Consider the following 72,089-nt stretch of genomic DNA (forward strand, 5'->3'; position numbering starts at 1 on the left):
GCGCCATGCATGATGCGCGACTGAAATGTAACAATTACGTCACAATCGCTTATTAAGGATTACTTCGCTATATAAGGTCGTGAATAACCTGAAATCAGAAATAGTGATGAGCAAACAGGCATATAAAGTGTTTCAAATAGTAGCTTGAATTACACATTGTACAGCCTTAAGTAATAATAACAATATTGACTGGCTCTTCTTTCGGGAAACATCAAATATGTCGCCCTAAAAAAAAACATATTGCCCTCGTCTAAAGACTCGGGCCAATATGATTCTGTTGCGGGTGACATATTTGATGTTCCCCTCAAGGACAGTCAATATTATATAAATACAATAGTTCAATAGTTCTGAAAAATTAATTAAGAGATAGTGAGAAAAGGGTAGGAGAAAAACAAATTAGAAAAGAAAATATTCCAGTTATTTTTACCTTAAAAGATAAAACCAAAAAAAATCTTAACATCTTAAATTTCAATACAAGAAAGGGATTTTAAAATAGAAATCTATGACGAAAAGAAATTTAGTAATTTCCTTTAAGAAAAACGAAAGAAAATGTATTTCAATGACGTCATAAATCTCCCATCTGCCTAAAAAATCACTATATCACTAAAACCAATAGACAGTACAACACAAGAGAAAATATCATTAACTTTGCCATATTGTATTGTAGTTAGTTTATTTGTTTTACTGTTTTATTTTTCTTGTTATATTCCAATCAATTTGCAGGTGAAGTATCGATTTGATTACAATTAGTCTTGTAGATTATCACATCCCCACTTCCCGTTTTGAGAAGCATTACATGTCTTATAAACTGATATTTATCAACTTTGCCTTATTCCTTTACGATCCCACTGTAGATATCCTTGTCATATTACGATTTATCCGGAAGACGCTCAATATCAGGTCTACTTCTATTATTATACCTCCTCCCTCCCTGGGGCGAAATAAAGAAAAATTGCGGCTTAAACAAAAAGGAGAAATCTTTCTGTCTTTATATCCGTATCTGAACTTTTACTCGCTCGTTTAATATAGTTCCAATCTAATCTATTTCACCTCTTTCCCTCTCTCTGACTGCATTCTCTCCCACCCCCGTCGACATACTTTCCCTCTCTTTTTCCCTTTGTCTGTCTCTCAACCACTATCTATCACGTCCCCTCACGTAGTCCCCTACTCATCCCCTTCTCTCCCCTTTCTCTCTTTCTCTCTTTCTCTCTCTCTTCTCTCTCCCTCCTTTCTCTTCCTATTTGTTTTCTACCTCTAAACTATATATCTTTATCCATATTTATCTCTATATCTTTTTCCAGCTCCCACTCTGCTGTAATCCTTTTTCTGCTAGAATGCACTCTCCATGTTCTTCGATGGGTATGTGGGTGACACACAATGAACTTAAAGTCTCTTCCGCATCAGTTCATAAACCTTGAGCTACAATTGCATTTGGTCAGGGTTGGCGCCACATGGAGCAGGAGCCGAACGCATCCCACCTCCCGGGATTTTGCAAACAATTTTACTATTTTATATGAAGAAAGAGGGGAAACAGGACATTGATTTAAAAAATCTAACAAAAGATAATCACTGAAAAGAGATGATTCGTCGGGGGACTACTTTCTTTACTATTTTGGTTTTTATAAAGGAAAACATACATGTACATCACATTTATTTGCATTGCAAACAAAGTCAAAATGCACTGGCGTCGCCCTTTTTTATATCCCTTTTTCAGTAAATCAGCCATAGTGATTCCCCGAAAAGGGGTTTTCACGGTTACGGTTTTGACAACCACCGGACATGCCGGAGAGCGGCTTTGATTTTTAAATTGATATTTTGTTCGGGCGGTAATTGTTCCTTCCTCGTCATGAAAATCATATTTTGGTCAAACGCATTACTCTTTACCCTAAAAAAGCATGTATATCTGTCTCTCACATACATCTTTTCCTGCCCTGTTTCTATAACACATCCTCAGACATACGCACACCCCACACACGTTATCCCTCCCCCCCCCCCCTCTCCCTCTCTCTTCTCTCTTTCCCTCCCTCTCTTTCTCTCTGTCTCCTCTAGCACTTTCAGTCTCACTCTACTTAGTTTCATTATTTAACCCTTAAGCTGCTCTGTCAGATCATTATCATCTCATATGATCACCGATCTCCTGTTCTTCGCCCACCGATGACCGATGTTACAGCGAGTGAAACTTACCCAAATTTCGTCTTTATCTCATGGTGACGAAAATACAGACGAGAGTATTCCAGCTAAGCAACCCTTTTTTTCCAACGTACCACATTTTACGCTATTAAGGTGTTCGTAATCTGCAGTAGAAATTGTACGGAAGGTAAGCATAAATTATCTATGGTAACATGGTAATATTCCCTTTTTCTTGAATTAACAGTAGTCAATTTCTGCAATTGCAATGATAATTATTTGTTTCATTTATAGTTAATTAATTTGTTCGAGACTTTAAAAGGGTTTTCAAGAAAGTAATGTCTAGATGTTAACATGTACATAATTATCTGCCAAGTCCACATCAGGGGCTGATCGGCAAACCGTAGAAAGTAGATTTTTAAATCACTTTTCCAGCTTAACCAGTTCAATGTTTAGAAAAGAAGGTAGACATAATATGGATTAAAGTATATATGGAGAGAAAAAAAACAGATATGTGAATATATAGACAGATTGGAAGATAGATAAAGATAGATGTAGTATTTCAGCAATAAGAAGTAAAACTAAAGGGTATCTAAGCTAGATTAGATTACGTTAGACAGGAAGCAATGTCATCTTTACTGTTAGTTGCAACTTTAAAGACACCTTAATTTCTATCGGCCGTTCGATTGATGGCTGATTTGTCCTCAGTTGTAATATTGTTTAACTGGATAATCTTAATAATCTTATTTCAATGCTGATTATCACTTAAATATATAAATGTATATTTATCATTTGTAGGTTATGGCTATGATAAAACGAGGAATTATATTGTTTATTTTGTAAGGGTCCCTATACGAAACACTCAAAATTGCTTAGTCATGTAGTTTTCTGTGAATATTGAAGATACGGTTTCGGATGTTATTTCCGTAAAATTGATAGATCGTATATGGATAAGCTATAACCATGATAACAGCACCCCAGCTACGCGTAGCGGTTTCATGTCGGTAATATTCCAATTTTTCCAGAAGAAAAATTAATCTACCATATTCAGATAGCAGTTTTTTCTCCTATTTGTAAAGGCCTGGTCACACCGCCCGAGCGTTGTTGGAGCGGTCGTGGAGCGGAGAGAAAAAATCATCACCGCTCGCTACCGTTAACCACCGTTTAACCAAAGTTGGCCTCCGTTAAGGCAACGCCGAATACGCTCGGCCACCGCTGATGCTCCCTCCTACCGCTCCGAAAGTTTTGAGCTGCTCAAAATATTGCGAGCGTTGAGGAGCGGGCAATATTCCGCTCCAGCAAAGTTGACTACCGCTCTAACAACGCCCAGTCAAAGTTTGGCACCTCTAGACGAAAGTTCGTGAACGCTTGGGTCCGCTAGGCCAACGCAGAAATCTTGAAGGCTGGACAACCGCTGCTTCGCCAGCGTTGCCCGGCCGGTGATTAAACGGTTCACAAACTTTGGTGAAGCGGTTGTAAGCGTTTTCCGAGCGGACACGGGATTGCTGGAACGGTGCTGGGCGTTAAAGTAGCGATCCATTGCGGTGATGAACCTTGGTTAAGCGTTGGTAAGGAGGTGTCGGAGCGGTACCAGAATTTGGCTATAAATACGGGGAGAAATGAATAAGGAGCTCATTTGGAATCAAGCTGCAGATTAAAGTATTTTTTTAATCTAATGATCATTTTGATGCCATAAAATTATTTTCAGGATCTCATACACACTTTTTAGGCATGTGAGAAGCATAAACCAACATTCAGTCTGATCAATCTTAAAGTAACACATAACACAAAGTTTATATACTTCACATTGTTTAGCGTAATTTTTCTTTTCACAGATAGGTTTTAAGCAGCCAATCAAAATTTGGTATCAAAGTGACGTCATATGGGCTTTAAATTATGTTCAGTCGATTCTACGCCCAAAATTACCCTTAATCTACATGTTAAAGTAAAAATATAACACGGAAAATAATTTTGGCGCACTTTCAACTCATTCTGGCCCACTGTACGACGCCCGCATGCGCAGAACTCCGCTCTATCAACGCTCGAGTCACCGCTAAACCAACGCTCGCCACCGTTAAACCAACGCTAAAGCTACGCTGGCTTCAGCGGTGCACCGCTAAGGCAACGCCCATGTTTTCGATTTTGTTCCCCAATTTTGTGAGCGGTGACGAGCGAGCGTTGTCGAAATTCGACCCTCTCTCCCTACCGCTCCACGACCGCTCGAACAACGCTCGGGCGGTGTGACCAGGCCTTAAAGTAAGGTGGATCTCTTTGTTATTTCAGAAGATAAAAATAAAAGTGATCATGTACCTGTTGTAAGTATATGAACGGTGGAGTATTTACAGGGGGCACGTGCCCCCCCCCCCCCCCCCCCCCGCCATCGGCTGGCCAAAAGAAAAAAACGGGGGAAAGGGAGAAAAAAGAGAAACGTAGTGGGCGAAGAAACAATTATTGTATGTTATATTAGGTTATATTATATATATATATATATATGTGTGAGGGTGTATGTGTGTGGGTGGGAGTGTGTGTGTAGTGTGTAAATGCCCCTCTTCAGGTCTGTATTTGAAAAAAATTGAGCTCACGCTTCGCGCTCGTAATATTTGACGAGTGAGAAACGTATTATGTTCATGATTTCATTGACTACAAAAAGTGCTTCATGTGTTTACGTGTAATTGTAACGAAATCAGCAAGCGCTTGGCGATCGCTTTAGAGACTATTGTGGGATATGTATGCTCTTCATGAATTCCTAAAAAATAGTGTTTAAAAAATCCCTGTTTGGATATATAAATATACAAAATTCAGATCCCCAAAAAGAACATGATAATATATTTTTTTGGGGGGTCTGAATATCCAAAATTTTCAGCTCGCCCTTCGCGCACGCATTATTTGATCAGTGAGACACATGTCCTTTCAAAGGCACAGTCCTTAAAATGTCTCTTATTAGGTTAGTATACCTGGCAATTAAGCGCGCTTTGCGCGCCAAATAAGTGACTAAAATTTTGTTGCTGGTGACCCCCCCCCCCCCCCCCCATTGTGACCCACGGTACGCCACTGTATATGAATATGACTATAATTCACCACAGTCAATAAGTAAGACAGGTAAAACATATAAACGTACTGAATGGTATTCAACATTATAACAGGCTTATTTCTTTGCCATATCACTACTAGTTACTCCCCAATAACTACAGTACGGATAAAGTAAAACCATGGATCTACTACATGTTTTGAGCCTCCACTCCTCATTTTTAAATTTGTTTTGCACCTGTTTTATTTCTAGTGAAAGTGCATTCAAATTGCTTGTTGCAGATTATCGTGATATTTGCATGAAGCAAGGTCTAATCCCGCACCCTTACCCATTTTAGAAGAAAACGTTATTGTAAAATACCTCTGCGTCTCTGCCAACGACCCTCACACGAGTAAAAGTTTTTGCTTTTGTGGCAACAACCCAGCCAACTTTCACCAATTATGCTGTGGACTTATAATGGTATTCTTTTTCAAGGTTGATTCGCAGCATGTGATGGAAAAGAATCTCTTACAGATAAAACTAAAGAAAATATTCAAAAATATATTAAATGAGAAATAAAATCAAATTAGTAATAAAATATTGACTAATAAGCATGAAGAAATATGAAAAAATATTGCACTTTGGGAAAATGATTATAATAATAATAATACTGACATTTTCAACAGAATATTTCAAATAATTAACCTGAATTAACTTGATTGTAGTTGATTGCAGAAGTTTCTATATTTGTTTAATAAAAAAAATGGCGGATGGAAAGAAATTGTGATATAAATAATATAAATTGCAATATAATATAAATAGCACTACATGCCCTATTCACATTTAGCTTTTGGAAATCAACAACCATGTTGAATGTTGCTGCATGTGGAGTGCTAATCGCGTGCTACTGGAAAAAACATATTTTCCCAAATCTTCCTCTTCTTTTTTACCACTTCTTTGCCTATTTCCTTATTTTTTTTATTCTATGTCATGCGGGGGCCTTTGGAAGACAAAAATGCCCCCCCCCCCTTCCTGCTTCCGGTGCATGTGGTTGCACACATGCTACACAAATCATTCGTTATCTCTTTATGAGCAATCTTGAAGAAATGCAACGTCATTGTGGTTTCTGACTAGAATGACTTTGCCTCTTAAAAGTCTTAAGGATACTGACCTCCACCATGTCCAAGTCTATGATTAAATTCCAGTTAATACAAAAGATGAAATATCCAGAAAAATCAAATTACTTCCTAACATATTTCTGTAATGATTGTAATCAATCAATCTTCAATTTCGTGGATTTCTGAATATTGCAGGGACATCGGGATGAATGAAGAGTTTGGCTTAGTCAGACATCGGTTACATTGATACAGTCACACCCATGAAGTCGACTCCAAACCAATCGATGGTATGGCATTCGAAACAATGTAATAGTTTTGATCGATCTGGAGTCGGTGTGGGAGTGTGGCTGTGGCATTTCTTCTATTGTCATTGGGATCTTTTCAACTCTTTACATCATTTATCGGCAATAAATTCAACCTCATCTCACGCATCAATTGAATCCTTGATACATTCATCTTCCTTTCCGATAGTTATTTTCTATCCTCGCTCTGAGTCCATATTTGCTCTATATCCACCCGTTTCGCTTTCCCTCCCCTCTCTCTCTTTCATTATTTCTTTCATCATCTCTTTGTCCATTTCGGTATCACTTTTTTCTATCTATCTTCCAACATCTCTCTGCTTATCTCTCTTTGGCTCTTTTTTTTTACCGTGTTCGTCTCTCTAACATGTTGCTTGTTTGTTTAAGTTGTTTCTCTCTTTTCTTTCTGTTAATGGCTCCTTTTTCGTTTTTAGACTGTCTTAACGTCTGGAGCATCTGAAGTGTTCGCACATCTACCCATCTCGTTCATTTAAAAGTATACTTCTTCTTTTTTGCCCACGCGAACTACAATGGGAATTTATTTATGGTCGGCAGACGTGAGCAGTTACGCAATAGTCGGGTCAAGATCAAACACCAAATACATGGACAATTTACACAGTATCTGTTTGATTTGCAATGACGTAAAGACGTGACAACGATACAACAGTTCACAAAGCCTAGGTTGGCTGTTCAAATCCCAAATACGTGGAATCCCTCTCTTCTATAAGCACCGGAAGTAGAAAGTGTTCCACGTTGAATAGTTATTGAAACGCTTTCTCTATTTTGATATATTTTTTTCAATTGTGTACTTCAAAGACCAAACAAGCGTTTGTATGTTATAGTCACCCCCCCCCCCCCGATTCACCATGATACTTCACCGATATTGAGATGAAATTATTTAGGGACTGGATTGGACTCGTGTGGAGCAGTGGTATGACATAAAAAGATCATTAGGTGGACTTGTTTGGTATGATGTAGATTCATGTACACAGTGAAATGATAGAATTAATAGAAATTCTTTATATCCATTTGATAATTGATGGTTGAACATTCATAACGAGAAAATACAATGAAAAATAGATTGCGGGAATAGCGTTCACACAAATAAAAACCCAAACAAGACCTCAAAAGGATTTGGTAAAAAGAAAGATCTGAAATTCGCAATATCCTTATCATTATGAGATGATGAAGATGTGCTGTATATTTTAAGTTGCCTTATTTTGTGAAACGTATAATTTAAAGTAAATACTATTAACATCTTATCTAATCTTGGATCATTTCATATATATATTGTATTGTCCATGAATTTCTATCACTCATACTGTGTTATAGCTCAATGGTAGTAAGTGGATTTATGTTATCTCAAATTTGACGTTTCAGATATTATTTCACGATAATTTATAGTTATACAATATATTTCGCATATATTCTTGCGTGTTATTTGAACAAGTATGATATGATGATTGTTAATTATCTGATTAGAGATTTTATGTTTTTTAATTTGTATAGATTTTATATTCTCCATGTTTTTGTGTGATCTGCGGTTCATTAATGTTCTTTATATTTATTGATTGTTGAGGGACTATTGCTTGTTTTAGGTTCCAAATTGTTTAAATCATGATGGCGATAAACTAATTTCATTCATTTAAGTTCTGAAGTGCCGGGATTTACTTTCATTATAATTATAAATCTGTAGCTTTACAAAATACAGCTGTAGGCTATATGAATAAGAAGTAAAAATTGCAAGTATACTGCTTCAAATCATCTGGTAGTTTTAATCCTGGATTTAAAAAAAAAGTTTCAGCTAAAATTCAGCCATTCAAAAGATGAGGATTATTTTCAATCTCTTAAACTGAGTTTTTAATTGATGAAGGAAAACGTGATGAAATGATTTGTTTGCATTTTATCTCATCGTCCGAGGGTGATTGTAGAATGTGGTAAGAATGAGCAAACATGACAGAAATTGTGATATAAATAATATAAATTGCAATATAATATAAATAGCACTACATGCCCTATTCACATTTAGCTTTTGGAAATCAACAACCATGTTGAATGTTGCTGCATGTGGAGTGCTAATCGCGTGCTACTGGAAAAAACATATTTTCCCAAATCTTCCTCTTCTTTTTTACCACTTCTTTGCCTATTTCCTTATTTTTTTTATTCTATGTCATGCGGGGGCCTTTGGAAGACAAAAATGCCCCCCCCCCCTTCCTGCTTCCGGTGCATGTGGTTGCACACATGCTACACAAATCATTCGTTATCTGTTTATGAGCAATCTTGAAGAAATGCAACGTCATTGTGGTTTCTGACTAGAATGACTTTGCCTCTTAAAAGTCTTAAGAGGGCCGTCTGCACCATCCCGAAGTTTCAAATTAGCGCGCTATTTCTGATCCGGCAAATTATCCCGATCTGAAAAATCTCGAGATAGTTGGCGGTGCAGACGCAATTATCGCGCTAGTTCGTAGGATTAATCTCGAGATTGCAATCCCAAGTCAACTCGGGTTTATTTGCAAAATAGCGCGCTATTTTACGAATTATCCCGCTAATTCGTCGGTGCAGACGCACTCGAGATTGGACTCGGGGTAATTTATTCATGACGTCAGTCCATAATGCAATTCGCGTTCCACTTCCGCCTTGGTCAAAACATAAACACGTGCGGAAGTCAACTTTATACATGCGAATAGCGTTCATAAGCAACGATGGTGTCCCACCAGTGAATGGATTTTGGGAGAGACCAGACCGAAGGGGGAGGCGCTCATCGACGATGGTCATATTCAATAACAACACTGACAGCAGTGTTGTCTTATTCCTTCGCAAAATGTGAGCAAATAGCATTTCTTTCCTCCTTCTCTCCCTCTCTCTCTCTCTGTCGTTGCCTCCTACTCCGCCATCATATTTAACGAAGAATACATCACTTCTTCACTCGCTGAGCTGAGAGGATTGTTGCATAACACCGGTTGAATTCGGCGAAAGTGCTAGTGAAAGGAGTACATTGCTTGCATATCGCGGGAAGTTATTCAAAAGCGCGGGCCGTTGAAACTCCAAGATCCGAAAGTGCGCATGCTCGTAATATCGGGCTTGTTGCCTCGCTCGAGCAGGAATCGCTGTCGTGGAATGGTGCAGACGGGGTTTCTTGAATCTCGAGATTAATCGCGAAGAGGGCTGATCGGGCTAAAATCTCGAGATTGAGCAAACTCGGGATGGTGCAGCACCGCCTAAGGATACTGACCTCCACCATGTCCAAGTCTATGATTAAATTCCAGTTAATACAAAAGATGAAATATCCAGAAAAATCAAATTACTTCCTAACATATTTCTGTAATGATTGTAATCAATCAATCTTCAATTTCGTGGATTTCTGAATATTGCAGGGACATCGGGATGAATGAAGAGTTTGGCTTAGTCAGACATCGGTTACATTGATACAGTCACACCCATGAAGTCGACTCCAAACCAATCGATGGTATGGCATTCGAAACAATGTAATAGTTTTGATCGATCTGGAGTCGGTGTGGGAGTGTGGCTGTGGCATTTCTTCTATTGTCATTGGGATCTTTTCAACTCTTTACATCATTTATCGGCAATAAATTCAACCTCATCTCACGCATCAATTGAATCCTTGATACATTCATCTTCCTTTCCGATAGTTATTTTCTATCCTCGCTCTGAGTCCATATTTGCTCTATATCCACCCGTTTCGCTTTCCCTCCCCTCTCTCTCTTTCATTATTTCTTTCATCATCTCTTTGTCCATTTCGGTATCACTTTTTTCTATCTATCTTCCAACATCTCTCTGCTTATCTCTCTTTGGCTCTTTTTTTTTACCGTGTTCGTCTCTCTAACATGTTGCTTGTTTGTTTAAGTTGTTTCTCTCTTTTCTTTCTGTTAATGGCTCCTTTTTCGTTTTTAGACTGTCTTAACGTCTGGAGCATCTGAAGTGTTCGCACATCTACCCATCTCGTTCATTTAAAAGTATACTTCTTCTTTTTTGCCCACGCGAACTACAATGGGAATTTATTTATGGTCGGCAGACGTGAGCAGTTACGCAATAGTCGGGTCAAGATCAAACACCAAATACATGGACAATTTACACAGTATCTGTTTGATTTGCAATGACGTAAAGACGTGACAACGATACAACAGTTCACAAAGCCTAGGTTGGCTGTTCAAATCCCAAATACGTGGAATCCCTCTCTTCTATAAGCACCGGAAGTAGAAAGTGTTCCACGTTGAATAGTTATTGAAACGCTTTCTCTATTTTGATATATTTTTTTCAATTGTGTACTTCAAAGACCAAACAAGCGTTTGTATGTTATAGTCACCCCCCCCCCCCCGATTCACCATGATACTTCACCGATATTGAGATGAAATTATTTAGGGACTGGATTGGACTCGTGTGGAGCAGTGGTATGACATAAAAAGATCATTAGGTGGACTTGTTTGGTATGATGTAGATTCATGTACACAGTGAAATGATAGAATTAATTGAAATTCTTTATATCCATTTGATAATTGATGGTTGAACATTCATAACGAGAAAATACAATGAAAAATAGATTGCGGGAATAGCGTTCACACAAATAAAAACCCAAACAAGACCTCAAAAGGATTTGGTAAAAAGAAAGATCTGAAATTCGCAATATCCTTATCATTATGAGATGATGAAGATGTGCTGTATATTTTAAGTTGCCTTATTTTGTGAAACGTATAATTTAAAGTAAATACTATTAACATCTTATCTAATCTTGGATCATTTCATATATATATTGTATTGTCCATGAATTTCTATCACTCATACTGTGTTATAGCTCAATGGTAGTAAGTGGATTTATGTTATCTCAAATTTGACGTTTCAGATATTATTTCACGATAATTTATAGTTATACAATATATTTCGCATATATTCTTGCGTGTTATTTGAACAAGTATGATATGATGATTGTTAATTATCTGATTAGAGATTTTATGTTTTTTAATTTGTATAGATTTTATATTCTCCATGTTTTTGTGTGATCTGCGGTTCATTAATGTTCTTTATATTTATTGATTGTTGAGGGACTATTGCTTGTTTTAGGTTCCAAATTGTTTAAATCATGATGGCGATAAACTAATTTCATTCATTTAAGTTCTGAAGTGCCGGGATTTACTTTCATTATAATTATAAATCTGTAGCTTTACAAAATACAGCTGTAGGCTATATGAATAAGAAGTAAAAATTGCAAGTATACTGCTTCAAATCATCTGGTAGTTTTAATCCTGGATTTAAAAAAAAAGTTTCAGCTAAAATTCAGCCATTCAAAAGATGAGGATTATTTTCAATCTCTTAAACTGAGTTTTTAATTGATGAAGGAAAACGTGATGAAATGATTTGTTTGCATTTTATCTCATCGTCCGAGGGTGATTGTAGAATGTGGTAAGAATGAGCAAACATGACAAACCGATTTTTTTTTTAGGCGGCAGTCTCAGAGGACGTGAACAGTTAATCATCAACAACTTGGTTACGCATTGTTTCCATTGGTTTCCGTTCCTCTCATCCTTCTCAAATACTGACAGTGTCATCATTTTCCCTGAAAATTTCATTGGATTGTCCCATCTAGACTGAATTAGCTGCTCTCATGCTGCTGGTATGCTTGACACGGAAGAACGCAGACACGTCACATCGTCGCCCGATTATCATTCAGTTTCGTCACCGGGCGACACGTGAAAAGGCACCGCGTAGGTACTCCACTTCATTCTATCTACTTTGATCTAGAAACACAAAGAGATCCTCAGTCAACATATAGAGACAAATATATTGGTGCATTGTTTCTCAGCAGCTCATATCTGTTTTGACATGGACAGTTGATTTTATTCGGACAGTTACATTGTACATTGTGTCATTAAGGTTTAATGATCACGTCGGTATTTTTTAATGAACGTTAATTCATTTGCATCGAAGGTGGCGTCTACTTTTTAACGCCAGGTCGTGTAAGGTCAACTGTGTCCGGTAATGTGCCTAGATATCACAAGGGAGCACAAGAGTTAAGCTTTCTACAAATTTAGTTCGGCCAATGATTGATTAGATTTTCTACGCTGTCATTCAGCCGATTTGCAAAGCAGTTCCCTGTTACAGATGTGCCTTATCGAATCATTGTTCATTCCGCAAAGGTGACATTCGTCAAAGGTAGGGAAGAATTACTGGTTATTATGCACCTTAAGATTTAGGAGTTATGGGGCTCCTCTTTAGTTCTTGCATTCTTGCATGTCAATGTTTCAATATACCAATTAATACAGTGGCGGATTTAATATAAGAAACTGCATGACTGTGTTGTAGTAAAACAGATCATAAAAGGTTGTGTCTTTCAAAGCATTTCATATTTCAATGGTCAGATGTGGAATACGAGCTTTCCATCGAACATAATTTATAGCGATCAAAATGGTTTCATCATTGAATCAGATGTAAGCTTTTAAAACACAAATTACTTTCTATCGAAAAGCCAACGATTAAAATTTCATTTTTAAATAATTTTTCGTTATCTCAAAATGTTAAAGCTCTGTAATTCCAGTTTGTAAGAAAAGATATCTCAAATACCTATTAGAACATATTTTTTGTAGTTATTATCATAATTTCGTAAAATGATTTATTGATGTGTATCACCAATTGCGTTCATATTTGTCAAAAATTGATTTTCATTACAAGCATTGAAATTTGGTAAATTGGCCATCTCGTAGCCGTTATCACATAATTCCATTGATCAATATTTCTAGGAGTAGGGTAATTGCGTCATTTGAGTTCCGGATTACCTTCATTCATGCATGGTTCGTGTGTGAGATTACAGCTACCATTCCATCATCGTGGTATGGTGGTCTTGAATATTATTATTTTCAATAAATTGCGCCATTTCCCTTCCCATAAATAATTAGTTTCCAGATTGGTACACATGTCCAAAACATGTATCCATCATCGTTCATGTTTGTAAATTTCTTATTGAATTGCGAAATTTGATTTTATCTTTACCATAAATCTCGAATATAATGGCTCCATATCAGATCTCGAGTACTGATTTGATCACGAATGTCTGTCCATGGAGCTAACAAATGGTCTGTCTGTGGTTATATCTCTACCGTAATGCGATTCCCTGCCAGTAGCAAGCATATTTGCATTTGGACTCTTCAGATGGTGGTTTAGATTTTCTCATGTTATAATGAACTTCATCAGGAGTACAATGTATTGAACCCTATTTGATTTTGTAAGTCTATACTGGATCAGATGTGCTTTATCATCTGCTCATTAAGACATAATGTGAGTTCAGTAAATTGTAGGTTGCTAAATATTTATATTTGATATACATTTCACGACGATGTCTGATTTTTTAAATCTGTAAGATTTATGGGACATCAATGTTCGTTTTGGTGACTCTCTATGCATTATACAAGCTAAGTAATTCAAGTGTAATCATTTTAGTTCGCGGTTGCATTAAGTTCAATCAAATTGATGGAATACTTCGTGGACGCATTTTGTAAAGAAAGGAAAATCTGAATGCAAATGAATAAAAATTCAGGTTTATGAATATCTTTCTTTCTTTCTTGACCATATACACGACTGTTATTTTGTATTGCGATTAAATGTATTTTATTACCAATCAAGTACACAGTGTTTCCTCTTAATCTTCGCACAGCCTCAGATCTTCGAAATCAACTCCTGAATCTTCCTCCTTCAACATGGTGTCCACCATTCAAACTTTAACCACTGCCACGATGCTAGTTGTCATGACGTCACATCTTGCCACTGCCAACTTCGACCCTGCGACTGCCATTGATTGCTACGTACACACCGGAATGAAACATGTGGCGGAAAAAACCGGCTGCGACTCAAGCGTCATCAACGTCCGGGGTTGCTGGGGTAGATGTGACAGTTACCAGGTACTTATCTCGATAAAAAAAATATACGACTTTCATTTTGTACTGCCAATTGTACCGCAAAGACTCATGCCCATTAATTTCCACCCTTCTCTCTTGAATACTCCATTTAACTTCTAATATCAACCTAAATCATGCATGCGACTTTGTACTCAACTACAATATACATTATTGGTTAAAATAAAAGATGATTACACACTTTGTATATTCGGGGTTTTTAAGATCATTATTTACGATTTGTCTCTATTTTCTTGTTCCTGACCATAGGTTCCTCTGATTGTTTTTTCGAATAATACAAGATCTCTAAACTAGTAACGCGCATTATCTTGCTAATGGTTATATAGGTAAATATATGTATAGACGACCCCAATAGAACAATGAGGTTCACAAAAAGTTTATTACTGATTATCAAGTAAAATTTTATGCTGACGATGATGGCACCAGCTGTTTGTTGGGTGAATCAGAACACAAACCGCGTCTAATGGTAGTAGATTTCAGGGTCCATTAGTAGAGTTACTTAAAAGCAATTTGATTTACTAGTAGCTGAAGCTGTATGATTTTTGACCAGTATATTGAGGTATGCATTAAGACTATCAATAGACAATAGGCATCCCTAAATGTATTAGCACTGCCACTGATGATTCTAAAACAAATTAGCCCCAAATTAGCCCATATAACCAAAAAATACCAGCGGCGCAACTACGCTTTTCCTGTATTCTCGTTTCATTGTGTCTGTTCGATTCTACATCCTGAATCTTCCAGAACCTTGTATTCAATCTCTTATCACACTTAGAATAGTGTTAGAATCTTCCCCATTATCGCGCTTAGTTAAATCCGTATCACTTTTCATTGGGAAAAGGAGGTGGTTGTGCGTTTGGGTATTGGAAGGTGTAAATGGTGGTGATTAAACACAATAAGATAATTGAGAGGCTAACCGGTTTAATACTCAGAACTTTGGTTCTCCAGCATCATGGTCGTGTAAACCATTGTCTTTTTCTGGCCTTGGCTTCCCCGGTAAAAACTCGTATGTTCTGTATATTTGGAGTAGCAACCATCACAAGAGTAAGAATTGTGTTGACAAAAATCCTGTAAGAAATATCGATATTTACCGCATTATTAAATAAAACGACTTGTTCCAAGATGATCCCAACGGTCCCCAGATAAATTCAAAGGATGTGTTCCTATTTGTTTTGCAATCCTAAGTCGATTTCCGTCAAAAAACATCTAGAAAATGTACGTCCGTCATAGCCGACCGTAGTTTAAAAAAAAAGCCATAATTTTTACTCCATGACCAAAAAAATGTATGGGCGCCAACGATGACTTACAGCACAGATTTTCAAAAGGAGACCGGTTGTATGATTTTGACGTTTGATTTTTATTAAAATTCGAAATAAAGTTTTGGTGCACACCATTTCCTGTTGGAGTGGTGTGCGTACCTAACCGCTATAGTTGAAATAGGTAATTCAAAATAAATAGGCGAAACCGCTTTCCTTTCTTTGAAAGCTAAGCAACATTTTCCATGGTCATGAATATGAAAAGTTTACATGGATCCAGCTCACTCTTTTCTCAAAGAATATTTAAGAATTAGTCGAATCCACGTCCTTTGCTTCATAGTATGGTAAAAGCTACACTCTAAATTACAGGGATTTAAAATAAGTCCAGATGGACTGTAGCTAGGGACCAATCGATTTCTGAATTTAGTTTTAATCCTAACGACTTAAATTTAAATCTCAAATGATTTAAATTTAAATCTTTCGAGATTTAAAAATGAATCTTAAGGATTCAAACTAAATCCGGAATTCGATTGGTCCCTAACTACAGTCCATGTGGACTTGTTTTAAATCCCTGTAATTTAGAGTGTACTTAAATATAGACCTTACACATTGCCGTAATGGGGCCGTAATCGCTCTGCCATAGAGGCTGAATCCATTGCTTGCATGCGTTGGTGATCTCCAGCTAGCGCATCTCTGACTTCATATATCACTTATGGGAGGGCGCTATGAGATTATGCCGTCATGTTCAAAAGGTCTATTTTCTCTTGACTGAATTATTTCAAGTGAGATTGATTTTGTCGTAAAAATTCAGCATTTTTTTTAAAATATTCATTCAGGTTTTCTGCCTTCTCTAAAACCTATAAGATCAGTAATGCATATTATATAAGTTCTCCTTTGTCTTGTTTGTCATTGGAAAAAAGTTTATGCAGAAAAAAAGCAAGACTTAAGATTGAAAAAAAAACTTGAGGAAAAGGGAAAATTGAGATGCGTAAAATAACCTGGGGACACTACTTTCATAATATGCAAAATATTAAGATATGCGGATTTCAGAGAGAAGAATTCGATCCCTTTTCCCAAGTAACAGGCTCCGTGGAACCGGAGAAAGTACCAACTGTCATTTCTTCTTGGTCAGTCCCGCCCCCCCCCCCCCACTTTCAAAATCGTTCCACGGCCCCTAAGCAAAAGAAAAAGTAATCCTGTGTCGACAACATAATTGAAACTGACGATGGATTGATGAGGGCCATTTAAAAGTTATCTTTACCTTTTGTAATGTAGATATTGGAATAGTAAATTTAATCAAATAACCGCTCGATCTCCTCATCCCAGGGAGATTAAGTCTTTTTAATTCATTTAGATGCACATAATACATGATCATTGGTCTGATATTTAATTCTTTAAAGTGGTTTTCGCTTAACTCGCCAAAGCTTTGATAATATTAAAAATAATAAATTGGACTTGTACCGCGCTAAATCTACCATGTAGAGTGCTTAAAACACTTTGATGATACATTCCTTGTTTATTATATTAAAAGCACTAGCGTACCTACGGGGGGGGCAGAGGGGCAGTCTGCCCCCCTGACGAGCCATCACCCATGCATGTATCCCTGCCCCCCCTGACGAGCTTGAAAGACCTTTTTGCCCCCCCCCCCCCCTGACGAAAATCCTGGAAAATCCTAGGTACGCCACTGGTTAAAAGTAAAAACAATCATGACAATGTGACTACGGGAAGTAGAATGTTGTAAATTATTTCATCTCTTGATTTATTTTTACCAGGTGCCATCGCTTCTTACCAAACTCTTTGATGTCAGTCATCCTGTCTGTACACCGGTTAGCTACAAGAACATCACGATAACTCTGGATAACTGCGCTCCTGGCATTGACCCGACCTTCTCTTACGTAGAAGCCACCACATGCGGTTGCAGGAAGGTCAGGGGTGGGGCCGTCCACTACGGCTACAGACCAGACTACTTTCTTCCTTGAGAGTTAGATTGATTTCAATTTATAAGTTTCCTTTGCTACTGAAATGTCTGAATGTGTCGTTGCCTGAAGTCACCACAATGCAAAAGAAACATTGATGGTTGAAACATGTCCCTGTTTCTTTGCACTTTAGTTGATAGAAGAAAGGGAAAAGTGCCGGTGCATTCTCTAGTTTAGGTTTATTTTCCATGATTTCCATCTTTTCAACGATTTAATTGTCATTATGGTTTCCGTAGTCGTCATCAGCATCACCCATATCGTTCTCACGAGTATTTATTTTAAGTAAAAGGTGCAATTGAATGATACTAAACAATGTATGGTTGGTATTCTGACAGCGTCCATATTAGATGCAATTTGCCACAGACACATTGGACTGCTCCAGTTGTAGTCCAGAACTACTCGAACAATTCCCGCTTCCTTAACCAGTATGCAACATTTTGACCATGTAGTGGTAGAACATACAGCCACTTTAATTTACCCAATTCTATTTTTTGCCACGTTTACACTAGAAATATGTTACCGTTGAACTATAAAACAGCGCAACGCCTTCGAGCATTCCTGCTTTCCCCAAAAAGACAAAATGAACATAATAATTAAAATTTCAGTTTAAAAAAGAGTTTGTTAAAAGGTATATGTATCAAAGCTGTTCTACCCTTCATTTGTGTGCAGCTTACTGTCCTGGAGAATAGTCTACTTTTCAGTTAATCCCAAATTATTTTGGATGCGCGATAATGGATTGCTAGTGCTTTCATCAAGTACAAGAATATTGAATAAGAATTTAAAAAGTGTGGAATGAAAGCTAGATTTATTCTGAACTTAAAACCAGGTTAATTTACGGATATGCCACCTTGTATAACTACTAAATGTTTAACGAAATATAATCTTGTTCATGAAATGGCGTTTTCTGACATTCCACTGGTTATTATGTAAAGTAATAATGCAATATAATATTTATGGTCATGTTATTGAGGATATAGATTTAGTTATTTCCTTAAAAATATCGTTTTTTAATAAATCACGTTCCTTCATTATTTTTTGGCCCCCTTTTGTTTTATATTATTTATTTTATTAGAAAATAAAAGGTTTACAGCTTACACACCTTTCATTTATAACCAGTGTTCTTTTTACTAATATGTTCTTATTATCGTAGTTTTCACAAAACATTTAATTATCCCATCATTACGCTCATTGGTAATGTTATTTTCGTTAATACTCGTTTAGATATAGTTATGAAATTTAGTTATGAAGGCTTGATAGTAAAAAGATATTCGAATTTTCATAACTGATTTTTAAGAAAAATCTTTAAACACTGCTATCTATTCTAATATTTGCATATGAAACTATACAGGAGAAATTTTAGTAGAACGCAGTCTATCATGTGTTTAATATACTTCATGTACGAAGATCATGTTAACTGGCAATTGCCAGCTTACGTTTCCATTATTGTATGACAGCGATTAATGACATGAACAACCTTTTGTCCGAGTTGTATCTGGCAGTTGGTGTATAATGTGGCAGACGATTGTTCATCACTTGTTTTAATAATGGATGTTCTAAAAATTATCAGTACTATCGAATGCATGTAAGTTTTTTTTTTTTTTCTTATTACCGGTGATGTCACTCACATCATATCTCATTCTAAATCTTGAAGAGAGAGAAATATAGTATTCTGGGGTGTTACGAACGACCAAAACTTGTATTTCCACTGAATCAAGTTCCCAATCATTTCAAGTGTCATAGGCCAAAGTGGAAAGGTGATTTTAGAATAAAACCCATTGTTAACCAATACTTGAAAACAAGTTTCTAAGCTTGATAAGGGTTGCATGAAATACAAATCCACTGACATAGCATGAAAACATTTCCCAGTCTTTCGCACAGTCATGCGTAACTTTGCGAACACTTTCATGACACAACCAGAAATGTTATATCACATTATCGTCTTAAAGATGGAAGACTCCGTACTCTCTTTCTCTTTTATTTAATTTTCCTGACGCCCTCGACGAATAAAGATTTATATTTATTTGTAATTCATGGAAGTTTTAGTTTTTTATGTAACTATAACTGATTAACTGTACCAATATTTGCGGTTTGTTCTTGCCAATTCGAAGTATGAAGAGAGCCTGAATATCGATTTAAAAATTGTACTCGTTATCATTTCAGAGATATTGCAGATAAATCATTAAGATAAGTTTACCTTTCTCCGGCCAACAGGCAACAAGCGTAGATTCGAGCAGCAAATTATCCAGGGGGAAGTTGGTATTTGGGGTTACCGTCCGACACCAACCCACCACCCACACACACACCCTCACACATATCTACATACAGACACGATTTAATGGTGGAAATCGAGGACATATTTTTCGGAAAATTATGTCATTGAATAATCAAGGAATTGTGTGTCAGTAGGTCTCTCATACACAAAATGTTATCATAAAATAAAAAATAAAAATATTGGAGTTGAGGACATTTCAACCATACTCCCCATACGATAGAACACTTAATTTGGGAAAGTGTGCAATGTATCTGTGTACCGAGGGTGTCATCGTTGTGAAGTGTGGTATCGGTGTGTGTCCTCGTTTTCCAGCATGTGTTAGTGTACATACCCACCCATACACACACACATTTATAAAGCGTGGCGTCACATATGACTGCCTGTTCTACGGTCAAATGTATGTGGGTTTTTTTTTTTATAGAAGGACATGATGAGTAATAAATTCTTATAACACATTTTTTTCTGATAATCATTAGTCTGGATGGAATTCATTCTACCCGATCAGTTGTTATTTATGTCGGCTCTCTAATTTACTTGTAAGTTTATTAGAAGATCAGTGATAATAACATAACTATACAAAGTCTTTTTGTTTATGAAAAAAATTACCTATCTGAACATCTATCGATAGTTTAAAAAAAAATCAATATTAGAAGCGTTGAAATTGTTGTTAATGCTCCATTGCAACGTTTATTTGAAAATAATATATATATATATATATTAAAGAAAAGTAATGTAGAGGAAATACATGAAAGGAAATTAATTGATTTAAAATGTATGAAATAAATTGTTTTATTGGTTCATCGATTGACTAATTCATTCATTAATAGATATATTTTCTATATGGTTTAATTTACATTTTGATTGAGAGATTGACTGATCAGTTGGTCGGTCGGTCGGTCGGTTGGTCGGTCGGTCTGTTGGTTGGTCGGTTGGTCGGTCGGTCGGTTTGTTGGTCGGTCGGTCGGTCGGTTGGTCGGTCGGTCGGTCGGTCTGTTGGTTGGTCGGTCGGTTGGTCGGTTGATTGCTTGGTTGGTCGATTGCTTGATTGGTTGATTGATTGATTGATTGATTGATTGAATACATTAAAGAATTATTGGTTAATTGGTGACTTAATCGATTACCCGTGCCTCGTTGTATAAAAGTTACCAATGTGGTAACTTTAACATCCAATGATAAATATCAAGAATCCTTGATTTTGATTGGCTGTTCAGCATCGTGGCTATGATAGTTACCATAATAGTAACTTTTATGCAACCGCGCCCCGGCCCGTTGAATTTAAGAAGTGATAATTTGAACTATTGATTGATTTGTCTGATTGATTGGTTTGATTTATTGATTGTGTGTATAAAATGATTAATGGTTTTGATGGATGTTTTTTAGGTAAAATAATCTGGTAGTCTTTCATTTATCGGTTGACTAATAGTTGGTTAGGTTAGTGAAGATAGTGAAAGTTGGGTTCAGCGGATCGGCTGTTTGACTTCCTGATTCAATTGATTGATTGATTTTAATGCGACACATGATGATTGTTAGCAGAAACATTCATTTTTAGATGACAGATTCTGGGAAAGTAACAAGTTATGGAATTAAACTTTGCTTGGTTTGGACTTTCGATTAAAGGTATTGTTTAACTTTGTGAGCAGCCGATTTAAAAAAATCTCAAACCAAGATGAAACATGTGTACAAGTGCATGTATTAGAACTAATAAACCCTGAAAACAACCATTATTGAGAATGAAAAGCTAAAACTACAAGGCAAACCCCGATTTTGTAAATAGGCGTCTTAAAGACGCCTAAATAGTACACATAAGTGTATGGGATGAAATTAAGATGGTGTTTTCGGTCACTTTATATTTCAATTTTTGAAGCACTAAATAATTATTTTCGAACACAATTTTTTCTGGGCTTCATTTTTGTAACATATCACAGACACAGGTGACAAGTGTGACCTTCTAGCTCAGATTTTAAAAAAGTCAAACCAATGTTAACCAATCACTTTAACTGAACATGAAGTTCATGCTCAATATTTCAATTTCCGTTTCAATTTTCAGATTGGGATATAAATCATTTAAATATGTTGGTGTTGATGGCTTATTCGAAAGCTTTTGATGATATTTATCAAATTTTCATCTACTTATTGGTGTACTCATCAGATATATGTCTTTCTATTACATATACAGTGTACTTTAATAAAATGATTGATGTTTTCACATTATGCGAAAGCTTTTGATGAACTTATTAAATTTTCATTTACTTATTGGTGTACACAATAGATATATGTCTTTATATTACATATACAGTGTACTTTAATAAAATGATTGATGTTTTCACATTATGCGAAAGCTTTTGATGAAACTTATTGAAATTTCATTTACTTATTGGTGTACACAATAGATATATGTCTTTCTAATATATACAGCGTACTTTAAAAAATGATTCATGTTTTCTTATTAATAAAATATCAAAAACTTTCCAATATCTCATATCGAATGTAATTTCTTTTTATCATGTTCTTATCATATCGGAGGAGGTCTAAAAGATGATGAAATAGTTTGTATTGCCTGCTTTTATGTATTACAAATATCGATGAGGATATATGGGGTGCCTCTGATTTTATTTGATATGTTTAGCTCGTTCCTATGTTACCTTCTCTCACGATGAGATTTGCTTACATATTTAGTTAGTTAATTGGTATTATATCAGGTTATGTAGGCATGTAGTTTTTGAGGGTGTGCGTAAGGGTGTGTGACGTGGGGTCAGGATTCAGATCGGAATATGGGATACGTCCCCAAACTTTACTGGTGGGAGAGTAATGGACAAACATCCCCCATGTTTTAAGGTGGAAAAATAATGTATACAAGTCATGTATACATCATGCAGTTGACCGGTTTGGAATCATTACCCCTCCCCAAAGTAAAAGAGACATTGTCTATGCCACTGTTTAGGTATATTTGAGAATTGATGAATGAGTGTGGACAGTGTGCGTATGTGCGTGTGTTGAGCAAGGGACTTTGATTTAAATCTTTAGATTATATGTATGTTCTTGATGGTGATAATATATGGTTCTTGATTGCCTCTTTTGACTAGTATTTATGAGATTAACGCTCTACCTCTTTATGATAATGATGATAATCAATAAATGGACAAAAATGCGGCAAATTAATAAATTAATGAATATTTGATTAACAATAAATAATGATAAATGATAGTACATTTTCATTATACTTTTTTTTTCATTTTAATCACATTTTATAAATTATTTTGGCCTTGTGTGTCTTCAATCAAACATTTTGTTACATTGAGCTAATTTCGGGAAGCTTTAATAAAAACTAATGAAATGATTTAAATATTTTCCCCTTTTACAGTGATATTTCGGTATTGTATTGATATAACATTGCATTTTTAAAATTGCAAATCAAAGTCCCCACGACTCGTAACTATTCTATTTTTTTAAGTCGAGCAAATCACAATCCACTGTATATTTAACTGTCCGGATATACTGAATCTAAGTGTTTAACAGTCTTCAATTACCGAGCTATTGTTCTCTTGAATTAAGGTTTGGCTACATCACCTAGGTTATCAGCAGCATTCCTTACATTGTGGCTCACTCTTTATGGTACAGATCAACTTCACCTTTGTTTGTTATGACGTAACACCTCTAAACTATTAAGAGCAGTGATATGAAAGGTCTCCTTGGCCCCGTGAACCCATCAAGAAAAGGAAAAGCGCCTTCATTGATGAAAAATATGCTAAACCAATAATTACGAAGGATGATGATGTTTTTATTTTGTATATTTTTTTTAATTTTCGCAAATGTTTACACCTGCACTTTTCATTTGTAAATTTCTGGACTGTTATAAAAGCTTTTGCGCTTTACTCGATTTTGGACATCCTTTAAAATGAATTTGCGGATTCCCAGTATCGCTATCTAGTATCTAATACTTCTTATTTGGGATTGGAGTGTTTTCGAAAAACAAATTAAAAATCAAAAGGTGGACCCAATGTTCTAGCCTTTCTATCCTGGTAAATATTGAGTTGAAAACAGGTGAACAAGTCATATCAGTTGACGTCATCCCGTGGACACGCCCAAAATCATACGTCATAGATTTATGGCCAAAGAAAGTTCCTGTCTCAAACGCCCACTTTCACTCATCATGAAAGTCGGAACTTTTCAAAGGTCAAGTGAAAAGCCCCTTCTATTATCTTTTCTCTCCTCCCCCTCTCTCTCCCCCTCTCTCTCCCTCCCTCCTCTCTTCCCCCTCACTTTCTCTCTCTCTTTGTCACTCTCTTCTCTCTCTATCTCTCTCCCTTATTAGCTCTCTCTGTATATTGCACACCCTTTTCTATTCAATCTCTTAACTTTACTCACTCTCCCTCCCTTCTCTTCATCCACCTTAAGATTGCTACTCCTTATGGAAAGAAGGAAACTTTTTACTTAGCGATATACTGAAAGATATACGCAAAATCAGTTTCATGGGAAAATCAACTCCATTCAAATGCTTTATTTAAGATCGGCCTACTTTATAATTTCTATACCTATTGTTTTTTCAAGAATTATAAACTATACTGACATAAACCTTTGATTAAAAACTTACTTACCACGTTGCTACTTTAATTTTTTTTCATAAAGTTATCACCCTGAATGATTTTCAGCATAGGATTAAAAGAAAATACTCATCTAACTGGACTGTGGTAAAACGGAGGAGACATTGGTCCATTTATTTTTTTTTTATTGTGAAAAAGTTGTTCTAATCTGGCAGCATTTCTTTGATTTAATCATTTAGAATGTTAATGATATTACCTTCAATGTAACCAATTCCGATTTTTATTCTTGTTATTGAAATATAATATTTGTATCTGCATATTTAATAATAATCTCTCCAATATTGTTCAATTTAAATCCTTTGTTAAGAAAAAAAGTTGAATATTTATAAGCAAAGAAGAATCACATTTTATCCGCCCATTTTAGGAAATGGCGTTTTAACCCTCCCTTTTGTATCCCTATACCATTTCTCAAATGCCACTTGAATATTTATGTCGGTTTTGCTTTCAAATACTTCCTTATTTACTTCGAATTTTAATTCTGGTCTTTCAGCAGCGATCCTCATAAGATTCCATGTCTTCGTTTTTATATACTATGTGTCTCAATAAGGTCGTTCCCGAACAATTGTTATTTTGCCATGTTTTTTTTATTCTGCCACCCCCTTTATATTATTGTGGTTGTTATTCTTCTATACAGTGCGTCCCAGAAAAAACGAAACCGAGATTTAGCGATGTTTTATCATAACTTTAATCATAAATAAAATAGACGCATGATTGAGGAAAAACAATTCGAAGAAAGGATGCCAAAGACTCATTTGGCGGGGGGTATCTGAATTTCAAAAAGAACATCACATGACTAAAAAGTTCAATATCTTATCTTTTCTTTGATACCTAAATCACAGAAAATGGTCAAGTAGTAAAAAAGTTATGATCCCTCGAAACAATGCTTGTATTTCCATAATTTCATTAAATTAACGTGTTTTCACCGGTTTCCAACTGAAGCTATCGCACGGTAACAAAAGACTTAATGCATGGCTGATCGTCAACAAAACGGAGTGTCAAGTGAGTTTGAACGCTAGCCTGTAAAACCTCTTCATTTTATGAAATTATTGAAATTCAAGCCTTAATTCAAATAACCAGAACTTTGTTATTTCTTGATCATTTTCTGTAATTGAGGTATCAAATTAAAGAGCAGATATCGAACTTTTTAAAAATGTGGTTTTCTTTTTAAAACCCAGATACGGCCCGCAAAGTGACTTTTTGGTATCCCCTTTTCAAATTGTTTTTGCTCACTCATGCGTGAATGAGAAATAATCTAAGTAATTTCAGATGAAAGAGGAGATTCTATGCTTTAAAATGGTAGGTCATTAATTTTGTCTATTGTATTTGCGATTAAGTTATGATAAATCATCGATAAATCTCGGTTTCATTTTTTGTGGGACGCACTGTATATATCTCTGTTTCCAATCATGGAACACTTTTAGATATTGTGATTGTTTTGAGATTGGTTTTGTTCACTAAAAAAAACACAAATGTAGAAAAAATTACCACGTTACATGGAAATCATGGTATTAAATGGTAGATAATTTAGATTATTAGATAACAATATATTAACCTTGGAAAAGAGAATGATGCCGAACTGGTAGAATGAACGATATATGTTCAAAAGCATTTCCTTTTCTATTCTGTATTGAATGAAAATAATATGTCAATGTGCGCGGGAGTGTGTGTACATTTTGTGTTGGATTACGTTGATGTGAGATATTTCCAGATGGGTTGATGTGATATTTTCATTTCTCATTTCCACATTCTCCACAAATCTCTCTCCCCCTTACTATCTCTATCTTTCCCTCTCTTTCTCCCAGTTTCCGTTGCATACACAACGAAGTATACACATAAACACCTTTTTTTTTTACACAAGCATACTTTTAACCACGCGCAAAAGCATCCCCTACACACACACCCCGACACTTATAACACAAAACACAAACACGCACTCTTACAATTCCTTCCACATGCCTATGAAATACTCACATACACCCGCACACGTAACTCATTCTGAACGTTTAAGCGACAATTAAAAGACAAAATTGAAGAAAAAAATACGAGAGACAATAATTTATATAATTTATTTCAAATTATTTGTACATTTCATAATACAATTTTTGTGAGAGAAAGGTTGTAATGGCAGTATATTCAATATCCATCATTGCCAGTATCCGTAAATAAAGTAAATTTCAACTGAAGAAAAGGCAATGAAAAAAATAAATCCTGAAAAGTCATAAACATGTATTGACAGGTTGCTTGCAATGATATGAAATTACTGTGTTGAAGTTTGTTACAGAGTTATTGTAGTGATGTAGTTAAGATGTAGAATCTTCATCCCAACAGTTTAGAACAAATGTATTCACATATCGCCCTGCCCTGTAGGTTTAACATTTGAGCTTTGTCACTTTGGACTACAATAATTCATTTTTGATTGCTGAACCATGGCTGAACTAGTCGTGGTGATTCATATTGTCATCCATATTAAAGGAGAAAAACAGTATCTGATTTTGATTATACTCGTTTTAATTGATAATGGTCATTTGGCCGTCAATTAACAGACAGTTCATTGAAATTGCCCCTGAAGTCTCCATCATTTCCAAAAACACGAACCATACTGTCCTTGACCATGTTTGAAGCGCAGACGAGACGGACAGATTGCCGCCAAAATAAGAACGCCTTTATCATATATCGTCTGCCACCATCATGGCTATTGTCTGGTAACCTTGTTGATATGTTTGACAAATAAAAGGAACAACATACTGTCACTTCAAATAATCTATCAAGAATTTATCCCATATAAGTGATGAAATATGGAATTGTGGAACGGTGTCACGTGGATAGTTTTCTGCATTTGAGTGAGCTTTTATTTTCGCCCAAAATGACTTCAAATCGAAAGAAAAATACAAACTCTTTGAACTGTAAAAGGGTTTTATTTTTATTTATTTTGTCTTATCCAATCTCATATACCTGCTATTACATAATAAAAGAGACACTTTTTTTCTTATTTTACCAATGTAGACGCCTTTAGAAACCCCAAAAATATTATTTGCTCGTTGCCTCCAGGTTATCACTGTACTAAAGTTTCAAGAGTTGCATGAATCGGTACTCAATTGCTTAATTTCTTTGAAAGCGTTTCTACATAATACGAATATTCTATATTAAGATAACAAATCCCTTCCCCTGACCAACAGTAATCTTCACCATATTTTGTGTATATACTTGTATAAACAACTGTAACAAGCGATTCCCTTGTAAATTATGAGAAATAAAACATCTTCAAAAGGTTCTTTGTTCATGAAAGTTGTCAGCAATGAATTAATGTATAAATTCTGTAAATTTCAATGAATCCTGTATTTAAGCGGTAATATTTGACTCGTATGAAAGTAAATGTATGACACTTTCCATTAGCTGTGGCAACCTTTAAGAAACCGAAGGGCTACAAACAGCTGCACCTTAATAATTGAACGAGATCCGGGTACATTATATCATGACAAATTTCATGTATCCGTATTTTCTTCAACATAATCACGAAGTAACATTTATTTTCATCAACGCAATTTCGCAAGACAAGAATAAAATTAAGTTCACAACTAAAATTATTTTATTCGACATGTTCATGTATTTAATTTAAAATGGAACATAACTATACATCAACGTTGCAATAAATACAGATTCATAAATACTATCTACATTTAACACAACATGTTTACGTTTTGTGTATACTAGAAAGCTATAATAGTACTTTTTCAGTTTTGTTTAGGAGAGAAAATGTACCTATAAAGCAAAAAAAAAATTGAAGTGATCTTTGAAATAAATGATCACTTAAGATTACTACATGTATTTCTAAAATGATTAGGAATGAAACTGAACGAAAATGTATGATACGTTAAGGAAGAGGTGATAGCCCTGAAACTCATACAGTGATGAGCACAATGAAATTCAGCTAGAAAATATTCGATAATCACTATGAATTATTTAAGTTAATGGAATTTCATTGCGCTCAGGGAATGATAACGTAATGAAGAATTTCTTGTTGCGTCAGATGATATGAAATAGATATATAAAAATCCTTTAAGTGAATGCAGGAAGTGTCTATGATTTTACGTTATCTTTATCAATCTTTAAGAGATTAGAAAAAAATGCAATATATGCATCAGATGATACGTGTTTTGATCAGAATTCTCTCATATTTTATACTTCTACAGAATATGTTATATTTAGATAGAATAGATTAGAACAAAATTACAAATATCGCTGGGCTGCAATCAAATCTGAATAAAATTACAGAACGGAAGTATTATTTAATCAAATAATCAAAAACCTTAATGTAACAATCCAAGAATCTCTTCATGTTGTTTGAAGTACAATAGTTTTAGGTCCACGTTAGACTTTTTGAATAAGATATTACATCTAATTCAGAATGATTGACATAATAAAACATGGCTTCCGAGAGCGGACTATAGTACATTTTGATATAAAGGTAGGCATATAAGCCGAATAAAGTAAACAATATATGATTTATTTCCTTTGCATCAAACCAAATGGGAAAAATAATGATAATAAAATGGGGGAAATAAAAAAAAATCTACTTGGATATCAACAGAAGTCGTATTGATAAAGCATATGGCGTCTACAGAGAGGAGGGGGTTACATAATCAGTGACGTCAGTCGCCTATTACACAAAGGGAACACTCACAGGACGCCGCTGATTTAAAGGTATCTACATATTCATAATTATCCAAGCACTGTAACCGGATATTAACCTGCGAATGAGAAAAAGATAAAAGAAAACGAAAGCGTGATAAAAGAGTTGTATCTATGATATTAAGGCATCCATCAATACTTTATTGGCAGGGGACGGTTAGGAAATTAACATTTTTCTAGTGTCATACCATTCCGATTGAATGTGAGAGTCCATCTTGCCTCTCATTTATACGCCGTGTTTTAAGTTGGTTTTAGAAAAAGCAAAAAAATCAGATAAACATCATAACAAAAGTTTTGCGAAAATCGAAGAATAAATGAGTTGTGTGACGCCACAAGCAAGAAGCCAATTTTAAGTAATCGGAATTTCATGCGCTCTTGTTTTTAATAGTTCGTGATTGTTTTATCACACGTCTTTCCAAAGCAGTGTGTATAAAATCATGTATATTGAAACACAAGTACAATTATTCCAGATTTTCTAAAAAATAGCAATACGATCTATTTTACATCACATAATGAAGAAGCCGATTGCATGTGATATCACCAGGTGTAAACTTTAGAAACTCATACCGCTCTTATGGGTTTTTTTTCAAATATTTCTCTTATTTTGCCGTCTTTATAAAAAACAGCTTAACAATGAGGTAGAATAATGTCTACATATTCTTTAAAAAAAAAACAATACCTGCTAGTTAACATATGTATTTGAGTTCGAATTTCTCTCATGAGTGCTGTTACTGAATCAATCTTTGGCTGCGAACTAACATGTTTATTACGCATTGAAAGTTAACTTTCCCTCCAAAAATGTGGCTAGTAAGTCATGAGGTGGCGCTCACTCAAGTTAAGTTTCTTGTAAACTTGCAGATAGTCAAGGAAACTATGCAGTGATTGATGATTTTAATACTTCCAAATAATAACTAAAATGGTTTTCAGATAATTAAAGGCTATTTGAGGATCAGAAAGGAAAATATAAGAACATTAAGATATTGTTAGATTTGTGACAGATCTTGACTTTTTCTTGGTTTGCTATCTTGTTTCAGAGATTCGTCATTTAACATAGATACGTTAGTTGTAATAACTTGATTGGTATTTTACCCAATGTTCGATAAAAATGGACATGTGTTTTATTTTTTAAGTATTAGGTATCAATTCGGTCATAATGAAAAAAGATAACAATATCGACATGGGATAAACAATACAGAAAATGGGGGACGGGGGATCTAGAATTAAAGAGTCTTCCTGGTTACCCTATTTCGACTGAACGTAAAATATGAAATATAATTTATTTCTAAATTAATCCATTTATAAACCTTACAAATTCCATACACTGTAAAAAAAAATTGTTAAATTTAACCAGAACGAGTGTAATTATGTTTCCAACCAATTTTGGGCAGTATTTTACCCAATTCGGGAAGCATATTGTCCAGTAAGGTTTAAAAATGAGCAGCAATTACTTTAGAATGGGCCAAATTTTCATCACACTGGATAAATAAAAAGGCCCAAAAGAAATGCCAATTGTTGGTTGGACACATGTTTACCCTCATGGAGCATTTTTACCCAATATTTTTTAGAGTGTAGTGAGCATAAATTGATGACTGACTCATCAAAATAAAAATAGAAGATAGAATAGATTGCTGCAGCTAAAATTTTTGATACAGAGAAATATATTTCGAAATCCAGTAATAAACCTGTAAATACTAATTTGCGAAAATTTGACTACAATCTGACTGCATTGTATAACTGTCCATTTTACGTGAAAATAACATTGTCTTACTATTTTTCTATCTACAGTGAAATGAGCATTTATTAAGAAATAATACTTACATCGTGTGTTGTGGCAATGGAACAACATGAGCCATGTGTTGTAAAGATTTGTGTATAGTCGCTGTTTTCAAGTGTAGCCAGGTTTGATGGATATGAATAAGACTGGCAGAAACCGCGGCATGCATTCATTTGAACTTTAGTTTCCCTACAACCGGGTATCCGAACCTTCTTTGTGTAACCTGCAGAATAAAAGGAATAAAAATGAAACGACATGATATAAGGTATGGAAATAAATGCAGTTTCAGAGCTCATCATTCTAAGTGGTATACTTGCAAGGCCGTTTGTTACGGTCATTTCATTCTTTCAAGAAAATGTATTTTTTATCAATTCGGTCTTTATAAGAGAGGATGATTGATGTTACTCAGGATTTGACAAGAAAAAAAATGCACTTGATGCCATTTATTTTGTAAATCGTTTAGAATATTTTTGCATTCCATGCAATTTATTATGAATATTTTATGATTTTTGTATGAAATAAAAAAAATGAAAATAATGGGACCATTGACGACGAACGATCACAACGAGGAAACCACTTTCCAAATTATATTGATACCAAAATATTTAACATCTAACTTTCGTATGGAACTTTTATCCAAATTACAAAGGATTTCTTTTAAATATTTTCAGAAATCGAATGACCTTTACACATCATTGGTATCTCTAGAAAAAAATTCGATGCCTTAAACAGCAGTTTCACCACTTTCGACTTTTACTATTATTCATACACAGGCATTTGAGTACACTATGAGTGGGCAGTGTTGGAGATGAAATGAAAGGTAAATAGTATGTTCTCTACATTAAATTAGAGGTTCTTAAATGTCCCTTGAGTGCATTAAGCTAATCGTTAAACCAAATATAAAACTCCAGAGCGATTCTGAATTCATACTTTCTGTCTCTTCAAATGTCATATGTATTTACTTAACACATTTAGAAGTCTTGATTCAATCATTTGATTAGACAAAAGCATGGGAGAATGAACAAAAATATTTTTGTTTTCTTGTTTTCTTATAGTCAGTTATAACAAGTCTGTATAAGAGTTTACGCATTATTAGGACAATATGATGTAAAAACCGTGGACATGTGTTTATGACTACTATATTCTATTCTAGAGCGATGTTTCAGGTGACAGTCTAATGACGCTATTGGCAAGCCAAACAACTCCTATGCCGCCAAGTCCAGCTTTAAAAGATGAGCGAGAGGTTTCGCGTCCCAGTGGGAAATTACTTTTGTACATATTATTTTTTTATTATTATTATATTGCAGTCACAATAGTTGGAGTAAATATGGAATATGTAATACAAGTATGATAGTTATTTTACGGTTCTTTTTTTAAGAATGTGACATTTGCCAAGAAATACGCATGTATCAGACCTGAGGGTGTCCTTTATATTTGTCCTCCATTTTGTCGATTATAAATCTAAAACTGGTTCGTATTGAAAGACGTGTATTACGCTTCAACTAACCTATCAAACTCCCCACTAATGACCTTACACCATCTTTAATTCCACCCTAGCGGTATACGTTTATCTCAAACGGACTTCCAATTATTAAGACATCATTTCTCACCGACTCAAAGAGTGTAAGGAAAAATGGAGGGAAATTATTTCAGAAGCATGTTTGACCTTTCCTCAAGCTAGATTAATTATTCTATAGACATGTAAGAGCATCATTCAGGCCCAGTGTTTTTATTTCAGTGCCAGAGATGCGGACGAAAAAGGGGTAAGCCGATTTTTTCTGGTGGAATTGGCTTTCAGTTTCTGCTATCGGCATTGAATTTGAAATGTCTGCCGTATGTTTTATTCATTGTTGATCTGCGTAAGTACTTCTCTATTCGCATGAATAAGCACGCCGATATTATACCTTGACATAATTGTTATTCAACTTCTGTTAATTCCATCACTTTCTCTTAATATATGATCTACATTCCGTAAATGCATTATACAACCCCCATCATCAATTCTATATACTCTCAGAAACAAGACTTTTTCTCAGATACAGTGTAAGTGCATATAGGCATAGGGAATATTTAACTTTAAGCCCCGATAAAATATTAGCGTGCATCAAAGTCTAGGTTCAAGGGTGTAAAAGGTGAAAAAGCAGCATTTGTTTTTTGTTTCGGTTTTCTTTAATTTTACTGTTATATTTGTAAACGCAAAACTTCATCTTGGTCTACGTACCATGCGTACGTATGCGAAAGAATTATCGCTTCGAAGATATGGATATGACGAGAAAAAATGCAAAGATCATAATAAAACTTCATCGTAGAAGCCATTGACTAATTTTACGATTAAATACAGAATATGAAATAATATACAAGGTTTTGAAAAAATGTAGCTGGGGGTGATGAATTATTCACTGATGCTGGATCGCCGCGGCGATTACAATTTTCTTCCGATAGACGAAGCCCGGAGGAAAATAGCAATATTGCCTGTCCAACCGAGGGTGAATAATCCCAGCCAATACTTTTGTCAGAAAAGTCTGGATAATTTGTTTGATATCCCTTCATCTAAACGATAGATCTCGGTAACTTTGCCCTAGCTGGTCCGTACCCCCATTCTGGACCAAATTCGGTAACCAACTGCAGCTCTGTGGAATCAGTGTCTGCACAGTTACTTCACCAGGTCGTTCGGCTGAGATAACTGGCTTTTCGGTGTCCAAGACTCGAACAGAACTCGGTAGAACTACGCATGTTAAATATTTAACTGAGCATGCGCAGTCCTGTCCAGGGAAAATAATTTTCAAAAAGTCATACGAACAGAAATTTAACGAAGCTAAATATTACTGAGCTGAGTTCAGGATACAAAATTACAACGGACGGCCTTTGTGAAAATGCAAAGCTTGTCTAAAAAGCGAGCACTAAAACTTAGTTTCATACGTAAACTCGTTCTATTCCATAAATTCTGGTTGGAATAATGATTTAGAGATATATACACTATACAGGTAACATATATTTACCAATATAAGAATTTGAAGTTTATAAGTCAAAAGATAAAATATAATTACAGAGAGGTGAGGGGACGGCACAAATGACGTTGAGAGAAGGTGCAGTCGCAAATCATTAACCATTCTTTACCATTTATTTATTATTATTGTTGTTGCATAAGTTGCCGTTGTTATTATCATTATCATCGTTATTTCTATTGTTTTCCTATTAACATAGCATGATAAGCGTGAATGGTAGAGCAATTGTTTTTGTTTCATTTTTTTTTTAATTCAATCTCTTTCCCCTTGTTTCGCTCGAATGTAATGCAAATTATATGCAGTCCCATCAGAATCCATTCTTTCTTCTCTGTGATCATGTGGTTTTTAAAATGGGAATAAGCCCAGGTTCGGAAGATGAAACCGATAAGAAAGTACGAGGAAACGCGATTAGCCTCAACTGAAGTCAGATACATCACCATACTCTTCCATTAGAAAATACAAGTTTGTTTATTTCTGCGATATATCTTATGGAAAATTATATGTCTTCCATAATTTTCTCAACTGCTGAGACGGTACAAAGTCTTTGGTCGTAAAACTCGTGCAGAAAGGAGAAGAGTGCTGGGGTAGAATGGAAATATATCCAAAACGTCATGAATCCTTTGCCGGCGCTCTATTCATTCAATTTGGTGTAATTGCTAATGTATATCTTATCAAGTCATGTCATCAAAATAATTCGCGAGGAGCGTGGATCAACAAGGCCAGGAGACCTATACTCTAATGAGAAAACTGGGAAAGGGACAAAATAGATTGACAAAAAATAATTGCAAGGCAGGATCGAAAAAAGGCGTTACACGTCATCGAACTACAAAGTCACTCCGGGGACCAGAGGTGAATAAATAATACCGACCAGGGATTGGTGATTATTTGCAGCGTACTCACTAAGAACGTGTTTGCTCGTTAAACATCAAGATGGGAATCGGGAAAAGATGAGACGGGGAAGAGCCCAGATGGGAACTAAGATGAACAAAACAATGTAACAATTTGTGAGTAGAAGAAGATATATTTAGAAGCATGCGGACAGAAGGCGCTCAATGAAGTGAATTAAATCATATTGTTTGTTTTAAAACCAAGCTCTGATTTATGTCTGTTTTTGCTGATATCCGATACATTCCATCATTCATGTCTGTTTTCATTGATATATGATATAGCTTAGATCAATTGTTACTAATGAATCAAAATTGCTAGTTGAATATTATGGTTTGGGTTGTTACTGATTATCAATACATGAATTTATCTAAAATGATTTTCTACGGAGTAGTTAGTACTTACTAAAGTTAACTAAAGTATTATCCATTATGCTTTACATTGATATACCATACTGCTCATATCACTGATGGTCAATTAAGGCGTGAGACAAACTACACATTACCAAACAAGGTGTACAGATAAACAAAAGGAAATAAAGTTTAATATTAACATTTTGTTCTTGTCTTTCTTCTTATATTCTGGTTGATGACGCCAGTCTATTTTACAAGCGTAATCCTTGCTTTAATCAATCAACCTTGAAAAACAGCGTACCTGACGAAAATGAAAAACCTTTCTAGAATGCTACAAAATTCATTGCATGTTTTAGAGGGCATTATTCTATTTGTTTCGGGTATTTTATCTGACATTCTCGAGTGTCGGCCAAGGATAAAATGTAGGGGAGCGATGAATTCATCCCTTACTTCCCAGGGGATTAAGAACCCTTTACGTGATGCAGAGTGCATGTGAACAGTCCCTTCATTCACAATGACGCAAATCGTCTCAGGAAGATATGAATGTAGAATAAAATTCATCGCTTTTAACTTTACTGTTACTGTCTCACATACATGTATCTTTGATTTTAGATTTTTAAAAGTTTTTTCAATTTTTTTTTTGCAATTTCACCACTAAGATTTAGCGATACCTTTCGTAGAAATATGTTGTTAATGGATATGGATTTGATTATTGATATTTGATTTCGGCCACAAAAAAACACCGCCCAATTATTGGAACAACAGTGTAAAATCTAACAGTTTATACTGAGGTAATATTTATTGTTCAGAATTAACAATGTTTGAAAGAAGAGGTACGAAAAGAAGAAGAAGAAAAATGCAAGAAAGTAGAAGAAGAATTTGAAAAAGAAGGGGAAGAATGACAAACAGAAGATGAAAGGAAACAGAAGAAAAAGAAACAAGCAGGAGAATAAGAATGAGAAGAAGAACAACGACAAAAACAACACAAAATAAACAAAAAATAAGTGTTAGAAAGACAAAAGGAAAACGAAAAGGTAAAAGGAAAAGACTGAGCAAACGAACAAAATGGAATAAGATAAGAAAATGAGAGAAAGAGAAAGAGAATGTAAGTTAAGGGGAAGATAAACAACAACAATAAGGTAGAGGGAAATCAAGGATGGGAAGGGTACGGAAGGAGGAAAATGTGAAGAAGGAATGGGGCAAAAGATCTTTTGTAGGAAATAACTTTTAAAAAATAGAAGGAAAACATAATCTGTAGATATGCGGTTAGAGTATCCACGACAAAACTAAAGGCAATCAAATATGGTTGACAAGAAATTGACAATGATTTTCATAACAGCATTTTCATTCTTAATAATCTATATGCAAGTTTATTTTTCATCTACAGTATATGGACGTGAATTGCATATGAACATTACATTGTCTTTAATGAAATAATGTAGAATTATTTCCAACAGCGACCAAAGGATAAAAAGCAAAAAGATTAACATTGAAATCTAAATTTGATGGGGTAAAAAAAAATTAAAATCATAGAAAGGATTTATCATTTGATATCGTATGTATATACAATCTGGAACCATCTACTATACACCAACCAAGAACAAGAAGAAAAGAGTTTTAATTATATCATATCATATATATATATATACTGTATATATATATATATATATATATATATATATATATATATATATATATATATATATACAAATACAATACAATTACAATACAATTTTTATAAATAATTTCAAGAATTTCTCATAGGTTTATTATCATTATTATTGCTCTACTCTCCTCCATACATTATTAACAGTTGATTTCAAGATTTGGGAGGCCATTGTCACCTCCTTTTATCGAGATTTATTTTCTTGATATATTATAAACCTTTATCCTTTCTATTCTTGCATTTTCATGATTGTGGTGGCGTCATAATAAGTGATTGTTACGTAACAATGATATCCTCACGCGATAATTTTTACAGCCTGCGCCTCCAATATGCTTTTTTTATTATTATTATGATGGTGATGCTGTTTTGTGCGCGGTTCCATGACTACCACAATCATGAATGTTATTATTTCAGTTCTTGTCTCTGTGAGCTTTATTGTATCCCTGAGGAAGACGTATGTTTAACGTCGAAAATTTGGAATTCAAAATAAACTGTTGGAACTAAGTACAATGCATTACCACTTTGCCTCATTAATATCTTCTATGTCCAACACGCGGAACGTAATATCGTTATATATATATATAACGAGAGAGGCGTGGATATATGTACCAATCGCTTTGATCATTGTTTATAATATATGTGTGAAGAGTAGAGTAGAATCAAGGATGAAGCAAAGTATACACTATGTTGTAAAGCTTTCGGCCCTGGCCTTCTTCAGTTTTTATTTGCTAAACAAAACAATCGTTATATATATATATATATATATATAAATGAAAAATGTATGAAAAATGTTCTATGAGGCGGTCGTAGAGCTTCAAAATTTTACTCCTATATTGGTCAAGCTTTCGATCCATGCGGGTCTTCATCGGGACGAGTGTGGAGGTCCGGTTGGTCTACATCTGAGATTTTGAGAAGTAACAGTGATTCTTAACGATCTGTGTTAAGTGGCTGTGGCGTCATATCCGTGTGTGTTTGGTGGTGGGGTGTGAGTGAGGGTGTGCGTGTGTGTATGTGTGTGTATGTGTGTTTTTTATCCTATTCTTTACAATCTACTTTGACAAAATATCTGACATTCATTTGTACACGTAGAGGATGGACACGCTTTTTCCATTATACATTTAGTTCGTGTTCAACTAAGTACTGAATCACGAAATTTTGATTTGTTAATTGCTTTTTTTTTTGCTTTGGAGGATATCCTTCATGAAAAGTGTCCGAAAATGGGGGATTTTTCATCCCCGTTAAAAACATAGGTAAACTAGTGTAAACCGTTCGGTTTATAATATAATCTCTATTACTTAAGTAGTAGCCTCACAAGATACAGTCGATGAGCATGTTTTATCCGTCTATATCGACCGTAATCTATGATCATCCAATAATATGCACTAAATCTATCTGAATATCAAAACTGAGTCTTAAGTTACCTGTGGTTATAGAGTGGGTGTGTGGTAAACCAATGACGGGGGAGGGAAGGAAAAACAAACATGCATCACAAAATATAAAAATGTTAGTTCAGTATAAATTCTCAGTCTATCATATCTGCCCTAAATTGAGGAAAAGTACACCCGAAGATAGACCTTTAAACAGAAAGATTAAATATCATATAAACACAATATTGTACATTATAATATGAATAGTCAAATAACTTTTGCATTGCAGGTCAAGATGAGATAAGTTTGCGGATACCCTATGAATCCGCCAGAGTACATAGCTATACAGTTTTGCAACATAAAATAAAACGGCTGTCACATGAAATGCGTTTGTTACTATTGTTACTAAACTTTGCCTCAGATTTTTACTATTCAAGAGATAATGCACTTTGAATCATTTACATTTTTCGCTGCCTCTTTCTCATATTTCATGTTTTTTCTGCCTCTCTCTCTCTCTCTTATTATCATGTTTCAATCATTTGCAAGTTACTAATTACGACCTAGGACAACCTGAAAATTAAGCTGAAAAGCACCACTTTATAAGAAAATAATTTAAAAGAATGAAAGGGAGTTCAAAACTTCGTCAAGATTTTCACCTTAGAGTCTAGGACGAAGCTGCTTTTTTGATTCACTAATTTTCAACAGAGACTTCTTGGTTGCTCTTTGTCATGAGAAAACTGACTGATACCGAAAACGATTTCCTCCAAATAGAGATAAATAATAATTAGAACATTTCTATTCTCCGACAATACTTTCAACGAGTAAATGTTTGATCCTGGAAATTTGTTAAATCTGAAATAATGGAGTATATATTCACAGCTTGTTCTTTGTCATTAAGGGTGTTTCACAGATCATTTTTTCCGTACGTTGTGGAGTGATAAGACCCTATTGACTTAAAAAAAAAGACTAAACTCAGTCTTCTTCAACGAATACTCTTGAATTGTAATTAATAGCACATAGATACATTTTTTAGATTAGTCATGGTTTTTTAAAGAACCTTGGGATTCATAATATCAGATGGAGAATGTACCTACCGACAAGATGACATCCGGGACTTTCCCAGTAATGTGCATGTGTTAGCATAGGAAGCCATAAGCCCAGTAGCACCACGAGTACACAGGCCAACATATACGAAGACAACTTCATTATTAGCAGTCACACAAAGTGAGAAGTAATCTGGAAAAAAAATCACATAAAATACAAATTTAGAGAGACGATCTTCAAATTAATAAAAGCAATCATTAACAGACGCTATAGCGTAAACAAATTAAAGATGAATCAGTTTTTCTCAAACTATGCACAAATTATGAAAAAAATTATATAAATTTTAATTGTTATGTTTTTATTTTTCTGATCTTCATGATCAGTGTGGACTCTCAAGATTATATAATCTCACTTAAAACTCTACATTAAAAAAAAATATCATATTTACCTCTCTACGGTTGAAAGGAATAATTTATAAATTAAGAAGCTCACAGACGTACATTGAAAGACAATTTGCGTTAAAAACATAGGCACTGGGATGAAAGCTATTCTCATGTGAGCTCTATACGACTATGTGCACCAACTGACTCTACATTTATGAGGTCTATGCCATTACTTTAATGGAACGGATGTTCATTCATATTCTGGGGAAAGCAGAGCATTACTCATCTATGAAATGGTTCTTTTTATGAAATATAAAGTATTTTTCCCTTGCGATCAAAGCCAATGCGGAAGAAATTTTCGTGGAAATAAAATGAAAAAGGGTTATAACCTCTATTCAAATGGAAAAAGGGTGATGGTCGGTGATGGTAATTTTAATAAGCGTTTTTCGGAAGAACCTTCAAAGAAACCGGAAATTCGATGTACCCGATTTAGAGGAAACGGTTTATTTTTAGCCTGTCTCTTATTCAATTTGTAATACAAAAGTAAACGCTACGTCACTCAGCTATCCAATATAACAATATCAGCTTATGCGCCTCCGCAAAAAGGGGCAATATAACCGCGAACAACAATTTATTGGTTTAATATCGCATTCATGAAAATATGACATATGCAAAACAAGGCCGACTCCTGTCAACCGTATCCGTGGTCATCGCTAACTCCAGGAACAGATGGATTTTGCAGAAAGAATATCATTTCCCGGAAGAGTCCTTTTACGATTGAAACAAATTTGAGATGAGTAAAAAATGATAGATTGATTTAGTACAACGTACTCAGTACAGTTAGTCTGCTGTAAGAGCGGGAGGAAGCGGCGTTCTTCTAAAGGAATGCCGACACAGCGATGAAGTGCATTATCAGATGTAGATATGGATCATGTATATTGGCGGTAACAAGCCTCGAAGTGTGTTCGTTATTATTTATTGTCGCTGATTGTTGGCTATTCGTTTTTCATTATATTGTTAACTCTATTCTGAACACGCACAAAACGAAACGTGACCACCGGTGAAAGTTAAAAAGGCTGCAATATGATGATAAACCACTCAAATTGATTTGTATTTGCAGTATTACGGTGACATTAATTTCAACATCGATTATCCTCTGTATATTTCAGTCTCATTCTGTTGGATCCATAGATCAGGGAATATCGCAATTATGACCTTGTTTCGGGTCTAATTTATTCCATTAGCAGATTTAGTAGTAGGCAAATAACTAATCAATGCAGATATATATGACTTAACACTGGATTGTGCAAAAGCGTCCGAAGTAGTTAGGTGGTATTATTGATAAACATATACATGTATACATAAGATATAATTATTCGTTATACGGACTCTTGATTATTCACACGAATATAATTGGGTGACAATTTCTACCTTACAGTTACACGTGATTGTAAGAACTGTAGCGCTTTTACATTTCTCTCCTTTTTCCACTCTGTTTTGCAATTTTAAAAGTGAAACCCAATGCCATACTTATTAGTAGGAGTACCTTCACAGGTGTGAGTTTGCTCCCTTAGCAATGCCACATTGGGATCACATTTTTGGTTCTGGGTGTATTTTTGTACCTTCAGACCAAAAAGGTGCAAAACGGCGCCTATACGGTGCTTATCAATAAAAAGTTTACACTTTGAAAAAGTCCTGGGGATTGAATAAATACCACCCGAGGATAATGATTTTCATATATATCCTTGGATTTGGGTCTCATCTATCAAATAAAAATAAAAATTTTGACAGAATGTTAAACTTGAGTGAGCACTGTTCATTCTGGTAAAGCTCGCAAAAACGGTTTGCGCAGAAATGCTCATCTTTCACGCTGTGTCAATAAAAGACGGCGAAAACAAACTGACCATGTGATTAATTTCTCTTATTTCATTTTGCATTTTCATGCATATGAAAAAAGAGATACATTTGAACATTATGTAACAAATTTGGCGCCGACATTGACCGTTCAACTCGAGGTAAGCACAACTGTTACCTTTTTTGTGTGTGTCAGCTGGATTTGAGGACATAAGAGAATGTAAACAAAAGTTAATTTGAGCATTTCCAGCATTGTTTTACCATTTTTATCATTTAAAATGGGTTTACATTTCAATTTCATTTTCATACTTGTTTCCCCACACATTTCCCAAGCTTGACAATGATTAACAGAAAGAAAATCAAGCCTTAGCCATTTCGTGTGAATCACAGATCTGTGCAAATCAAATATCACGATGGTCTCGGTGTGTGGGGATGGGGGTGCATTGGCGTTCGATTAAGTATTTTGGGCAAGGAAACAAGTTAAAAATGTAAAATATACCTTCAAATCATTCTTCTTTGCCAAAGTTCATGTGCTCTTCATGACTAGTGTTTACTTTTATCCAAATAACTTTTTCCGATTTCTGTGTAAATCATTTTTCACAAACTTGTCAAAAGTGAGTGGTGCTCACTCAAGCGGAAATATTTTTCAACAGTTATATCGTCCTTCGAATAAAGAGACCTGTACCAATTTATAAATGTAGAAAGCTTTAGGATATTAAAAATGCATTGTATCATAGGATTAATTCTAAGTGTAAACTTTTTTATACGCATTGTACAATGTAGGTGCTCCTAATTTAGCTTTGCTAAAGATGCAAAGTTCAAATATTCTCTGAATCAGCTGAATTCATAGCCCTCAAAATGATTTTTATTTACTTTCTTTCATCTACTTTCATACTTCAAAATGTCTAAATGATAAAACAGGTGGCAGCTAAGGAAGTTTGGGCCTGATGAGCAAGGTCTTACAAAACAGACACAAAAGTGAACCAACGCAAACTTATTGTATTTTTTTGCAAAGAACTTACATACAATATTAACCTTATGCTGAAACAATAAACAAAATAAAAACATAACAACACATAACACAACACAAAGCGTTTGACCTTCGTGTCGTTTGTATATTCTTAGAATACATTTTTTTAAAATATTCAGTAAAAAGTTTGCTCTTTTTGAAAAAAAAAGAATTTTTTATTACCTCATTTTAATCTCATGCAGATATGAACTTGGTGAATAGGAATTACAACAATATAGCAACTCATTGTGTCATAACAATGGTTTAATCAACAATTAGTAACCTGCCACAAACGAATATTTCATTCAGTAAATGAATGGAATATTGAACTGAAAATGCCAGTTGGATTCAGTCATAAGAAATACTTAAACGTGGTTGAAGCTTAAAGGTAACTGAAAATGTGGGCAATAAAAGTTAGACATGTACAATCAATATTGTTTCAAATCGGGCTAAATTAGGGTAATCCCATTGGGTGTGAAAGAGAGAGCATTACAATCCAGCCTTGCGACGCATGTAGGAGCCGGGTTACCAGCATTGGGAGCCGTGAACTAGTTCAATGGGATCTGATCAGACAGATAACCAGCTCAAAAACCAGCCGCGACAGTGCTACCAAGATTAATGTCATTCAACATCTCTTGTTCTTGTAGTTCTCACTCAGGGCGGGGGCAGAAGGAATAATAATTGCTGTCGAACTCATCTTGGTTTTATTGCAGTATGGCAAAGTAATGGCACGTGGGCGGAAACCATGGGCATGAATGCGATGCAGGGGTCCCGATGCGACCCCTTCCGTTGGGCTATAAATTCCTTTAACAATACAGAATATATGAAAATGGTTATTATGTCAATCATTAAACAACTTTAGTTTTATTGATTTTTTATCAGTATGTCATTCCATTTTCATTTAAAGGCGTCGTCTATTATTTTTTCTTTTCTTAACAAAAATATCAACATTTAATTTAAAATCAATTAGTTTTAAAATGTAATTCATTTCTGCTTGAACATCCATTATGCACCTAGAATTGTATTATTTGTTTTGTCATTGCCAGTTCGAGAAAATCCAAAATTAATCATTAAGATACAACTACCTTATCTGAGTAAATTCATGGATTTGATCATCAACACGAAACCAATTAGCTGACAAAACAAATATTATTTCAGATAGAATTAAGTAGTCTTTGCCAAAAATAAACTGGTTGCCTTTCAAAATAAAACGTACAATTTACACAAGCTCCAATCTAGACCACACAAGCAAATATCCTAAAATCAAATGACAGGAAAAATGCTAATGCAAAATAATTAATCAAGTACTTATTCTGATGGTTGCTTTCGTATTTCGTATTGTCTATCTTAAAAACAAATCGTTGTTCCTATATTATTGCCTTCCAACATCAGAATGTCCAAATGGGACTCCATTATTTTTTTACTCATAAAAAATCTTTATTTATATGACACCTAGATAGATCCTTGTGATTTGATTGGTTGTTTGATATCGTTCATTCAGCCCATTTCGCAATGACGTCATCAACCGTGCAATTTTGGATCCATTCATCGTGCAATTTTGGATCCATACGATTTTTACCGTGTTTACACTTAATCGGCAATTGGTTCTGAACCAAATGCCGATGCAGAATCGGCATTTGGATTGCGTTTACACGTTGTTACAGCTCGCGGTTCAGAATCGCGAGCCGATGCAAAAACCTGAAATGATACGCATACCAACAATATACGTCATAATAAAGACAACGCTGGATCAGTGCGCTTACAATTACGTCACAATGGTAAAGTAATTGAAATGCGCACAAATTGCCGGTGCAGAATTGGCTTTCTGTTTACACGTAGTAAAAAAAGCCGATTCTGCATCGGCTCGCGGTTCAGAACCTACTACTTTGGTGGTGCAAATTGCCGGTTCTGAACCGCGAGCCGATTCAAGTTGCTCGCGTTTACATGCTATGAAAAAGCCGATGCTGAATCGGCTCGCGGTTCAGAACCGCGAGCCGATTCAAATGCCGATTAAGTGTAAACACGGTATTTGTCCATAATTGCACTCGCGCACCGAGACTGCAGCCTCATGCACCAGAAGTGCGCATGTTGTAATGACGTAACAATCAACAGACCGAACTCGCACTGCATGTGCATGTTTTGCATCGAAATTCATGAATTTCATATGATTTTTAGGTGTCATATAAACCAAATAATGAATGTTTTTTCATTCGTGCAATGGACAGAATACTTCATTCGGTGAAAGATAAAATAATGATCCATTCAACTCGGCTACGCCTCGTTGAATGGATCATTTCATCTTTCACCTCATGAAATTCTGTCCATTGCACTCATTAACATTCATTATTTGTATAATATTACGACCATATAGTATATGTTTGCTAGATGTTTTTTCTCCCATGGTCATATTATTTCTGGAGCAAAATATTCCAACTATATATGAACCTTAAATATTTCTTAAAAGCCCATTTTTACGTATGCCCTATACTAACAATAAATATTGAATTCGGACGTCGATGCATCTCTTCAAAGATTTACAAGAAAAGCCCACTTCTCATAAGTACCTTTAACCTAATACCATATATATTTCCAAATGCAATTGTCATGAAATCAATGAATAAAAATTGCCCTCTGCCTCCTTGGAGATGATTTGGTAAAAGTGGGTATGGATCGATGACGTCCCTAAAGAAAAGTGGATATCACATTGACGAATAGGTATCCTGTCAAAGATCATCAGTAATGTATCTTTCGAGATGTCCAGTTTGTAAATGCTATTCTCAGTCTAGTCTAAAACGAGACACAATTTCTTGCATTTTCACCTGCTTTACCGAAAGGCAATGTTTCCTTTTTAATAAAGAATAAGCCATAGTAAATGGATTATATGATTAAATGCTTGTAGGATCTTTACAACAGATTTCCAGAACAGGTGCTTGGAAACTAATAACATATGTTCACTTTAATACTACTTGAAAACTTTACACTATTCACCAATATCAGGGATTTGTAGCATTCATTACCACACTCTGTTTCCTGTCATTTCAACTGCAACTTAACTTTTACGATCAGCTTCATATTATCAAAACCACACTGGCTTGTATATCATTAGAGGATTATCTGCAGGAATATATTGGGAATTGCGCATTTCGAGAAAATTTACATAGGGAAACATCGATTTATATCACAAACTTGGAAGAAGAAAAAAAACATTCTCATCTTCACTGAGATAAATGAATCTTTGAACATGTTTTGATGTTCTAGAATCATTTTAACGCGAATACGGCGAAATATACACATCATGGTCATTTGGCACTAGATTGATGTTTTGAAATCTGAGCCGACTGAGACTATTTCATCTTTATCATATTTCCTTCTTTTCCATGACGATGTTCTCTAGTCTGGCAGACCTTCAGTCAGTATCTCTTTCCTATCGGGTTCTTTCTTTCAATTTGGCAGACATCCAATATGATTGTGCTCGTCCGTAAATTCGACTGCCGAAGAGTCGTTGACTCGTCTTTAGCTGAAGAAGAATCTGTCCCAAGTGAATTAATATATCATATGCATATCATCGTAGTGTCGGTGAACAATGTAATACGATTTTAGGACGTGCAAGATATATCTTGTCACAGTATTCTCCATGCTCATGTAAGAGAACAGTAAAATCATGTCATAGGGAAGATTACGAGATTTCGTTGAAATACTGCTTACAAAATCATATGCTTGTCCACATTCTTTAATATGACTGATGACGGGTCACATCCTACCAAAATACAAGTACAGAAGAACTAACATGTTATTATCAATTATTTGATAAAACGTATCAAAAAATTAATTGGTTTGACCACATTTTTATATATTTTTGCTCGGACACATATTCACCAAAGCATTTGGGTCATTCTGTTCAATCTTTATAATAGTGATAACTTTTTTAATAACAATAGTCCAAGGGGGTAGCTAGATACACATGTGAATTAAAGCTTTGTGGATGGAGAAATCATCCCTCTACTTTCCCTCACAATTGCTATGAGTGTAATAGTGTTAAGAAGAGCTTAGAAGGAGTGCGTAAAAATGTGGGTGACGGGGGTCGATGGATAAAACAAGGGGTGTGCTTCAAGGGTGCAAACGAAAACAAACTTGGGGACATGATGGATAAAAGCCGGAAAGACAACGGAAAGTAAAAGGGAAAACACTGGAAATGAACGGTGACATGAAAAAAAATGCATAGGGGAAAATAGTCAAGGCTTGGTAACGTGGATACCTATATCCCAACATAATTATACTCGCAAGTATAAAAATAAAACCCTTCTAACCCCAAGACAAAAATGTTTTCTTATTTGTACAATATTTCAATCGACATGTAATATCATCTATATATTTCGGAGCCCATATTCATTACTTTTGATTGTAACTCTAGATGTAAGTAATACGAGGCAAAGCAAAAATTTGTTTAATCAAATTTAATAATTTGCAGAAGGAAGGTAGCATATTACATGGACCATCGGCCATCATGATCCTCAAAATTTCCCTCTGGCTGAAACCGTCTAGTCCAGCTTCTTTACTCACCAACCAGGATAAATGGTGAACGTTGTGACATGTTTGTTTCACATATTATCTTGAAACAAACTTGTTGTTTTGTATTCCAAGGCATTAACCCTAAATTATGATACTATATCGATATCATAATTTAGGGTTTATGCCCTTGCCGTAAAAAAGTAACGCTTCAGTATCAATCACTAAACAAACTTTTGTTTAAATCTAACTAAAAACAAATAAAATTCAATCTCTTTTTTAAAGAGTTTTGTTTGATTAAGTTTCATCGGTAAAATATAATGGAGAGTTTGTGTCGTTGCCAAGGTTATAGCGCCGGTATGAATAAAGAATCTCACATTGTAACTTTGTACAGTCTTGTAATGTTCAGTAAAGAGATTTTACCTCAAAATAAATTATGTCACCTTTACCGCGATCATTGATATCTGGTACCGGAAAGAGTGTGTGACGAGAGAAAGAAAAATCGAAATGCAGAAAAAAGGGGAAACATAATAATAGAGGGAACATGAAAGCAATACAAAAAGGTTTGTTCTATAAATCGTCACATTCATTTTCATCATCAAAATTATCAATATACTGCTCCATTTTAAAAGCAGCCATTACAACTTTAACAAGATATTGTTTTAGATTTTTATCAAGATTGTATGATTCATTAAAACCTCATGGTCAAAAAGTTAATATGAATAAGATGAATAAAGAAGCAGTCGTTGAGTGTCTTTATGAGTAAAATCATATGAAATTAAATTCAAAGTTCTCTCGAGTTTGTTTCTATGTGGTCTCAAAATTGCAAATATGGGGCTTACTTACAAAGAAAGAATAAAAGAAATGTTTATGTTTTGGATTCCATCTTCTTAAACCTCAAACAATCTAATGATCTGATAATAGACTTGAAAGCGATGACACTGACTTAAAACAGAAAGAAGCCCCAAGTTTATCCAACTCAAACGGTTAATGGAGGGCTGAAGAGGCAGATCTAATTTAGTCTAAAAGCAGTGATTGAGAAAATGAAGTAAATGAGATTGATCACTGGGAATGTTTATTACGAGGGACGGTGCGGAAATTGTGAATCCCAAATGTGATGCTTAGGGGTTTATTAACAACCTAATAAAGGTGTCGAAGATTGACATGCTTTTTAAAGGCAAAGTATTGGATGTTGTAAAATCATTTGTTTCCATACTTAAATTCTTGTCGGAATGTGGCACAAATCGAAAAAAAATATACCCTGTTTTAAATGAAAGTCAGAGTATGAAAATTAAGAACAAGTATAAAACTTTAATTATTATGACATATTTCGAGTTATGACAGGTATGAGGGATGATAAATTTGACATAATTAGGTGATCTAAATAACAAATTGCCCTTGTAACAAACTTGGGGAAAACATTCCACTGGAAACTGAAGACCAGCATGGAATGAGAGCATCTTGTTAAGATAATTAGGGAAACTGATCAAATTTGACATGATATGGTTTATTACGAGCTATCAGGAATAACAAATTTGTCCAAACTGGGTGTTCTAAATAACGAACAAATACAAATAGATCAAATACTTGAACTATGTCGCTATATGTATACGGTTTACACTGTCTGTTGAAAATACAATTTTAAATGAAACATTAAAAAAATGTTTCTAAATAGTACATTTCACTTCCAGTATCAAACAGATATGTTGTTCAAACCCCCTTTTTTGGCTAAAAATTGCTCACACGTTATAAGTTTTCACAATGTAATAGCAGGTATCGGTTAGTGAGCTACGATGAGATAAGGTTTTAACATCATTATCCGATCTCTCAAAATCGATAGAAGGCGGGGCGATTATATCACATTACCTTTCCTGCAGTTTTCTAGCAATTTAAAACACAGAATCGGATTAACGATTCCTCGATCTACACGTTTTACATGTCAAGATCCAATTTAAAAAAAACATGATTGCTTTTCATTCATTCTTAAGATAATGGATACTTCAAATGATGATTGGCTACTCTATCGTCTTAAACAGTGAACAATGCTTTCTTTCATTCCCTAATTATGTTTTGATATTATGTTCACGTGATACAAAACGGTGATTTTATCCATGTAGTTTTGCCGATGAAGGACTTTAATTTGAAAGAGATTTTCTCGTCCCTATTTGAGCGCTCTTTAAAGTACTTCAGATTAAGCCTTATAACATCCTTACGTTGTCCATTAACTTTGATAAGTGTAGGTACTGGACTAGCAGAAGATGAGAATTTATGATCTAAGATAGCATGGACCCACTCCCAGGGAATGCAATTATTAAAAAGTGTTTTCTACTATCATAATTATGTTCTGTTGATCATATACATAATTATCAGTGAATTGTCACTATTCAGTTCAATGAAGTATACTGTTCTATGAAACTTATCCTTCGCTATAACATTATGTAGGCGCAAGTGCTTCGATTTGATATTTTAAATTCAAACTTCATAATTTTTATTTTTAAGCACGATTTTGTAATTATGAACAGGGTGCGTGAGTCAGACAAAATAATGAAAGCCCGATGTGCGAGCAAAATTTTCTTTCATATTGACATGAAAACGGCATATTTGAAGCGCCATTTTATCGTCGTGAATGGAATATGTATCTCATTACAAAACGATCATTGCTAGCAGGAAAATGGACCGAGAAATTGATATAGCCCAATAATGACCTCAAAGTTTATCCTTTTCCTCATTATTCCACTTTCCTTAACTTAGACACCTTTTCTTCCGCCTATGCAATCAGCTCCCAACGATCTGCCTATAAACATCACCCCACCATTTTTCTCCTCTGTTCTCAATTTCTTGACTTTTTTATTTTATCACTCTTTTAATTTATTTGCTTATCACTTACCACCTTTGTTTGCTCTTTTATTCTTTTTTTTTAGATCTAAAAAGGTCCTGATTCTCGAGTATAAATTGAATTTACCAAAGCTTTAGCCAGCCGGGTTGTAAGAAAATATTCGTGTTCATGAATAGGGTAATAATGATTATAACGTGTAAAAGTAAAAAGAAAAAAGTATAAAGATCACCATCACCTTCATCATCATTACTCAACATTTTTTAAAGATCATTCGAAAAAAATGTTTTCTCGCTTCCAAAGGAGCTTGTCTAAGACGATACATAATGCATTCATATTTTGAATTCCCTGTACTAGGATAATTATCTTATGTTTGTCAAAATTTTCCCAGAAATTATCCTTGTTTTTTTCATTTAAAAATTTAACTATAGCTCGTAAGTAATGTAAAGTAATTTAAACAAAATGCAATTTCTCTTAAAATGCAACAATGATAAAGGACGCCATTATAAAATTTGAATTAAATGTTTGACAAAAACTTCAGAGAGAAATTAGCTCTCAACGTTGAAATTGTAATGCTTTTTCAATTTACTCATTATTTCTAATTCGTATAACGTCAGAATATAAGTGCCATTAACATTGTTCCAGGAATACATACCGATCGTCTAAAAATGAATTTATTTTAAGAATCTTCATTTCATTCAGTAATTATCCATTTATTTTTTGTTAGACTTCTCCGAAAAAAAGTTGTCCCGTGCTTATTAGATCTATTTTACATTAAACAATCATAGGTTAATCACCACTTTTGGCATTTTATTTCACACACTCCCCGGATTATCATTACCTCTAGAATGTCAAGCACTCTCTTGCTTGAGTAATTTTAAGTGGAAGTATTTTATAATAGAAAAAACAAGGATGATACGACGCTCGTCTTGTCTAGATGCAATTACCTCTTTTTTTCAAGTATTTTCATTATTTTAGGCTTTAATTCTCTTTACTGAAGGGTCAGTTGTTCATTTTTTAAATGAATTTAGTTACAAAAGTTATTGACTTTAAATCCATTAGAAAGGCTGTTGTATATGAATCATTTTTATTTTATAATTCTGATTAAAACCATCATTATCGTCAATATTATCATCATCGTATTTGCTATCATTATGAGCATTACCATCGGTATCAATGATCATTAGTGATCATAAGTGATCAACTATTATCAATATAATCATTATTTTCATTAATTTTTCCCTTTTTCTATTCACTATTTAAGTTTTATTATCATTTTTACATTTTTTATTACCATTTCGACAGCACTGATATAATCATGACTACGATTGTTGGTGTTATCTATTCATTGTTCTTTCTCAATGACTTCTTTATAACTTTAAAAAATGTCCAACAGTCCATCTCAGCTCTATACAATTAGATTGAAAATCAAGAGACAAATGATAAACAAATCGAGTGAGAGAATTAGGTAATATGTGTGAATACATAATGAGTCATATTCATCGTTAACACTTATGTAACGAGTTCGTATAACGAGAGATATCAATCGTGAAAAAAATGAAGATACTTGAAATTTCTTTAATGAATAATAAGTAGTAGAAGAAGAAGAAGTAGAATAAGAAGGAGAAGAAGAAGAAGAGGAGGAGGAAGAAGATGAAGAAGAGGAATAAAAAGGAAGACAGCAGGAGGGAGGGGAGAAAAGCATGAAGATGAAGAAAATTATTAAGAAGAATGAGCTGTAAACAAATCGATGAGAGGAAAACGGTTTGAGTTTTAACTTCCATTCTATCAGTTTTATCACTTTGAGAGCGTCATCATCATGAACAACATTCAAACGCCAACTCTGTGGTTATTTTCATTAATATACCACTAATCTGATTTATATGGTAGAGAATAGATACAGCAGGTGTATTGTATTTTTACTTAAGATTTTCCCTTGTAAAATCTAAATTCATTCTCGTATAGAAATAAAATATTTGCAAAGCCTAAAGCTTTTTTTTTAGGCTCTCGAAACAAAAGAGGAAGATCTTGGAGATATATTTATTTCCTTTAACATTCAACACAAAGTGTAAAAAAGAAACGCATATACTAAAGGGATACCAGTAATAAATGATATGTCATATACACTGAATCTCAAAGTTATTTTCTATCGATAAAAGTGTGATCATGTTTGTAAATACCATTACATTTTGTAGATTATATCAATGAAAGTGTCTTTGAATTTAATATCCATGCAATCGAATTACGATACAGATATCACACTTTAAAGAAGACATTTCATACTCTTTGTATTTGAACGATATTAGTATATTAACTGCGTTTGTTTATTTCATATTTGAACTTCGATTAAAACTCTCCTGTTCTGACATCTGAAATAGTTTAAAACTTATATTCGTGATAAAGTACATGTACATGCATGAAAAAAAAAATGATTTTTCAATATTATAGAAAGCTTCATTAGAATTTCCCTCTCCTTTTTCCGCAGTGTAAGATGACGTTCTATCACATTGTCACTGGAATTTAAAACAAGGTTATAGGCACGAACAGACCTATGGAACATACTCTAAAGGCACACACGCGCTCGCGCGCACACCTTCACGCACACACGCTTTCACATAAATCCATACACACACATAAGCGTATTTTACAAGTTAATATATTAAGTCTATTCGTAAAAATCCAAAGAAAATAAGGAACAAAAGATGTGAATCAATTTCGCTTTATTCACACAACCACTCACACGCACAAACGCACTCGTGCTTGATTATCTTTTACTTGTGTTTTGAACGCATCCGTTTCTCCAACTTGAACCACATATCACAGAGACAAACGTATATTACAGCATTAACAGTTTATATTCTTTTTTACTTTTTTCCTGTTTTTTCGTTTGTAATTTTCGTTTTGGTTTATTCTCAATACCTCTCTTCTTTATGATATCTGTTTCTCTCTTCCGTCTCTCCCATTTTTTTTTTCTCTCTCTCTCAACTTGTGTGTGTGTGTCGTGTCGCACCTCTTTCAAACGGAATAAGAGTCGTATTTTATTCGAATTGTTATTCCTATGGAGTTCAACTACGCTATTTTCTAGCGTTGTTTGCCTGTTTCCCACTCAGGTTATCCGTCTTTAAAAGTTGATGTCGGGTTAAGAGTAATGAGAACAAATCCCAATTATGTTACACGTGTTAGCATCCAATGGATTTAAAGATCCAGACCGGACCCGAAAATGAAATTGATAAATTATATACCAATCGAAAGCTTATAAGCTACTAAATACAGCAAGGTATGCTTTATGCATTTTCACCGCTTCCCAGCTGAGTATTTTGCTTGTGAATATTCCAATTATCGGGCTTCGAACCCCGCTTAGAAAATAGGCTTTATTGTGCTTTCCACCTGCCTCGAGACCGTGACGTCACGTTGTGTAAGAAGCGTCGTGATTCCATAGGTTTGTACACAGAAAAACTGGGTGATTTTTTGCTTTCCAGATAACGCATTCTATTCTCTTCACTTCTATCACAGAGGGATATCACATATATTTTTACCCACAAGCTTGAATTTATGAAATCTACAGTTTTGAACTAGTTTTTGCCATATTTTATTTCCTGCTTATTTGGCGCAGATTTCAATTCTATCTGCATTTAGATTATGTATTACAACTTTTCCTGACATAGCAATTTAGGCCCAATAAGAGCCAAACAAAGAAATCACAAAAAAGGTAGTGAATAGTTGTAGGTTTACAACAATTTGAACAGTGAATAATTTTGAGTGCCATTTTCATCTGAAAACGAAAAAAAAATATGGATTCATAACATGGAAATGGAAGAAAATACCCAATGCTTTTGTACACAAACCTATGGAATCACAACCCTCCTGACACAACGTGACGTCATCATTTCCAGGCGACGCGGGGGTGCTCAATCGAAGCGTACTTTGGAGGAGCAGTTTCTTTGATTTTTATTTAATATTTGTCAGAAATGGAAGGAGATATATGTAATATTTTTGGTATATTTGTATTGTATGAATCATTACCTTTATTTTGATATATGACTGTTTTTACACCGGTCAGGGTCTTTAATGAATCGGAACCTCTGAGTCTGATGGAAAATGCGATAGGAACTTAAACTATAGTATCGAGTTTCTTGACTAGACAGATAGCAAAAGTGTCAAGCTGTAAACACGCTCCCCCACCCTTATCTAGTCAGTCACCCTCGCCGCCCCTCACCCTCACCCCCGCCTCCTCCCTCTCTCTCTCTCTCTCTCCCACTCTTACTTTCTATTTCTCTCTTCTTCTCCTTTCTTTTTTCTATTTCCCTCTCTCACTTTCTATCCCCCACTCTCTCAACTCATCGTTGGGGGAAAGAGATTGACCTATTTCGTGCTGACATGTCCTCTACAGGGTGTTTGTCTGTTAATAAAATATGAATGTTCATGTCTCCTTTGACAATATCGATGTGGATATCACAGGAAGGAGGAGCTTGATAACAAACTGCTAATTTATATCCATCAATCATTATCTCATCCACTTCGTCATAGAGATATGTAACAATTGTAAGCTCCATTTTTTATTGTGTCATGTGCTCTTAATTTTGGACCATGTCTCTTTCAACTTTGTGAGTCCAGCATGTCCGCAATTCAATTAATTCTTATTTTATTAATCCTCTTAATCTAAATCCATTGTCTGATGGGCATGCAATTAAAAGACATCTATATGAAACTTTCAACATCGGTTGGCGGCATGACTCATTGATTGAACGCATATTGCATAAACACCACTAAGCATTGTGGTTGGACTAGTTGGAATTCATAATTTTGAAGATACAAAGTAGCTGTGAAGGGGGACTGTGCAAAACTTCTTATTTTTTTATCAAGAATGTGTTAGCTCTTTAACAACCGATCATAAAGTGTGTCCTTACCATGACGTCATTAATAAAAGTGCAAGGAGTGAGATCGTGATGTCATCCCTAGGATGAGGGCAAAGCTTCATTTCCTCGGAGGATCTCTGAAGTGGAACTACCCCCACCTCCTCTTCCACACACATACATGCACTCACACACCCTTTTCCCATTCTCCATCAACATCTGTTAAACTTGTTCCTTCGTTTAAATGTGTTAGATTTGGTTCGTTCAAGATCTATACCGTGTTTACCCATATCACGCATATGCCTGAAAAGTTCCACAAATATCTGATACTGTTATTCTGGTTGCATACAGAATGGGATGACATCATTTATGTCAGAATCATTACTTATTCATCATGCAATTATTATATTGGCAGAGATATCAAAATGAACTCCTATGACTCCGGCCTGTCACAAAACTGCAGACTATATTACAGCTGGTAATCCACCCGGACCATACCGCCCCCATGTTTTGAAAGTAATTTTCATTAAAAATGCAAATGCTCGTTGTGTAGAGGTGAGATACAGCTGAATGAATGACACAAGAAAATATATTTCTTATCCATTCATATTTTGGATGATCACTTTTAAAATTCCAGAGTACTTATTGATAATGACAATGAAAGTGATATTGAAAAAAAAACGTAATCGATTAAGTTACACTGATCTAACAACATACCCTACATAAAATATTGTTATCATTATCTGCCTCCAATCTAAATAGTGAGTATTTCATGGTTAGAGCTGGATAACATACATTCCCGTAGTTATCAGTCTGTGGTATGACTTGCGCGAGGATCGAACCCACGACCTTCCTGATAATCAATACATGCATATTAAGATCTATCTTTCCCTTTATCTCTCTATCTTGTTATCAACAATGTAGTTACAATTAGCATTTAAGAAAAGTCATATTTCAACTACCGAAAAAGCGAAGGGCTCTTTTCTCGACGGGATAGGTGAACCATATTCTAAGAATAGCACTTCACCCCGTAAAATGCATTCACCTAGGTTATATCGGGGTTTTTTTCCAACAACTCTCTTGGGACTCCATGGGGAAACTTTAAGAATGGGGCAATGGGGTACAAGTTTTAGTCAAATATCTGTTCATCGGTCGAAATCAAGGGCTAGAATTGCATCAAGTGATCTTCATCTTGGTAACCTTCATTTGTTTCCTCTTGTAGAAACCAAGGCATCCTTTTTGATTCATCGATGTCGATCTCTTTTTCAATGGCCTTGCTCTATTTCAGAAGATATCTTCCTAGTAAATAGAATGAACTTAATCGTAATTGAATGTACCCATCTCTTTCTCCAGTATTGTAAAAATCAGTGTTTTAAAAACATTTCTACAATTCACTTACATCTTTGTGATCCATTGATGCCAGACGAATATTGTGTGAGAGATAACCAAAGGAGCTACATGTATACTAATTGAAAACAAATACATTGTCAGTGAAATTTTCAATGTATAAGAATTTAGTTTAATATAACTTCTCAAGTATTTTAAATGTGTATTTTGTGTATTTATTACATCATTTGAAAATGAAACTAAATTGTATACTCAGTATTCATAATGCACAAAGAAATTCGCCCTTCCTAGCTCATTGTCTACTCTTTCGTTCTCTCACTCTCTCTCTTGGGTAAAAATTATTGTTAGATTTGTCGTTCAGAAGACATTTGAAAATTGTCTTCTTCTGTACGATAAATTTTGAATTTAAAAATCTTTGGTTTATTTTGTCTTCCTTTTTTAATTAATACAAGCTGCGGAGGTAAAGCATCCCTGGTTGATTCTCTTCTCTTTCATCAAGTGTTACTTCCGGTGGTACTATGACCACAAAAAAATATTCTCTAAATATAGGTCATTATTGCTAAATATTTGATGGATTTCGCATCGCAATGGTCTCATTATAAACCAACTCAATTTATGTCTCTTTGAACGTTGGCTAAAAATAAAGTCGGAAACTTAAAAAAAAACGTTACTGGTTCCTCATCTTCTTCTTTCATCGTCCTTATTTCCCTTCCGCTTCTGTTTTCTCTCACTCTCTCTTTGAATGCTGTCTTTTCTCTTCTTAATTCTCATCTCCGTTATCTCCTTCTTTCTCTCCGTCTTCTTTCTTACCTTGTTCCACTTCGTCCTCTTCTTCTACTACGACTACCACAACAACTGCTTTTCTTTATTTCTTTTGGTCTCTTTCTCTCTCATCGTCTTCTCCACATTCTTCTCCTCTCCTCCTACTCCCTAATCATCACACCATCTTCTCCATTATCATTATCATCATAATTTACACCGTCATCATCTTATTCTTATCATCTTCCTTTCCTTATAGTGTGCTGCAGTCAACCCCAGAAAACTCTTATTCTTTACACATACTGCGCAAAAGAATGAGAGGATTTTCGCAATAAGGATTACTTCGCTAACATTGTTACTCCATTGCTTGTGATTACCGAAATGGGGTCACGACTTGGCGCTGCAGATTATTAGCGAGTTATCTGTAGGCGAGAGAATGACATTTGATTGAACGTTGTAATGCCGGTAGCTACATGATGGTGGTCAGAATGGTAATAAGAAGATATTTGATTTCATTTCTCAGGGTATGCCTACACTCCTGACAACCAAAACACATTTATGTGTTTCTTATCGTGTTTTCTATTTTGTACTATATTTTTTATCTGTCTTCATTATTTTTAGACGATCTTCCAAGTTCCAACAATTCCCCAAAATAATTTCACATATAACTTTCCTACCCCGACATTTTCGCCAGCTATCCCCACTCCCTCTCTCTATCTTTCTCTTAGTCATTCACTATTTCATATGATCTTCCAGATAATGTATTATCTTATTGTGAAACGACGATCTAGGAGACATATTTGCCATTAGAACTAATAAATAATTTTGGTGATTTTTTTTTACTCTACTACAATTTGATTATATTCCATTGAAATCAGTTTCTCATAGTCGTCAGAGTGCTGAAGATGCAATTTTAACTTTGGTCCCAAATAGACATGTTCATACTAATTTGCTACGACCCTAATGGGGGCGTTTCTTCCCCAAATGAACTTATATATAAAAGAAAGGCTTATGCATTCACCCCGCCCTAGATTAAAAATTCTTCGGATTAAAATCGGCTCCTTTTTAAAGAGTCTATATTTATCTCAAAACACAAATATTTCCAAAAATTCCGTCTTATATTTCTTGTGACACGAAAGATGATTGTCGGTCTGGACAAGCCGGGGGAGTTTTAAGATTCCGAGCTAAGATTAAACTTGTCTATAACCTCCGACGTCAATGTCTGTATGAATACCAATGTGAATATCATATGATTTGTTTCAATGTTTGATTGTTTACTTCCGAACACCCTATACAGGTAGTGCACTTTAAAGTGCTTGAATACGTCTAAAACTATTCAACTCAATTCAGCATTTATTTCCAATTCATTAAAAAACAAGTTGATATCATGATAATGTACAGACAAAGAAACAATAAAAAATAAATGCAGACGAAAGTGATAATTAACTTATAAACTTAGTTGGCACACCACACATGCAGCATAAACTTCACTATAACGTCGCGCGGACGTAGCACACACGTGAAAATTTCACATCTTTTGAGAAAATCAAATGAAGCTGCCACCGGGTGATAGGGTTTCTTCTGAACTTCAAGAACGTAGCGGGAATTTCATCTGGAAAAAATCTGGTGTTGACATCAGCCCGGAATCTATATATGTCCACACCAGAGAAGTGCTAAACAACACCAGTTTCGTTTTGGTCCAACACCAGAAAGGTGTTTATACAACACCAATTATTAGTATTAAAACAGCATCGGTTTGATTCCAAACTGATGTTGTTTCAATACTTCTCTGGTGTGGACATATATAGATTCCGGGCTGGTGTTAAATCAACACCGGAGTTTTTGCAGTGAAGGGGGTATTAAATAGTTTCGAAGTAGGTGCTCTATAATCTGATCCCATACAAATACGCATAGCTTTTTTTTTGTAATACCCTCTTTACACCAGATGAAGTTCCTGCTACGTTCTTAAAGTCCAGAAGAAGCCCTCGGACGTGGCGCCAACTTTGTTTGATTTTCTCCACACTGCAAAAGATCTGGTGTTGATTTAACACCAGCCCGGAATCTATATATGTCCACACCAGAGAAGTGTTACAAAGTTTCGTTTTGGTCTAACATCAGATAGGTTTTTATACAACACCAATTAGTATTAGAACAGCATCGGTTTGATTCCAAACTGGTGTTGTTTCAATACTTCTCTGGTGTGGACATATATAGATTCAGGGCTGGTGTTAATTCAACACCGGAGTTTTTGCAGTGCAAAGATGTGAAATTGTCACGTGCGTGCTATGTCCGCGCGACGTTATTGTGAAGTCTATGCTGCGTGCGTGGTGTGCCCACTAAGTTTATTCTACGCACAGAACAGCTCCATGCTGCGTCGAAACGGTTCCCGCTACGTTCTGACTACAGCCAGAATATTGCGTGACTTGCTCTATTTCATGGATTTGGACGTAGTGCCAACTGATACCCCATTACACCAACGCTTCGTCCATGCAGTTCTCGCCGCGTCAAAGAAAAATGGTCATGGCGCAGTGGGAACTGCAACATCGTATTGAGAGCGTAGCGAGAACTGTTGTTGAGGTGGCATAGTCTGCATGATCTCCGGAGACCAATTTTCCGCATCATGGACTTTGAACATGTCCAAAGTCCACGTAGCGGGAGCGCCGTCTGAAGAGTGCGTAATAATGACACAGTAAGGACCTACTAACAACTCCACCGACCTAGCATAGACGTAGAGGACACGGGAAGAACGTGGTAACAACTCTGTCCATGTCTACCGTATTGCTACTACGCGTAGGTCCTAAGGAGGTCCTTGTTGCGTCATTACTACGCACTGTTCTAACGGCGCTCCTGCTACGTGAATTTTGGACATGTCCAAAGTCCACGTAGTGGAAAATGGGTCTCCGGAGATCAGGCAGACTATGCCACGTCAATAGCAGCTCTCGCTACGTTCTAAGTCCGCTGTAGCAGCTCCCATTGCGTCATGGCCATTTTGCCGTTGGCGTAGCGAGAAATGCATGGATGTAGCGTTGTTGAAAAGGGGGTATGATAGAAACAGTTTGTGTAGATTGCAAGAATATGTATTTCCCCAAATTTAGTTACAATAGTTCAAATGTGATAAAATAAAAGTGTTATAAAGAATAAATAATGTGTTTTGGCAAGTCATATTTGAGTCGATTTAGAACTCCAACAAAACGAGAAACCTTATTACAAATGAAATTAATATGAACATCCCACAGAGTGTGTTACTCAATATAACACCTAGAAATTGCGGAGTCATAGAATTGGAGAAGGGTTCCGTCTACCTTTAAAATTATGTCGCAAGAATTATATTGCACACCCCTCTCTCGAAAGATCACACATTGCGTTTTACTTTTATTTAATGAAAGTTGACTGCACTTGAACAATGAAGATTATCGGGCAGGATTTCTATTCAGAATTTCAGTTAAGATATCAATATTTTCATGAGAGGCAAGAAAAAAGTGATGTGTCATCTGCATATAATATAAAATTAGATTCATGGCAAGAATAAACAATATCATTTATGTGTAATGAAAATAATAAGGGTCTTAGAATGGATCATTGGGGCACAACCGTATTAACATTTCTAAATATGATTTAGTTTATAGTGAAGTGTTCTCTATTCAATAAATATGATCTAAACCAATTAAAAGGTACACCTCTAATACCATAATATTTCAATTTGTCCAATAAAATATCATGTGAAAGGGAATCAAACGCCTTTGAAAATTTCATGAAAATACCAACAACCTTGTTTATCTTTATTTAATTCACTAATTATTCTGTCTTGTATTTCGATAACTACCATAGGCCATATCTGTTGGAAAATTCTTGCAAAATCCATATTGACTTTCGTATAAAATATCATGTGAAAGTTTAAAAATGTACATAATCTGTTAAAAACCAATTTCTCTAATGTTTTTTACATACAAGGCGATATTGGGCGATAATTAGTAAATTCTTTTTAAATACAGGTACTACCTTAGCTATCTTCAATTTGGAAGGTACATATCCAGAACTTAAGGAACAATTAAAAATATGGCTAAGAGGATCTACAATATAACATATTAATTGTCTTACAACAGAAGGATCGATTTCATCGAAGCCACGACTTTTCCAGACTGAAAAGATTTACATATCTCTAGTACTTCACTATATAGCGATGTTTATTATGCTTTACTGTTTAAATTTGCTTGAGGTATCTGTATTCAGATAATTTGTATCAATTGGGTTATTACTGACATTGAAAAGAAATGAAACAAAGGAAATTAAATTTAAAACAAGAAAATAGATACACAAAGGAATAATTACGAATAGATGAATAAATAAAATAAAGTAAGATATTACGCAATGTAAAGCATTTTCACGTCTACTTTGTAACTGACACATTATTATACTTACATGTATTTGGTTTTATAGATTTTTTAATGGGACACGCAATCCATAACTAAAATTGAAAATAACGAGGTATTATTCCCTCCGCACTGTTCTTCTTCATTTTCCACTTTTTACAATTATGTCAATTTTTGCAGTTTATTTTGGGCGCATTGAAGCGATTTTTAAAGTCTTTTATAGTCTTTTGCGTATTTTTTTCTTGCGTTCTGACATTTGTTTCGTTCCAATACACTTTCCTAATAATATGTTACCCCTTAGAATGACGATAAAGCGTTCTTACCTGTATTAAGAAACACACATTATTAATGTAATTCATACTATACTATCAATCCATATTCATGAGTAACTGCAATTTAAATTACTCATGTTTCAATATGCGCGCTGAAGCTAGTCCCAAATGGAATACATAAAATTGACTCGATCAGTATCAAAGTCATGTCTCCTTTTTTCATGATTATTCCCAAATGCTTTTTGATAATGTATTTCTTACATTGACATGAATGAGATGCCGGTATGTACCTGAGAAAATAATTTCAGTAATTATTAACTTTAATTTGAGATATCCATTTCATTTGATCGCTTATCTCCCACCTCTTTCTCTGTTCTACTTCCAAGACTTTCCAACCAAAGAAGTAGAAACCCTGAAGTGTTAGCCTTTATATATCTTTAAAAAAAAACATCCTTTGATAAAGCAATTCAAAAGAAAATTATTTATAGGATAAACATCAAACCATTTCTCCTCTTGTAGAATAAAAACTTTATCCAAGTGTATTGTGATAATTATACTCCTTTCGATGAATGTTGAAAATAGTAGGAATTCAATCAATTCGAGTTTACATATAGTGCATATGATGCGAGGGTACACTATGAATATTGCATTCTGGGTAGGGAAACGGAAACAGAAGAATAGTAGAGGGCTGAAGCTGATGTTTTCCAAGATGACGGTGATATGTTGCCTTTAACTATTTTAGCAGTTAAGAGGCCTAAACCGCTCAAAATTCAGGTTTGTTGTTGCGATAAATTGTAAATCGATCTTATATACATATGTTTTTATGACTATTGGTTTGGTCTGAGTTTGAAATCCGAGAAACTGAAATCACATCTTCTATCCATATATTATGATCCAACAACAACCACAATGTATGCCTCCCAATCGTGTCAAGTTTGATATGCATATCGTGTAAAGGTGCAACCACACTACATGCGATATGTGGAGTAAAATAACACTGACGTTACATATAAATGTTTGCAATACAAAAATATAAATTGAATGTAGTATATAACCGATACTTTTTTGAAGATATATATAAACATGTATTATCATTTGGAAGGAACTTTGAATCAACACAAATATGTAGAATGTTTACAATGAAGCAGAAAAAATAAAATCGAACTGCATGAAAAATAGTACTGGACATTCGTAGGATAGTATGCTGCAAAGATGCATTGAATCTTGAGTTGGTAATTAGTACATATTGATGCAAAGAGAAATTTTTATTATGATTTTCACAAGAAATATATGACAAGCATGTACTAAACTATTTTTTATAAAAGTTGGTGAGTAAGAAGTCATTTAAATTTAATTAAAATAGGCACTTAGGACAAAATTAATTTCTTTAAATTATGATTATTGATAAAGAAAATAGAATGAAAATGATGTATAACGACTGTGGTTGAACTTAAAATTCTTTCACTGTATACCTCTTATAATAAACCACTTTTCCACCATCACTTTCGCTGAATATGTAATTGGATAAAGGATGCTACTTCTCTCAAATTGTATAAATTGAATACAAATTAAATTTGTAGTTTATATACTTCTACGTGGTTTTATACATGCGTTGCTCTGTAGTAGGATTTTTATAAATAGGATTCCGAGAACTTACATATAAAGTGGCTTTTAACCAATAAAGATTCTACTCCGACAAATAGTTGAGGGCAAATTCGAACTAAAAATGGACTTCCCCCATTTTTTTAAGAGGAAAACAGCATGCATTAAAATAAACTAGGTTCATCATGCTGGTTTTTTTTTAAATATATTTAAAAAAACCTTTGAATCTATATTTTATGATTGTATGGACTTGGCAAAATAAAAAGCCACAATTGTTGTCGCAGTTACAAGAGTAATATTTTATTCAATATTTATTCATAATGACAAGAGAAATTTTGAAGAAATCAGACAGTGGAGAAATTCTGATAATGAAATATGTTAAATTTCAAGGAAGATATGTGAATGGAATCATGACCACTAAGTGGTGAATAAACTTGTTTAACAAGTAGACATCGGGGCGGGGTTCAGAAATAAAGATGTTAAGATGTCAAGTTAGAAACTGAATATTCGAAATATTTATTAATGTACGGATAAATTATATTGGCACCTTTCTTATCACGCTATTGAGATACTTTGATGTAAAAAGACTCGATTGCTTCCAATTTCCTTTTAAAACTGAGCATCTTATTCTATTATCTAAAGTGATTTCCTAAATTTATCTGGCACAACAAATTTCAATGACAATAATAACAAAGAAGTTATATTTCGAAGCTGGAATTAAATACAATAGAAATAATCTGCTTTGCATCTCATAGATACAAGAATCGCAACAAAAATATTAAAAATGCGAAAAAAATATAAAATCGAGTAGACGTGTTTTTTCATGACAGTTTCAGAAACAGATTTTGAATTATCGTTTTGTTTTGTCACACCATATATGCACTGGAGAAGAATGAGACTTAACATTTAATTTTTTAGAGCTATGCTCCGTTTGCTTTTAAAATCTATGATTTTTGCTTTTATGGCATTCTATATACACATAATTATCTGTAAGAAGAGAGCTCACAAGTCACATACCATTTGCATTACCAGTTTATGTTAGATCATTATAGATGGTATCTTTTTATCTTAAGAACCCTTTTTTAAAAGCTTTAATGTTTTTCATGTTTTCAGATTGTTCTTCTGTATTTCAGATATAAATCAATCTACGCATGCTTAGTCGTGATTTTCCTAAGGATCGAACATGCGCAGATTTCGTCCTACTTCCCTTCCGCCGTGATTTTGAAGCTCCCTAATGTGAGCGACAGAGGAATGACAATTTCTCTCAATTATGGTCTCAATATTGCAATAGTAGGATGGAAATAGACAACTCGGCTATTATCCCGTCGTCTAGATCAAGACGACAAGATTTGATATCGACGATGGTGATCGAATGGAATAAGGATCAACGTTCCTCTCATCACCGGAAGTATGAAGACACATTGAGAGAAACACGGGTAATAAGATACAATCCGAGGAAGGGTGTGTGTTAACTACATGCTCCGAGCCATGCTACTAGGTTGCATCTAAACTTGGCCTTCGGGCCATTTACCTTATTACAATGTCACTGGGCTGAATTAGGCATGGACTTGCTAGCTTCATGATTTAGGAAGTGGGATTTGATATTAAAAAAACAAGATGTATCTATATTGTATACCTTTTTTGGGATTGAGAGTCCAAGAGATCTGAATGATAAAAGACTGATAGTAGATTGATTGATTGATTGATTGATTGATTGATTGGTTGGTTGGTTGATTGGTTGATTGATTGATTGATTGATTGATTGATTGATTGTTAAAAGGAAAACAAAGAAAAAGAATTATGCAAACTCATGATAAATAGTATACGGAGGTAGATATTGGCGAGGGACAGAGTGAATAAAAGGGTAATATTTTAAATGGAATTTCACTCTTAAGAGTGCAACAAGAAGAAAAAAGAAAGAAGATAAAATGTGTGTGTGAGGGTGTGCGTGCGTGCGTGTAGGTGGGTGCACGCGTTGCGCGTGTGTGTGCGTAAGAAGATGGGTGTGTGTGTACGTGTGTATGCGAGTGTTTTCGTTCCTGTGTATGGTATGGATGCGAGCAGGTACATGAGTGTGTACCTGTGTGTGGTTGTGGCTGTAATTGGCTTTGAGAGAGGGTGTGGGTGTGTGTTGAGGCAGAGAGAGGGGAGCACGTCCAATCTGGAAATAATATAATTATGCTATGTAGTATACAAAGCATAGGAGAAAACTTTATGTTCAATATTTCAGTCATTCATTAGATTTATTTTCAAGAAATCAATCAAATACAAAACTAACAACCTCTTCTTAACAAGTAAAATAATTACCATTATGGAAATTAAAGAAAGAAAAATCAGAACTTACTTGATATCCTAAGTGAAGGGGGCAATTGTTACCCTTAACATTGAGCTTTATGTAATACGTATACAGTGACAGCTAAAGTAGTGTAAGAAAAATGAACTGAGCTCGATAGAAAGCAAACTTTTACAAGGACAGATGAAAGCAAGGAGTATAACAAAACCGGGGGCACACAGGTTACCAGACAGAAGCATAGTCTTATTAAAATTTGTCATCAAATCACTATGGATAGATTAGAGGTCATTATCGAAGTTGATGGACCGGGACAACACATCGTCTTAAGATTCGGAACGGACGAATAATTGCAAATATGTCGTTTGTCCAGAGTCCAAGAAGGCACTGTTGTTTTGATACACCGATTTCGACAAAGGCTACTTTGTTATGAAGAAAATTTGACAAAAGATTGTCAGCGTTAAAGAAAGCGTATCCGAAGTGATTGCTCATGTGTTCTAATAAAGTCATCAGCATCACAGCACGACGTAATTAAACCTCAACAACATGTCACTTGATTAGCGATAGTTTTAAACACATCTTGCAATATCAATACAAATCTATGAACAATTCAGATTCTTAAAAAGTAAAAAGAAATTTAAAATTATAATTTGTTTACAAAGATGGTTGGACAAGTCATTGCATTGTAATTCAGGGTGTTATACCACATCTTGGTAGCATGGGTTTGCCTGTGCAATTATTGTTTTAAAAAAATAAATGAGAAAGGGGGGGGGGTTTATTCTTGTAACGCTTATAAAGCGTGATGAGGGGGATGATTTCGAATTGTCTATGTCTTGCTTTGCATTGTCATGTATTATCTTGTCTTTCCTTTAGTTGAGTCACCATAATTCGGTCAGGGATTTACACATTATACTGTCATTTACACATTTACACACATCTATCATACCGCGATGTTTGTGAATAGACGTGCTTGACAGTTGAAAAAAAATCACTGTATTAAATCCATATAATGTTATGCATTCTACAAGTCACAGTTATCATCGCCATCATTATTATCATTATGTATTACATTTATTGTTTACTACGAGTTTTAATGGAGTTCTTAGAAGGTATATCGCTTTCTCATTGCAAGTTAGTGCCGTATATGATAATCAGTCAATTAATTATCGGTAAAGAAAGGGAGTGTCTCTTTTTACAAGCCCACAGGTGGGGTGCTCTCTTATACCCCCTTTCTCTCTCCCTCCCCCCCCCCCCCCTCTCTCTCTCTGGCTGTATGTGCGTGTGTGGGTGTGTGTTTAAAATTGAATGCAAGGCACGATGGGCACCGTACACCCCCCCCCCCGCTCCATCGTTTTCCAATCTCAATTGAAAAGGATCATAGTAGTATTCACATAAATAATCTTTTAATGAAGGTAATAAGGTCGTGTTGGATGCGATTCATGAAATATCATAAGAATACATTTATAAATTGTCCTTACCTATTTGTACTGCTCTTCTGTCTCAATCTCCGTCTCTCTGAACTTCTAATAACTTGAGTTAAGAAACATTTACTAGTTGTATTACGTGTCAGAAAAGGCCACGTGTAACATACAATCCAATCACTCGCCACCTGATTAATCCAAATTAAAACGCTCGTATAAGTAATGTCTCTGTGGTTTGAAATGTCTACAACCTACGTTTATTCCTCCCAGTGCAGTTACAGTAAATTGTCCTTAAGTTAAGTAAAGTGTGCGGACATCAATTAAACCGTTATGGGGCAGCGAGGATTAAAGTCCATCTCACTTATGTTTGATCTTGTCCAAAATGAAAGCACTCAAAGTTGAGATGTTCGGGTTGAGTCCCACGAAGCAACCAGTGATTGCATATTTCCCAAGCGATTTCAATTCGGCGGCTCGGGGATCCAAGGGAAGAGTCATGTATTGATAAGGTTGCCAAGGAAACGGTTAGGCGGGTTACTTGACAGGAGGAAGAGTACAGGCCAAATTGTGAAGAACCGACTCATCCAAGAACAAACCGAGTCGTGGCGCGCTACTTATTGTGTGGGAGGGGATCATCGCATCACCACATCAGACGACACAATCCTATCTCTCAACCTCTACGAGCTTTTTCCTTCTTTTAGCTTCCTCAACGATGTAAATATTGACACCCTTTATCTCTTCAATAAACTGATTATCGTGACAAGTTTTGTTTGCCTCCCTTCTCCTATCCTCCAATTTTAGCTGGAATTTGGTAAGGATCCATGGGAGGATGGCACGACAAACGTGTGGAGGTGTAGGTGACGTATGGTAACATGTTGCAATATCGGTTAAATATTGAGAGAGCGAGAGGATGGGGAGACCCAATCGCGTTTGATTAGATTTGTGTGTCAATATTAAGAAGACAGTCATTTAAACTGAATGGGAACCACTCAATCCCAAAGGAAAATGCTGACACTGAATAACCTCCAAATACCGAGAACTTAGAAGACTAAACGTGCAGAAATTTTACTGACTAACGACGGAACAAATTAACTTGTGGATAATCCCCAAAATACACAAGTAATGAAGCTTTTGCTATCGTAATCGGTTTGAGGTACTACTGTGTTCGTGTTGTGCTTCACAGTTTTAATTCGATTTCTTCATAATGCATGATTAAACTGAATTGACATCTATATAAAATAAATTGACAAGGACATCGAAAAAATATACGAAATATAGAATTCCTAAATGAGATGAGAGGTATTCATTTATTTGTATTCATCTTAATTGAATTTAGATTCGTATCATAATCAATTTCTATTTCTTATTTATTGAGCATATTTTGTTAAATCAATTCAGTCATTTCACCTTTTCAGTTCGTCACTTTGTTATGATAAATTTATTATTACTACACTACTACTACTACTACTACTACTACTACTACTACTACTACTACTATACTACTACTACTACTATATACTACTGCTGCTGCTGCTACTACGTTTTCTTTTTTTACTGTTGATCCTAAAAATATTGAAGCATTAAATTCCATTATCTATCCATAACCATTCCTTTCCCATGTGTAATCGTATTACTGCAAGTAGGGAAAAAATAAAATAAATATTATGATGCTAAATAAGTGCACAAATAAGCATTTCTGATATGGTAGAATTCTCCCAAAGTCACGTTCCTCCGATCAGTTTTATTCCTGTCGCCTATGTAGAAAATAATGCCGAGTGAAATACCGGTTTTACATTTCATTGTTATTGAGGTAGATTCCATGTTCACCGTGCTTTCCCGTGTATTCATCTTGTCTTTACTCTCGTATGCTATATATTTCCAACAAAAGAAATCTTGTACATTACTTTTGTTTCTTCATTAACATTATTAAGATATTTTTGCGGGCCATTTGATATTATTGTAAATTCGACAGCCACATATCATTGTACATCATACTAATTAAAAATTGAAAATTGAAGGGACATTGGAAGAGTTTAACAAGCTATCAGCTTTAAGTTTAAAAATGCATCTCTAATCATGTAAATTCCTTAGTGAGGATTACAAATAGTATCCCAAGACTGAATCTGTTACTATTCCTGTTGCAATTATAGAATTACTGATATTCGTAATTCGATATTTAACGCTTTTTTAAGATATTAATTATATTTAGTTGAAGCAATGTTCTCCAGTAAAAATGATAGCTGCTTTAAACTCCGACTCAAATAATCTCTCTTTAAACGGAATTGTAGTTTTAATTTTATACTGAGTTTGAATCACTTTTCTTAAACAAAACAAAAATTGAATGATAATTTTAATCATATAATTATATGTATAGCAAAAGATGAGCCAGAAGAGAGAGCGTCGGTATAAAAGACATCTAATCTATATAATTTTATATTCTAACAAATTGGTTCTACAAAGTCGTGATAAATATCAGTTGTTCCGTTCACCGTGCATGACTTTTTGGGGGGTCTTATATTGCATTATTGGAAATGCATTTGTATGGTTGTTATCTTTTTATGTTTTTTATTGTTTAAAGATAAACAAATTTATATTGTTAATTGTGTGAAAATTGTGTTGTTATTCCTGTTGAGTTAAAATGAAATAAGCTGAAAACGTGAGACTTAAAACTACAGAGGTCCCTTTTAGTAAAAATGAATGGAGTGGAACTCGTCTATAGTTGTATTGCTAAAACCCGATGAGTGGAACACTGGTAACCCATAATTAATTTCTTTCATAAGAATAGTAATTAGCATTCCGTTGGTTAATATTGTCCTGCTCGCAAGCGAAGAGAGTGAGTACTTCCAGATTCACCTTTACCTTTCCTTTTTCCCCCTTCTTTTTGCCAACGGATTGTGCGAACGTAACCCCCCCCCCCCCCCGCGCCCCGCGCCGCCCCTAACTTCGTCTTTAATGCAGAATAAAATGGCAATTATTAAAGTATGGTCTGTTTAAACGATAAAGCTAATAAAAGATTTAATCAATTACTTTCTTTTCATTCTGGTGCACACACGAAAAATATTCTACCACAAACAATACTAACACATCCCAACACGACAAAGCTCATTTCCCTAGATTCTTTTTCAGTGTATCATTCATGTTGCTGTTTATTCTAGGTAGCATCGAGTTTAAACTGTTTATTGACCTATTTTCTTTTCTCGTACTTCCTATAATAATGTCCTCCACATTCAATTTTATTAATGATCATCATTTACCCTCGGAATCTTCAGCGATCTATAGCTCTAAAAAACAAAGGTAAATGCTTTCTATCTAAAGTGGTTTTTCCCATCAAGACAATCAGTGTAAATATCCTGCAATTTTCCACTACGAGGCCAATCACCAGAAATAAATTGATAATTTGAAGTCATCCATATTTCATGGCTAGCATGGTTTGGCTGCCATACTGAGCTCATGAACGTGAATGATATATTCATAATTCCATTGATTCCTTTTCATTATGGATGGAGATCAAAAATACCACCAAATTTACAAGGCCTATTCTGTTTCTGTAAAAACGAAATAAAGAAATATAATTTGTTTAAATTTAAGTACACTCTTCCCGCAGAGAATCACTTAATTTGATTTGTTTTTATCTCATTGCGTCACTGCAAGAATGCTTCCGGTTTCATCACCTTTGGTATGAATGAGTTGATTTTGTTTTAGCTCAACAACGTCTCTGCGACGGCTCGGAGACTCGTTGAAAATGAGGGGGTGTCACATAAACGCCGTGGCCATTCATTTTGAGACGTCGTGGGGGCGTTGCACCTATTGACTTCTGTGTTATGGTCGTTTCTAAATTTTATCGAGAGGGGCCACGGAAATAATAAGCGACGTGTCTCCTTTTTTAGAACGCAAGGATTTTTTTTAATCATTTTATTTTACACGAATAGCAGTGCAGAGCAATGTGAAACCTGGCCTTCACTAAATTGTGGAGGGCACAACGTTCATTGCAGTGTCAATTATACTTCATGACCAAAATTTCCATAATAGAAGTAAAGAAATAGGTATTGATAGGTCCTGTGGAAAATGTCTTAAGCCTAGATTTTTTTCAATAGAGCTCGTTGATCACAAATATTTTGACTCTGCTGTCGACAAAAGGTGAATGTGCAGAAAATTCGCAGCCTTCACCTCTGATTTGTCATCCGAGCTGAAAGCCTCGACCAAGTTATTGTAATTATGGACATGTATGCTTTTAAGAGATGAAAATTCTAGTAGACGGGAATATTAGAAAGAAATCAAATCTAAGATGTATTTATGTAAACGGATTTCAGATGGATATGGAATGATTTGGATTATGTGGTGCAAAACATATATTATGTCTCTTTCCGTGATGAGCGGTCTTGTCTTGCATAATATTTTTAATGTTAGAATCGAGAGAATGATATAGAACTATATTTAGAAGTACTTTGTAACTTTATACTGTAAATGTTTTCGAAGTAAGTTAAGTCTTTTTTTACTTCTTAGAATCATAGCTTCATAAAATCATAAATTTCTATTACAATAATTGTTACGGCAGTCATCATGGCTGATTCATTCAGGTTTATTTCACTTGTGTTCATTGGTTTAATTCTATTTTGTATTTATTTTCATCATTTAGTGAAGTGGCATTTAGCAAATAAAAAATATGGGAGGTTGTGTTCATGCTTAGATTAGGTGGAAGCAAATAAATTATTTTGCTCCTGTTTTTCTCCTGTACAATATGTTTCGACGGCAAATACATCCGATGGTGGTGGCATTACCTTGGCCTCTTTTTATCTTTTGTGTCCCTTTCCTTTAGCATGTTTAGCAAATCCTAGATCAGTGGCGTAACAGGCGGGGGGCAGGGGGGGCAAGTTGCCCCCCCCTGGCGGATTTCACCGGGAAAATAAAAGAAAAGCGGGAAAAAGAAAAAAAAAGGAGGGAGAAAGAAAGGGAAAGGGGAAGGAAAGGGGAAAAGGAAAGGAGGAAAGGAAAGGGAAAGGAAAAAATGAAAAGAAAACGAAGAAAAAACTTTTTTAATAGAAAAGGAAGGAAAGCGGGAAAATATACGAAAGAAGAACATTTGAGAAAGAACGAATCATTCCGAAATAGGCCTATGTAATGCAATAGTACGGTGGGAAATAAATTAAAAGATGAAAAAATGTCAAACAATAGCGGGAAACAAAGGTAGAATGTAATTAGTCAAAAGCTAATTTTTGGAAAACAAAGAAAAGGGAT

The 72,089-nt window shown here is 34.9% G+C and overlaps 2 protein-coding genes across 5 annotated transcripts; one reads left to right on the forward strand and one right to left on the reverse strand.

Moving 5' to 3' along the window:
* The first annotated feature begins 9,179 nt into the window (after positions 1 to 9,179).
* On the forward strand, positions 9,180 to 19,729 carry LOC129265983 (glycoprotein hormone beta-5-like). 4 transcript variants are annotated; one of them, XM_064102002.1, is made up of 4 exons: positions 9,180 to 9,374; positions 12,007 to 12,716; positions 14,212 to 14,455; positions 17,499 to 19,729. In XM_064102002.1, the coding sequence occupies exons 3-4, from the start codon at positions 14,255 to 14,257 to the stop codon at positions 17,703 to 17,705; spliced, it is 408 nt and encodes a 135-aa protein (XP_063958072.1). In that variant the 5' UTR covers positions 9,180 to 9,374; positions 12,007 to 12,716; positions 14,212 to 14,254; the 3' UTR covers positions 17,706 to 19,729. The 4 variants fall into 4 exon arrangements, with proteins under 4 accessions (XP_063958072.1, XP_063958075.1, XP_063958073.1 ...); XM_064102005.1 differs by lacking the exon at positions 9,180 to 9,374 and having other exon boundaries at positions 12,007 to 12,268; XM_064102003.1 differs by lacking the exons at positions 9,180 to 9,374; positions 12,007 to 12,716 and adding an exon at positions 13,341 to 13,782.
* Positions 19,730 to 26,615: 6,886 nt separating this feature from the next.
* Positions 26,616 to 39,957, reverse strand: LOC135154713 (thyrostimulin alpha-2 subunit-like). The gene is made up of 4 exons (XM_064102006.1): positions 39,807 to 39,957; positions 39,409 to 39,550; positions 31,083 to 31,261; positions 26,616 to 29,323 (listed from the first exon to the last, which is right to left on the reverse strand). Exons 2-4 carry the CDS (start codon positions 39,518 to 39,520, stop codon positions 29,225 to 29,227), a joined length of 390 nt encoding a protein of 129 aa, XP_063958076.1. The 5' UTR covers positions 39,521 to 39,550; positions 39,807 to 39,957; the 3' UTR covers positions 26,616 to 29,224.
* Positions 39,958 to 72,089: the final 32,132 nt, after the last annotated feature.

The sequence above is a fragment of the Lytechinus pictus genome, chromosome 7 (genome assembly GCF_037042905.1).
Source record: "Lytechinus pictus isolate F3 Inbred chromosome 7, Lp3.0, whole genome shotgun sequence".
Taxonomy (NCBI): Eukaryota; Metazoa; Echinodermata; class Echinoidea; order Temnopleuroida; family Toxopneustidae; genus Lytechinus; species Lytechinus pictus.

Bases quoted from the DNA above. Each gene is read 5' to 3' on its own strand.
- LOC129265983 (XM_064102002.1), top strand. From the start codon at position 14,255: ATGGTGTCCACCATTCAAACTTTAACCACTGCCACGATGCTAGTTGTC. The intron at 14,456-17,498 runs GTACTTATCTCG...TATTTTTACCAG, and splicing joins GTAGATGTGACAGTTACCAG to GTGCCATCGCTTCTTACCAA.
- LOC135154713 (XM_064102006.1), bottom strand. From the start codon at position 39,520: ATGAAGTTGTCTTCGTATATGTTGGCCTGTGTACTCGTGGTGCTACTG. The intron at 31,262-39,408 runs GTAGGTACATTC...TTTATTCTGCAG, and splicing joins TCCCGGATGTCATCTTGTCG to GTTACACAAAGAAGGTTCGG. The intron at 29,324-31,082 runs GTAAGTATTATT...TCTCATTCGCAG, and splicing joins CCATTGCCACAACACACGAT to GTTAATATCCGGTTACAGTG.